The 72,089-nt window shown below is 42.4% G+C and overlaps 1 protein-coding gene across 9 annotated transcripts; it reads right to left on the bottom strand.

The window, feature by feature from the left end:
- Positions 1 to 15,622: 15,622 nt before the first annotated feature.
- On the bottom strand, positions 15,623 to 65,105 carry ITPRID1 (ITPR interacting domain containing 1). 9 transcript variants are annotated; one of them, XM_054193178.1, is made up of 13 exons: positions 64,884 to 65,105; positions 62,638 to 62,816; positions 51,667 to 51,718; positions 50,789 to 50,875; positions 49,994 to 50,196; positions 43,768 to 44,360; positions 41,629 to 41,683; positions 26,062 to 26,147; positions 24,188 to 25,675; positions 20,485 to 20,612; positions 19,565 to 19,676; positions 18,526 to 18,879; positions 15,623 to 17,595 (listed from the first exon to the last, which is right to left on the bottom strand). In XM_054193178.1, exons 2-13 carry the CDS (start codon positions 62,762 to 62,764, stop codon positions 17,539 to 17,541), a joined length of 3,342 nt encoding a protein of 1,113 aa, XP_054049153.1. In that variant the 5' UTR covers positions 62,765 to 62,816; positions 64,884 to 65,105; the 3' UTR covers positions 15,623 to 17,538. The 9 variants fall into 9 exon arrangements, with proteins under 9 accessions (XP_054049153.1, XP_054049150.1, XP_054049152.1 ...); XM_054193175.1 differs by having other exon boundaries at positions 62,638 to 62,772; XM_054193177.1 differs by having other exon boundaries at positions 19,586 to 19,676; positions 62,638 to 62,772.
- Positions 65,106 to 72,089: the final 6,984 nt, after the last annotated feature.

Below are 72,089 nucleotides of genomic sequence, written 5' to 3'. Positions count from 1 at the left end.
AACGCAGCTTTGACAGATGGGAAAGGAGGAGACGATCTAATAGAAACCAGACAGACACGCAAACACATATATGCACACACACAAGTACATATATGCATATATAACTATTACCTACCCATGCGTTTACTATTTTTATATTTGTTTCTGTAATTCAAGGGTCAGTTTTTCAAACATCGAAAGGGCAGTGAGAATTTAGCCTGCCTGTGATACTTTTTTCCTGTTACAACTTTCCTTTCCCATGTTGAAAAGTTGGCTTACTGAAGCCCTTCAGCACAGCACGGGAGAGTGATTTCTTGAAAGATGTGTGGTGCCCTCGATGCTGTGCTTGCTGGTCAATGGGAGGTCTACAGCTGGTTTTGCAATGCAAGCACAGCTGGCTTTTCAACACTGTGGTAACTAGGAAAGATTTTGCTCTTAGTTGAACTCACTTTGAATCTGTTCAAACTGAAGACCGAAATCAGATCTCGCTCACGGCAGTGCCAGTCCAGTACAAACCAGGTAAAACAATGGATTTATAAAAGGGGAAGCCAGAAAAAGCTCTGTTCCTTACAGATTACCGGTACCATGCTCATTCTGGTATAAGTGAGCCTGCCGTTTGGGCCAGATCATACGTGATAAATGAAACAAGACTGGTGTGATGGGTTTGGAGGGTTGGTTTTGAGGAAGTCCTGGTAGAACAAGACTATTATTACGCTTCAACTCATAATACGTGAGGGGATTGTTTGTTTGCATAGAAGTCTTCCATTACATAAAAATCCCACTTTTGGGATGGGAGGGGAATTACTCCTAGTAGTTCCCTCAGCTTGGCTGAGCATTGAGGCTAGCAAACCTCAGACTCCATGGGGCATTTAAAATGCCCGTGCTTTTTGCTTTTCTGCTCTCCTCTCTGGCATCATTAAAATAGTTCTATTGTGATGGATTTCTATGCTGGTCCTCTTTAAAAACCACTGTCTTATCAATAAACATTACAGTCTAGAAAAAACGCCAGATAGGCAAAGGAGGCTGCCTACAAGGCACGGGTGTGGAGCAGAGCTAATGCTGCCTGCAGAAGGCAAGGATGAGTCTGCTGAGAAGGAGGTGAGACTATGCTTCACGGAAGAGAAATAGGACACTGGAGACCGTCAGGTGAGTCATATCACAGTACATTCCCATGCAAAACCCTCTCCTAAAAGAGGTGAGGGTGGGCACAATTGTCCACTGCAGGAGGCCTGTTGTCCTACAGATGACATAGCTGTCACTCTGCGTATTCCTTATCTACTGCAGAAGACCATGAAAGGCATTAAAAACTAGTATACAATCAAAGGTATATATGGAGATATTTCACTGTGATTCACTGGGGTTTTGTATTCAACTGCTTACATTATGGTTTGTTCAGATTTTCAACCTTTCAACTTTCAACCCTTGGCACTATTTTCAGACGAAAGAAGTGCTGATAAGGTGGAAGTGAAGGGTGATTTCATTTTAACAGGTCTTAGGCATCTGAAAACTCTTAATGATTTCTCTATGCAGTAACGTGTGGTTACATCCAAGATAATACTCCCTCCAGATGAGCAAATGCAGGGTTCATACCATCCTGCTGTACTTAAGCCCAGCTGCAGCCTGTGCTGCTCATTTCTGCGTGAAAGTGTACTGCACGGAACAGAAAGTTTGGTCCAGGTTTACACTAACTCCTAAGCTGCTGCATGCTTGTGCATGCACAAAGCAAGTTTATATGTGGAGAATTAAGGAATTGTGTCTTGTAAGGGCCAATTTATTGATTTAGTCACTTTATAAGTGTTGTCATAAGATACTTTGCAGCCAGAGCAGTTGATCGATAGATCAATGTGCAGTGTTGTTTTTTTATTAACCAGATTGCTTGATGTAAAGTCTTTGGTGGTTTCCCTTTAAGTTGTGGAGGTTAAAAGTGCAATAGATTGAAGACCTACACTCAATATGTCCAACTTTTTAGACAAACGAATATAAACATTTACATTTTCCCTTGTATATAATAGAATATGCATATAAGGAGTGTAAGTCCTTATTTATCATGGACACAAACATATAGATAGCTCCCATTTTTTAAACAGAAGGCTTACTTGAGGAAAATCATTGCCACGTCCTGGAAGACAGCACGTTTGTCCCGGGTCCAAGAGGGAAACCATCTGTGTTTGTTGTACTGCTGAGTGAAGCCTTCAAGGCTGGAGCAGTCTCTAAGGCCCAGAGGAGTCTGGGATTTGTATCTACCATGACAGATGGCTCTCACGCAAACATCTTTCCTGCTGCCCCTGCAAAGGTTAGGGGGATTACAAAGGAGACCTAAAAGGCTGGAAGATAATAACCCCATTTAGAGCAGCAAAGGCAATGTCTATGTCAAGAGTCAGTATCAAGCCAAGGCTCCTTGTGCAAAGCCGAGGGAAAAAAGTATCACACTAAGTTGACATGAAAATTATTGTAGATTAACCTTTGCCTTTATATTTAGATTCCTAATTTAACATTTTCCGATATATCTAGTCTATAACTGAGTCTTCCTGCTGCCTTCAGGAGGAGTAAGCCAGGAGAAAAAAAAAAAAGGAAAAAAGAATATGTGGCTTTAAATAAAGGAGAAAATTTTTCAAGTTTGGTGCTCCTACAGACTCCACTCCACAGTTTTCATTGATCCTTATGTCAGGGGGCTTTGCAGGGGTTACTTTTAGGGAAAGACAGATGTAAAAATCCAGCAAATGGCAGATGGTAGTGGAAAACTATATTCCAGGGAGACTTCGGACAAAGCAGTAGCAAGTGACCTTTGGCCCACGTAACTAGTGCTTCTCTTTAAATGCATTGCTCTCGTGCAGCATGGAGCAAGGTGGGAGCTGGGGTGGGGTGAGAGAACTTTCTCTCTGAGAGAAGTTTCTCTCCTTCCCTTTCCAGGGACATTAGATCCATCATGTTGCCCCTTTTTCTGGGGCACCCACTGCTGTTCCTACCCTGTCCTCTAATGTCTTGCTCTATTTAATCAGGTGCAGAATCAGTGTCTTCTCCGTGCATTGGCACTCAGGGTCTTTCTGCTAAAACACTACCGACTTGACGAGATTACAGCATTTCTTCTAACTATGCATCCAAGCATTATATTTTCAAATATCACAGCCCTTCTGCACTTATACCTTAAAATATTACACAGCTTCTAAAACACCGCTGTGTTTGTTCTCCTTCCTAACGCCCTCCACACTGGCTGCTTTGTTTTACTAGAACCTGGGAAGAAAACAACTTCTCTGACGGGAAATTACAGGCACCGGGTGTGAGAAACGCCAGTGCCTACAACACGTGCTTATCTCTCAGGCTACAGACTCATTAGCAAGCGTGGGCTGTCCCTGGGCCTGTCTGTGCCTCACAGCAGGATGGCGGAGAGATGCAGACATCTGAGACGATGTCTGTGAACTTTCCTGACAAAGGATATTTCAGCATGTGTTATCCAGTAAACACTTTATTAGACGAGGAATAAACCCGGCTTGATTGAAACCAGACCACAGGCCTTTCAACCCAGGGCACGAAACAAAGAAGCAAGGAGCGGAGGGGAGCGATCTGCATGGGGGGGTTTTCAAAGAAATTCAGGGAAGGTGAATCCTGCCTCCTCACAACTTCCCTGGGAATTCCAGTTTGCTGCAAGCACCTTGAAAAAAAACCCTGCTCACCTTTTATTCTTTGCGTTATAGCAGCACCACAAGCTTTTTGCTAGTCACAGCCCTACCCTGCAATGAGAGCGCGTTGCTGTGCTCTAGCATTTCTCAGCACCTCCCCTCTGCAGAAGGAGATAAGAACATATCTTTCCATACCCTGAGGTTTAGGTTTTTTCTTTGACTCAAAAAAGAAAAAAAAAAAAAAAAAAATCTATTTTTCAGTAGAGTCCTGAAAAATTCAGTAGATAAGAATCTGTAATAGATTAATTGATGCTGACTAGAGAAGGCAGAGGATGAGAGTTCAAGAAAGCAGTCTTCTACATGCCAGATCTTTGCCACATCATTCTGGGTGTCATCATTGACTACTGTCTCATATAAGTCCTTACCTGGTCAACTGGTTGGCCCAGTCAGAGCCCTGATGGCCATCATGTGATGATGGCAGGCTGAGGACGGCAATTTTCTTATCGGGATATGCTCTTGAAGACAGCAGCTGGTTTTGTGGTTTGTTTTTTTCCAATGCCTACAGAATATATGTTATGAATATTGTAATTTGTGATTCTGTTTTGGTGAGGTTTTTTTTGAGAAAACATTTTTACTTGCACAATTAAGGAGCTATAGTGAAGATGCTGAAGAGACCCGTATTGTGTTGATCAATAAAGCAAAGCAAAACACCTCCTAGTTCACTTACTTGAACACCTCTGTGCTCAACAGCTTGCTCAAAATATTTCTACAAAGCATTTCAGTGCTGTGCTGCTGAGAGAAGGTGTCAGAGCGAGAGCACTCCAGCCTCCTGCAGCGTACAAGGATGTTTTGCAGCCGTCTGACAGCTGCCTGGTTTGCGTCCCTGCCTACTGAAGGGCGTAGCTGTGCTAAGGGCTGAGGGGAAACAAGGAGATGTTGGATCCAGTGGTGGATCCTGAGAAATCCCAGATTGCCCAGAGGGTAGCAGCCGTGCTGCTAGTGGCAGCAATCATACAGGGCTTTCACCATTGTCTTCATCCCATATCCTTCAACTTTCAGATTGCCAATCCAGCCCATAGAGCAAAATGAAAGGAAGGAGGAAGAAAAAGTGCTAGCAGTCCTTGTTTGGTTCCTATTGCTAGTGAGAGCAGGATGGTGTCCTCTGCCTGGGACAATCTCTTCTGTTACAGGTGACGGTACAAAGGGGACAGCACAAAATGGAAAGAAGAACCAAAAACCTCCTTCCCACCCCATGCTGGATGGAATTTGTAGAAGCTCTGCTTCCACTGAAACCAAGTCTAGGATTCCCCTTAATTTCACTGCTTGTATTTCAAACTTGCAATTCTAAAACCAAAAAGGTGTGTTAGTTGTTAGCATTTTATCCATTCTTCCTATGACATCAGTAGATTTGATCCCAGCTGAAGGTTTGGGAGCAAGCTGCTGAACGCTGAGCCCAGCATGGGTACGTTACGTTTCATTCATTAGAGACGTATAAGCTTTGCTTCATGTGGGATTTGTAGAAATACTTGCACAGATTTCTTATCTGCAGAAGCTTGCTCCTAGCAAGTTGTTAAGCTCATTAATAGGGCAGAAGGAAGATTGTGCTTCTATAATTTCCAGTTCAATTATTACAGAGTGCACAAAATCCTAATTCTACTGCAGTCCAAGGCAAAACTCCCACTGGTTTAATGGGGCCAAGATGGCACAAAGTTAATTTCCCAACACAACATAAAATCTGGAAACTCTCCCAGAAGAGTGACTTCAATGGAGCCTGGACCTCAGGAGATGAAACTCCATTGTCTCAGAAAGGCAAATTTTGTACCTTACTAGGAAGATGTTTCTAATGAATAGAATAAGGAGCCGTTAGAAGATGGAGCATTGCCACAATACACAAAAAATGTGTTTGATTAATCAGCTAATACAATACAATTTCCATTACGCACATAGAGTTTTAACATCACCAGAATGAACTTTTCTTCTTCTGAGGGCAATCACGCACATATTCACTTTCATCATGACTATTTAGGCCCACAGGGCATTGGGAATTTTTTTTTTTTTAAAGCAATACCATACTGAAGAGAGACCACTTGGGTTATGTGAAGAGAACAATGTCAGGGTAATGTCATAGAGAGGAACATTTGTGAAGCTGATATTCAGTGGTCAGTATCTATTTCAGTTACATTAATAAGACTGATTCAATTCAAGCAGTGTCCAACCACCAAGTGCCTCTTTGCCCGTAGTTTAATTAAATGCCCATTCTTTGGTAGGTTTCCTACTTATCAGTGATGAAACATCAGAACAATAATTGCTAATATCAAGAAATTTTGCAGAGGCAGGTGAGAGCTGCCTCTCTTTTATGGTGGTCCAGTGAGACCACAGAGGACTTATTTTTGTTCAGCCGGGCCAGGAAATTATTAACATAAAACATGACAGAAAAGGCGGACAGATTTTCCAGCAAGTAGGTTTTGAAAACAAAGTTGATCTGAACCCTCTTTTCATTACATAAACTCTCATCCACCAAAGATATGACGCATGCTTAAACCAAACCTCCACAAAGATTTTGTGGGAGAGTAATAGCAGTGTGCTCGCTTTCTACAGACGCTGTCACGAATGCTCCTATAGATGTGCTGGCAGTGGAAGGAGGACCAGAGACCCTGTGAAAGCAGTAGTGTGGGTCCCTGATGAAGGTGCTCTGGTGGTAATAAATCCAGCCTTCCACTTAAACCTCTGGATGCAGTTACAACCCAAAATAAAAACTGCAGATGCATACCTGTAAAGCCAGGAGCGAGAAGAGGAGCCTCCTTTCTTCCCTGCTCTCTCTGCTGCCCCTCCAAGTCTCCCTCCTCAGGACTGGCATTTTTATGGCCTCCCTGTCAGAACAGCAAGGAAAGGACATGATGGTGGTAGGAAGATGTGGTGAGGAACGGGTGGACACAGTCCAGTCCATTTCTAATTATTTATGTCAAGTCTAACAGCTCAATCCATCCAGACAGCTTGCATCCACCCAGACCCCGCGACACGCGATGCTCCTGTTCCTAAAATACACCTGGGCTTGTTTCAGGATCAGCTGGAGATGGTGTGCGTGGGATGGAGATCGAACCTGTTTCACTCCGCTTCCCTGGGACCCATACAGACAAAAAGAGAAGACAGCACCTCTCTCCTCTCCACACACACATTTATTTTATTTTTTTAATTATTACTTTTAATTATCCACAGACCTCAGAGCCAGGCTTTGGGATTGCAGACTCCAAGCAGCAGAATCTGTTCCCCCTCCTCAGCCAGCACAGGCATTGATACATTGGGTGCAGGGAAAACCCTTCCTTAACCAGCATGGGGAGATCTGGGAAACTAACCCCGTAAGGCAAGTTGTGCGCTGTGGATCCTCTGTGCATCCAACGTTAGCCTTTTGTTGCCTCTTGTGGGCCAGCACACGGGTAGCTGCTAGGAGCTTTGTACATGGCTGTGCACAGGATTGTACAACACAGACTGGAAAGGAACTTCTTGCTCTAACTTAGCTGTGTTGCCTTCTCCTAGCAGTAGTAGTAAAAAAGCCATCAAACAGATTTTAGTTGCAAAAGTCAAGGGCCTGTCTTTGCTTCTCCAGGGAGCACATCTATTGACTAAGAAGGTCAAGGTAAATGGAGACTTTCTAAACGCAGAAATGATTACTGAGGCCTTTGGAAAATTTTGCAAATCCATTTCTCCCCTTTCTGAGTCTTTTTTATTCATACACACACAAATGTTGTAATAGTCTTGCACGGTAACTCAGCACTGGAAAGGTACTGGCCATCCCTTATTTCTATATAAAAGGACTTAATTTTAGCCAGAAGGGCAATGGAAGATTATTTTTGCTAATTAGTTCTGAAAATGATTTACTTTAGACAATCTCTTTTGGGAATCAACGGGCAGTGTGAAAGTGGTGCTACATCATGCTTCTTGGGCCTCTACAGGATTCAGAAGGGCCCAGATAAGAAAATCCAGCTGGCTGCATCCATGTCATGTCTGGCCTGGTTATGGGCACCTCTTATTTATACCTCAGCAAGGTATAAATAACAATGTCATGATTGAAAACATCAGGGCTTCCTCTGTCTCATAAAACTGGGAAGAGGGAATAGTTTTGTGGAGCTATTGATTTCCAGCTGCTTAATTAGTGTTTACAATACCTCTCCTTGAAAATAGCCATATGCATTTCATTCCCTACTTGCTTGTTTAATTTAATTTAATCAATTGTTACACACCTGTTTTCACTTACATTACTGTTTTCACAAGCATTATCTGCAGCATAACAAATATGAAGCAACATTAAAAGTAATTAATCTTTATCCTTGAAACATTTCTCTTGGAGTGGTATAATTAAGAACCCAAGCTGTGAGAATAATCAGATACCAAGTTTATGCCTTAAAACACCAATAGACACATAACCTTTTGAACAGAACAGGCAGATTTGAACATAGATGCACAGAAAGGAGAAGTAAGAAAAGTTCTTGAACATTTCATAAAAGACTGGAGAAAACCCCTTTCCTTTCGCTGAAAGGTGGTGCTCTATTACCAAATGGCGGGAAGAGACAGCTCCAGAGAATATCAAGCAAGTATTTCCTAAGCCATACCAAAGAGAGGTGGATAGGTTCCTCTTCATTTTACCATGGCCCTTATGCCCAAGCACAGATTTATACTGTATGCCAGTTACTTTTCTAATAAGATATAGAGTGACGCATCCTGCTAAGTTCCTAGACCCGCTGCTTACAGGGCAAATCTTGAACGAGGCTCAAAATCATAAGGCAATTAAAAAAATACCACATGCACACATCCCTGTTTTGTTTTGGTTACCCCCCCCCCCAGTTAATGCTTTCTGACCTCTTGCTGGTGCCAACCAGGCCGTCCAGAAGTCAAGCAGAGCCAAGGCACTGGCCCCAACCACCATCTGCCTTCTGCTGCGCTGGGCTGTAGATGCAGCTCTCCCACAAACCCCCCGAGAGGGGATGGTGAGCTCATCCCAGGGCATCCTTAAAAACCAGCTTATGGACTCTCCTTTCCCCTCTGGAAAGCATAACCCCTAACAAACATTAAGAAGCAACGTTAGCCAGAGTTTCACATACTTGCTGTTGGCTGATAAACTAAATTGGCAGCATGGGGTTACTGCCTGAGAAGCCCTGTGCCTCTGCATAGCCTCTGAGTCTCTCCAGCTGTCTTAGACTTTTTGGCGTTGCTACCTGTCTCCCTCTGAAACCCTTATCCTCTTTCCTTGCATGATCTAAAGAGAGCAATTAATGTATTCCTCCAAAGGGCTTCAGTGGCTGGGACAGCAATTTCACCCTGTTGGATGGTCCCTTTCCCCTGTGTACCCAGAGAGCAACGATTTAATGCAAAAGGAGAAAGTCCTAGAGATCCCAAATTAAGGTGAGGATTTTAAAATATTATTATTTTATTTTTCTTCCAAATTTGCCATCCTTATTTCTTCTTTCCAGTGTCTGGAAATCCCCAGCGAGTCTGACATAAGTCCCTAACTTGTCTGGTTTCTGCAGAACAGAACGTTGCCAGATGACGGCTCACGCTTCACTGACGATGTTCTGTCATCTATCGGTGCTAACTATGGATCAGTGTCTGTCTCTACAGCCTTTTTAATAGGTACTTTATTATTTTGACACATTTCCTTCCCTCTTGTTAATCTAGGGATTAGCAGTGACACATCTAAATTCATGCTTAACTGTGTTAACATTATCCCTCTTGTATTGAATTTGCTGCGATCTCACACTGCTAGCTGCCTAGCAGAAGGCCAACACATCCTCTTGCTTAAATATTGCCATTGAGACTCTCTGAGGTTCTCTTTGTGGGCTCTAAAGCTTTACCTGACAGGTTGGCTACAATACAGAGCACAAAAAAAAGACTGAATCTGAAAGGATATGATATAAAAATCAATGGAGCTCCCATGGCAGAAGTAACGAATAAGAGTAAAGGAAGAGTAAAACTGTAAACTAAAGGGAAAACAGTAACAAGAAGAGTGTCTGCACAGTCATACAGCACATGGGGGAAATAATTTATCCATCTGCCAGTCCTAACCAGGATCTGCAAACTTATTCTGACCAGATGTTCTGCTGATGTCCATCCCTGGCCTTTCTTCGCCATGGATAGGTGTCTACTGTTCAGGAGCTGCATCAGGTGGGCAATAAAGTTTGTGACCTTCCCTGCCTTCCTTGTGGATTCCCAGGAAAGACAGAACACTCTCTCCCAATAGCCATTCTGGCACATAAGCACAGCCAATAGCATAGGGACCCCGGCTTCCCACTATTCCTCTTTGCAGCCACCTGTGCATCTGACTCCCCATTCCTCTTGCCGCTTTTCTCCTCAGTCCTCTGTTTCTCAGTGTATTTCTCTCTTCCTCCTGTTTTCATTCTAGTCCCATTCCTTTGTCAACCCCATGCCTCCTTCTTTCATGGATTTTTTTTTTTTACTTGGATAAGGAGAAGAAGAGACTGTATGTTGCCCCTAACACTTCCGGTGATGATAGAGAAATATTTATAATCGAGTAAAGACTTGGATTTGGCAAGGGTTGAACTTTTCTCTCAGAAAAGAGAAGAGAGTGTGAGGCATAGCATTTGTTTACAGGCTATGATGATTCTGCTCAAAATTCATAAGAACTCTTGTTTCTCTTCTAGGATATTTCTGGTGGAAGAGGGCAATTGCTTTGGACTCAGGTCTTTCCAGTGAGATTGGAGAATGGCAGTAGAAACGAGTACCTATAATAAAGCTGACTTTGTAAACTGGACCAAAGGAGAAAATTCCCTGGAATTTCTAACAACTTCAGAAAGAAATACATAAAGTAGAAAAACTAGGAACTTTTTTTAGCATGCAGCTAGATTTGGGTGGGAAAAAAATTAAGGGGATGGAGGAACATGGAGAGAAAAGACTAAAGGGGTTGGGGCTTTTTGGTTTGGAGATGCTAGCCTCCTCAGGGCTACAGAATCAGAAAAGTCGTGGAGAAGGTGAATGCAGACCACTTTTGCATCAAATCCTGCAGTTCTAGAGCTGGAGACCATTCATCAAACGTAGGTGATCAGCTTAAAACTGATAAAACATGACATTTCGCTTAGCAAGTAGTGAATTTCTGAACTTTGTTTCCATAGTGGAAGTTCATGGTAGAAGGGTACAAAAAGGACATGTTAATGAGAGACACGTTAACGGAGAAGGTACCTCTGGGTGGCATGTTGGATCAGATGATCTCAAGAGGTCCTTCGCAACTTGTCTTACTGTGACTCTGTAATATTAACAGATGTTAACGATGATAGGAAGAAACATATACTCTAATGTTGTTTTTCCAACTGTGATGGCTGCTGGGGTCATACAAGGAGAGCAGCCTACAAAAAAGTAGCCGAGTTCTTCCTGTCATAGATATAGCTCCGTCACAGGTGGTCTGGCCCTGTAGGCCATTTCTTATGTTCTTACGTTCAGCACCACTGGGTGCTATATCAAGGACTTGGAATAGCCTTCAACTGACTATTTTTCTGTGCTTTGTCTTTATTTGACTGCGGCCCTTAACACCTGTACTTGTCTGTCATCCTGAAGTGCTCATAAATGTCCTTGGGAATAACAACAAGTGAACTCATTGTAAATTCATTTCCCTATGTTTCTGCGTGAGGGCTAAATCAGCTTAATTATTTCATTGAAGGAACTCTATGCATTCGACCAATACCTTTGGGCTACCTTTAAATAGATAAATTACATGTGCTAACATCTGCTTCATCCCGTCTTTGTCTAGTTTCAGGTCTCATGTTTTGTTATACCTGCCTGACTGTTGCTCTTTCTCTGTTTCTCTCTATGGCTTCCCTTTGTTTTTAGATTCCCCTGTCCCATCCACAGCTACATTTCCCTCGTGCTGCTCACAGGAGCCTTCATTCATCTCTTGCCTGGGTGGCAGCCAGCCCAGCTGCTGTGTGCTTTGGCAGCAATTGCTTCCCAGTGCCCGTCTCCGAGGATGGGCTCAGCAGACAACAGCTGGATGCAACCTGCTGACACCACGAGGCTATTGCATCAGCTCCCAGAATGAGATTTCTTTGGCACCAGCTGCTCCAGATTTCCCTGGACATCTCACTCCTGCTCCCCTCCACCCCCGGCCACACACATACACACAGTCTTACTCCTCCATGGGTTAGCTCAGCAGGAAACCCAAGCCTGAGAAAGGCACCTCTTGCATTTGCATGGCCTGGTTTGGGATGACTCGAGTGCCCTTGCTTCCACTTGTCTATTTGTTAAATGGGACAAGGATGTGAGGAGTCCAGGCTATCCTGCTTCCAGTGTGCTCTGCTCTAATTACAGCAACCCGAGATCTGGAACAGCTCTCCTGATGTAACAAGAGTAACACTTTCTCATTATTGCTATTCCTTGTAGATCAGAAATTAAGGGCAGTGGAGCCCTTATGCAGGACATTACAGAAGTGTTACTGATACAACAGACCCTAGTTTTCAAGTAATTAGGGATTTTTTGGTGGTTTTTTGTTTGTTTTTGTTGTTCTTTGTTTGGGGGGGGGGGTTGGTTTTGTTTGTTGTGGTTTTTTTTACCCTGACTCAACTATTTCCTACCCATAAATTCTCTTTCCGTCAGAAGCTTAGAAAAACCTCCAGAAAATCCAGGCAACCTTTAAAAAGCTAATTCACCAGCAAGATAATACTTAACTACAGACTTCCCCCACCCCCACCCCTTGTTTCACAGTGGGGCTACAATAGCTTGAATAGCTTGACTTGAGTTGTCTATTGGAAAGGAAGCTCTATGTGTTGTGACAGGTGGATCTTACTGTATCTTCACAAATTGGGAACTGACATAAAGCAAGTTCCTAAAAATTCATACAGTGAAATTGAAACGGGATGGAGTACAAGGAAGGATGGGGATGGACTCTTTATCAGGGAGTGTAATGACAGGACACGGGGTAACGGCCTCAAACTGGAAGAGGGTAGATTTAGATTGGATATCAGGAAGAAATTCTTCACTGTGAGGGTGGTTAGACACTGGAACAGGTTTCCCAGGGAAGTTGCGGATGCCCCATCCCTGGCAGTGTTCAAGGCCAGGCTGGATGCGGCTTTGAGCCGCCTGGTCTAGTAGGAGGTGTCCCTGCCCATGGCAGAGGGGTTGGAACTAGATGATCTTTAAGGTCCCTTCCAACACAAACCATTCTCTGTGTGTGTGTGTGAGACACAGGAACGTCAAGATGAGCATCGCAGTTTTCTTCACTACCCCTCTAGAGTACAGGACCCTCATTCTGTTCCTTTTTAGGACCCTCGACAGGTGCTTGCTTTACCTGAAGTCCCTCTAAGAAGTACTTACTGCAGCCCTTCCTGGAGGCAGCTGGCTAAGCAGAGAGTACAGAAGAGCAGAAACTTTCTACCTATCTGTGTATTTGCAGAAGCCTTTTGCAGGTGACAGTAACATGCAAGGAACATACGTATCAACACCCTCAGGTGAGGCCCCAGGGAACCCTCACACTCCCTTAGGATACGAGTTGAGGGAAAAAAAAAAACAAACAAACTCCTTACCTTCTGACTTTCAGTCTTTTGTGCTTCTTGCCTCCTTACTACTTCTGTGACTATCATTAACTATAAGTGCTAATGTCCTAACAAGCTGCTTTTGTATTTTAATGGGGGAGAGGGGGAGGAAATCAGGTGTTCTGCATTATTTGTCATGGTAATAAATGTTTCCCATATTAAGGTTGAATAGCCTCAATGGGACACACCTGTGTCCCTCTTACTAGCTGTGATCTGTGCTAATTGAGTGAGTGATGTGCCCATTGCAAGACAATGGAAAAGAAGGAAATTAAGATGGATGAATTCAAATGCACCTCTCCAGTGAGGTGACAGCAGTGTTGTTTCACGTTCTTTTAATTCCTGGAAGTCTCAGATGTTCTAATTCTGAATTCTTCCATTTGATAGGAAAATTGCCTTTTTGTTCATACTTCAGCCTCTTTTACCCATATCCATTTCTACAGGGAAGATCAAAACCTTGTTTCTGGAGCAGAGGGAGTTAAAACAGTCAACAGCCTTACAAAGTGACACTGCAGCTGTTTCTTAAGTAGCAATGGATCTTAATGAAAGGCTGCTCATAAAATTATTATTGCAGCAGCAAGTAGAGGTCCCAACTGATATTAGGCCCCTATTGTGCTAGGCACCGTATGAACGCATTAGGAGAGAATAACTTCTCTGCGAGGAATTTAAAACCTCATTAGATAAGACAGAAAGAAGCTGTGCCAAGAATAAGGGTCCCCACGGGGTAAGGAGAAAGGCCCTGGTCATAGGGAAAACACATGGTAGAACCCAGAATACGACCCCAGGTTCTTGCTACCCGGGCTCACTGGCATCCCTAGGGGAGAATGTAATTTGTATCTAGCAGCTCAGGACCAGTTTATTCCTATTGCTTGAGGCCAAAATTTGAGGCTGTCTTTTTTTTTTTTCCGAACACAAATTCCAGTCCTGCGCAGGGAAAGCCATGGCCTGACCTGGGGCACCTCATCGCCATGCGCTGGGATGCAATACGGAGGCAGCGCGCCCAGATTGGGTACAGCTGGGCTGTGCATCCAGCAGGAGGTCAGCACCACGCCAAAAGCAGCCGTACCCATGTTATTTGGCTGTCACACGCCCCTCTCCTGAGCCCTGCCTTCTTCTAAGCCGGTGTCAAATCTTCTTTGGACTTTGAGGTTGGAAGGGGCTGAACTCCCAAGATACTCCTTTTCTTGGAGTCTGTTGGCAGCATTGACAATTAGGCAACTGATGCATTAACATGCCAGAGAGGCTCTGATGTTTATTCATGTGCTGCTCTCGAGGGTTTATTGAATTGATGCCTGGTAAAGCAACTAATGGGAGCCCTTGGCAGGGTACCTTAGATGGATTTCCTTATTATCTCTCTAGATTTTATACTCTCTAGCAAAATCAATATTCAAGCTGGTGCACAATGCAGCCTCTTTTAGCTTCAGGGTTTAAAGATTTATGGGGCATCGGGGAAAACCAATGAAGACAAAAGACAATGACAAAAGAAGTAAAATCCAAGGGACACAAATTGCTACCGAACTAGGGTGGGCAAAAGCAATCATTAAGTTTTGAATTTTCTATCTTTGTTAGGAAACCATTTTTTTATTGATCTCTCTCTGCCCGCCCCCCTCCTTTCCTCCCTCCTGCTTCGGTGAGGCTGCGTGTTGCCCTTGCCCACCAGAAACTGTGATGGAGGCAACGGACATGCTGAGCTTGTAACAGGGAGTTACAAGGATTTCAGGTGGCAGTTTTGGGTTTCTGCAGGCAAGAGATGCTGAAAGAGGGAGAAGAACCAACGCTGTAACATACGTACACCCGATGCATCTTACCCTTTTCCATAGCATATCTGATCTATATTGCATGGACCTTTGTGGGGCTTCAACAGTCCTGTGAAACAGAGCCCATGGTTCCACCTATTGGTTCCACCTATAGCAGTGGTTCCACCAGCAGCAGCACCTATAGGTTCCACCTATATTTTCCACCTATATTTTTTTTTTTGGTCAGAAGTTCTGCAGTGTCACAGGGTCAGTTTTCTTCAGATTTCAAAGTTGCAAACACTGCCTAACACTAATGCATTTCACAAGTAACGTAGCCCCCCCTCCAAGATACGACCCCCTGCCTTGTAAGCCTGCAAGTTAATTTGAATGGTTCCAGCTAGCTAGATTACGATACTCAGATATGCTATTATTTCATTAATTCTGTGGAGTTATCATTAAGATTCCCACCATATTTGCTTATGACTGCCCTAAAGGGAAATAAATGATAGAGTTTAAAAGGTTGCTAACACTGTGAGGTTAAGTGGGTGTGCAGCTGGCTCCCACACTGACCAGTGTTACTCCCAGACTTTCCTGATCACAAAATTACTGTGTATTTTCTTTTCTCCCCCCTCTTCAACCAGGGGGGGGAGCATTATGAGGCTTAGTGCAGCCGTCCTTGTAACGTGCTTGGCGGAGTTATGAAGTGCAATATCACTTGTGCTCTAGGGTAAGTCAGAAGATTTTTCCCATTCCCATTGCTTAGTACGTTTTTTATTGCTACAAGGTTACAATTTAACTGTTAAAACAACATTGAAGGCTTGAGAGGTTCTTCGTCTTTAGCAATAAATGCAAACGAGTTCATGGTAACAATATTTGTGGGTGTCTAAGTGTTGCATATGGGGGAACCCTATCCCATCCACGGCTTGCATTAAATGATTTTATGATTAAATGGAAATGAGGAACTGGACTGCACACACCCATCTAGACACCATTCAAACAGGAAAGTTTTGTCAGCAGGAGCCAGATTCAGTCCTGGTCAAGAATACAAATAGTAGAATTCAAATGGCACCAGAGGTCCTGCATGATCTTCCTAATCAAGACTAGCTGCCACCTGCCAACAGATCTACTGTCTTCTGTACATGTGGACAGGCAGACAGTGGCTGCAGTGACACTTGCAAAAACCTTCTTGTTTCATGGGAGGAATCATAGCCCTGGTGTGGCCAAGGTAAGGAAGCTTCTTAGCTGTCCTCTTTTCCAGGAGGACATCATTGTATATCCTTCACCATGCTCTTTATTTGCTTTCCTCCACAAACTGAGGTACAACATCTGCAAGTGCAGTTCATAAGCCAGTGGAGGGAGAAAACACTAAGCCAAATTTATTGCATCCTTCACCAAAACTTAGGTGAAGGATGCTTTGGTCCTGTTTGCATGCTGCCTGAAGATACTGTCACAATCACAAATCTTGACGTAGAAACTCTTAAGCGCTTGATAGCGTGGAAGCGGTGTACAAATCCCATGCGGGGTCTCAAGAAAGGGGCAAATTTAAACCAGTAAAATTCATGGCCCAGCAGGCTGTGGAGGATCTTGTCAGTTCCTATGTTATGTACCTCTCTCCCCGATTCATTTTATTACCCTGAACATCTGTGGAAACGTGGAGGTGCAGGGAGCCTCGAGGCTGCTCAGCATGTTTGACTCCATTTTCTCCTTAAACGTGTGCAAATGCTACTTCTATTTGCACCTTCCCAGAGCTGTGATTTGCAACACCAAAGCCTAAATGACACCTAAGATCCCTCCAGAGCATTAAACAAACAAGCCAGTAGGACATCTCACAGTCTGGGAAGTGCTAAATTGAAAGCAGTAGTACAAACTGCGCTGCTTTGAAAATGAACCGGTTGAATTTCTTTGCTGTGATCCAAACCTGAGAGGTCTTTCCTCATGGCTTTTTCTGCATGAATCCAGGCTCTGCGCGTGCCCCAGAAAAGTGAACCAGGATTCCGATTCAAGGTTTAAAATGTAGAAAATCCTATGTTTCTAGTCTCATTTTGGTTTTAATTGGATTTATATGAAGCAAATATGAACAGGAAGAGGACAGCCAGGAGAATATCCACAGTAATAGTTTGACAGAGCGGGCGTTTAACATTTTATGCACTATCAGTGAGCTTCTGATTTGATAGTGACAGTAGATAGAAGCCTCACAAAATTACCCAGAGGCAAGTTAGTAGAAAGTTAAAAGCTAGAATATGTTTTGGACTATACAAGATATTTTGGGCTTGAGGACTAATATCGGTTGAAGGACTGTGTTAAAATAACTAGTTATAAAGAGAATACCTGCTAATGGTATCTCGTGGGCTGTCTGCAAGTTCTTAAGTTCCTTCTCAAAAATAAGCTCTCTCCTCTTCCTTTTAAATGACCTTGCAAAGAACAGCCCTAACCTGTGTGCTCCCCAATAGGAGCTTAGTAAGTTTTGCAGTCACAGAATAGCAAAATACATTGCACCTCTCTTCGAAACATCCTTTAAAAACGTCTGGTTTTCTGGCCAGTCATGCCATTGCAAATAAAACTGCTGTGATCAGAACTTTCTATAATGCAATGTTTTGTTCATTTGTTTCTGCGATACACCATGCATTTCAGGAAAAAGGCCACAATGATTAAAACCCAAATCCATCAGTCTGTCCTCCATCAGTCTTTTCCTTCTGGTGAATCATTACCTAAAGAATTTCGGAAAGATTTCTTCAACTGGAAAAAAAAAGGAAAAAAAATGTTATTTTCTTTGTATGTTAAGGGAATGACCAAGACTAGTCTTAAAAGGAAATGGGTGCAAAAGATGACAAGACACGATCTCAAATGTTTAAATTCCTTGTTCCTCAGTGTCTGTGGTTCTCATTCTTTGAACTGTGTGCTAAGGAACCTGACTCTGCTTGATAAATACCCGTGGTAATGTCAACATAAATCAAGAAAGTAGTATAAGATTACAATAAAAAGCATTCCCTCCCATGGTGTTTACATGAAGTTTACACAGAATTTAACCCTAACTGTTCATTTAAGAGAAAGATCAATCCTTTAAAAACTGGGACATGTGCATAGGTGGAAGAGACCATTAAATGATAAGGCAGCTATCTAAGAGATTTTCTAGGCATATTTTATATTAAAAAATGCAGGCAAACAATTTTTTTATGGTTACATTGTGAGATCAGATCAGTCAGAAATGCTGACTTCGAATTTCTTCAGAAAAACAACAAACCTTCCAGTTCACTGCCTTTACTGCCCTTGTAAAACTGGATAATTGTCTCTGCAAATTGAAGCCATAAATTACTAATTTCACATGGTGGGAGAGGGTTGAATATACTAATTAGTCAAACAGTTGCATTCAAAGTTCGAGCAAGCCAGGCAAATACCATCCTTATACTTGTATGTTCTTCTCTCTGGAGCATCTAGATCATTGCCGCGACTTACTGAGAAATAGCAAGGCGGGTCTGCCTGTGTTATCTATGCATACTGAAAGCGCCCTGAAACACAGGCTCCATCCCTCCGGATGAATGCACAGCTTATCTGGAAAGGGTCCTGATCTAGGCTGCGGCAACGAGACACAGGATAGTAAAACCACATTGCAGGTCAGCGATCCCTTCCATGTAAAACCTTGAGGGCGAGACTGAAACGTCTCCTTACGTTGTGTAAAAATGCCTTAAAGTCCATTTTTGCTTGGGGAGGTCCTTTTATTTCCTTTTTACTGGTGCAGAGCTCCTGTGGGTCAGACCCAGCTGAATTCGGCTGAGGTGTTGTCCTGGTAGGAAACTGCCTTGGGGGTGCCCCTGGCCACGGGGCAGAGAGTGAGCCTGCTGCTGTCATATTTTTGCTTGGAGCTCTTGGGAGCACCACTTTTGAGGACCCACTTTGAGGATGCGCAGTGTCAGCAGCATCTGGAAACGCTTGTTTATTCTGGGCTTTTCTTTCTCCCTTCCAATCAGAGAGTCCGAGCTCGGAAAACAGATGGGATTGTTCTACTAGTAATTGGTCCAGCTGCTGCAGAGAAAATAGAAGGAAAAGCATATTGCAGTAATAAAAATATAATAAAAGGAATCAAGCAGGATACACAAGCGTATATGAAGCATGCCTGCTTCTTCTGCTTGGTCCGAAGAAGACGTACAATATCTGGCAAAGGAGACATTGCCGTAAAAAGGAAGAGAAAGGCCTAAAGGACATTTTATTCCAACAGATAGATCTAATTGCTTAATGGAAAATCTCAAATGGACTTCAATCTGTGACCATTGCAGTCTTGACCTTCTAACCCAAGTTTATCAGGGAAGAATCAAAGACAAGTAACTGATCCCCTGACCGTGTTTTCTTCACCTTTCCTTATGAAATGGAGAACTGGTCCAGAAAAGAACCAGACCATTAACCATACATCAGTAATTCTGTAGGCTGACTGCCTGTCACTTTATTCTGGAAATCACAGGACCTTTATAGAGCAGAGGAGAGCAAAGTCACTTCTATAAGTATTGGCAATTTTCCTGGGTGGTTGAGCTCAACAGCATAGTCGAAGAGAGAGTCAAAGATGTAAACTGTAATCTGTTATCAGAAATCCTCCTATTCTTGGCCCTGAAAGGTTTATTCAGACGTACCTCAGAGCTAACGCTTTCAACACTGAATAGCTGGACAGACTTTAACTCTCCCCACATGACCCAGAGCAATGGCTTGTGCAACGTACCATAAGGATGCCCTCCCTGACCTGGCAAGCTTGATCATTCAGCCGAAGTTCCAGCTCTGCAACCTCCTGACGAACAGCTCGCCGTAAGAGTTGCAGGTGTCTGCCTTCCTCCCTGTGGGGACAGCAGTGAAAGCACACTTGAGTGACCTGTGAACACCCTCCTCTTCCTCAGCCCCAGTATAACGTCTCTGCTGTGGTCTTCTTTTTACCCATGATCACAGGATACCTTACAAAATAATAAATAACAGCCCTTGTCTGCTTGACTCTCATTTCTTTGATTATCCCAGTTGCAAGATAAAACACGCTGTAGTTGCAGAGCCAGCTTGAGTCCGGGCAATTTTATCACTTCTGATTTATCGCCAGCACAAAGACTGCATAAATGCCCTACTTGCAGGCAGCTCAAGACTGGAAGCCTGTAGTAACTTTTTGTGAACCCGAGGCTTCTCGGGGATCCCTGTGAACTTGGGCTGAGTCCATGACGAGCTAGTTCAATTTTTCCTGTATCATCACCCTATTGATCATGAGCACTAAGTACATGGCCTAAAGGGACTGGTTTGCCAGAGATCGCTCCCACCTCCTTCCCTGAACCCAGCATCAACTTGGGACACCGAGCTCCAGCTGACTGAGATCTGTTCCTGTGTTCCTACTGCTTAAAACATGGTAGTTGCACGCTAAAAATCTAGCCTGCATCTGTGGAGCAATCCTCGCCTTCAAAATGCTCATGTTTAAGAGCCTTGGACAATGTGGGGAGAGGCTGGGATTTCCTCTGAGCAAAAATCACATCACAATACGTTTCTCCTCCACTTGCAGGATGCCCACAGCTGCACCTCACTGACCAGAAATGCTGTGGTAACACAAGTGACCAGACACGTTGGTGATGCTAGCTTTGGGTTTAGCTAGGTGTGTTGGGCTGACATTACCTTCCTTCATCTGGCATCATGCTGGAAAACAGCGCCTGCTGTTCGGTCAGGTGCTGTTCAATCTCATCCAGCTTCTGCTGAAAGTGCTGGCAGGACCTCTTCATCACTTCTATTTCATGAAGGGTACACTACACAGAAAAGCAAGAAGACACCCCACTTGACTACTTTTCTTTGAGCACTTCCATGTCGAGTGCATTTGAAGCTGACAGCCCAAACGGCATGAGTCCTCCTCTTACCCGCACAACAAGGACCCTGTGAGCAGCTGCTCCAGATGGCACTTCAAGTGAGTTTTCTCTGGGTGCATCCATCACATCCCAGCCACCAACTTTTCTCCTAAAGCATGCAGGATTAAGTCCTGGCACTATTTGAGCCAGTGAGAATTTCATTTTTGCCATTGAAGGGGAAAAGGACTTTGATCAAAGATCTGATGCAATATGCCAAATTCTGATGTTACTGCACTGTTGTCAGACGTTATATTTGAGCAGGATGAGTTGCTATGGGTTAATGAATTTAATGGTTAATGGAATTACTGTCCACTGGAAATTAGAAACTGTTTTGAAAAGGAGAAAGAGGGAGAAAAGAAGAAAGGAGAGAGGGAAGATATGTAAGAACTATGAGAAGGAAAAGTGTCTTTCATGATGGTTTCTGCCAAGTGTTACACTGATAATTTCTCATCTATTACCATTTAGAAATGTCGAATCAGATTTATCTAACTAAATGCAGACATTTACCACAATGCGGTACATGCAAGTACCGCAACAGAGCAATTGTTCTGATCCAAAAGTAGACATCCGTAATACATCAGAGGAAATATGCCATAACTGTGACCATTACTCTTCACTGAGAGAAGGTATCTAGTATTGCTTGTCATCTACATCAACCCTGATGTAGCCATCTACACCAGGAATGTCTCAAGGTAGGGGAGATGAATGAGCAGGAATGGTACATCAAATATTATAAGATTTGCAAGTTACGACTTTGTAGCGCATGACTAGTACCACGGCAGCCCACTAGTGACATTGAAATGTTTAAGTTTCTAGCCACATTGAAGAATTTTCACACTGTGTTCAGGGCAGTAATGCAAACAGAATCATCCAAATTACTTTGGAGATAATACCGTCTGCCTCCTGAAAGCAGGCTCCTCTATTACGCTGAAACTGCTCCAAGCACAAGAAAGTGTTTGGCATGTTCCCATCTTGGCAGATTTTGGTCTCTTGTAAGCCATGGGAAGACAGTGTAGAAACCTGCACTCCACTGCTGACCACTGTAACTGACAGAGAACAAGAGGCACGTTTGCAAAGCATAGAAATGCCCAACCTCTTCAGACTCCTGCAATAATGTCCTTTGATGATCTCTTCGTGTTTGTGTGCTTGAAAGCATCCCTCAGTCCCAGCAAGGCCTGAAACATGAAGAAGCCCTCCCTGCTGGAGGATCAGCCTCAGCCAGAGGGCAAAAGATGCTCTCCATGCATTTGAGAAACCTCGTTCTCAAACTCCATTTCAATGCAGCTGCTATGTGAGGAACACTCCTGATGTGTGACCCAGGGAGAAACCATCCCATAGCAGTGGGAAAAAAATCTAGCCCCAAGAGCCGTGGGATTGCACCAGAAAGGGTTAATTAGAAACTAATAGTGGTTTGATATGGCCAGTCCCGTGATTGCATTAGAGGTGAGATCTTCTAAGTGTCTGCTCCATGTGGAGCACAGCTGGTGCTCTCAGTGCTGTGGGTCAGGGCAGCAATTGCACCCCACTGAGGCAGTCAGAGCAGAGCCATATGAGCACCTTCAGATTAAGCGTTGGCCGATTGCTCATTTGCCCCCCACCACAAACTTTAACTTTGATCCTCAGACAGTTTGCTTGTTCTTTGATGAGAGTGTGTGGGGTGCAAGTGAGCAGCGTCCACATAATAATCATGGTTTCTTCTACCCACTGCCAAATCTGAGCAGAGTGAGGACTTCTAGCCATCAAAAAAGTAGACCCAAATGAGCTTGAAGAGCTCCTATCATTCAGGTCACTAGGGAGAAGTCAGTGGGCCACAGACAAATTTCTATTTGGTTCTTCAAGGCTAACAAAAATCTAGAAAGCACCATGCAAAAGATTCAAGAGGCACAATGTGGGTAGGTTTGGTAAATCATTCCAGCGCTTATAGATGAGGTCTGGGCAGCTCCCCTGGCACTGACTCTCTGAGCATATCGCAGAGCACAAGTCCACATAGATTTATTCAGAGTTCACACTCAGCAGGGATGGAGGAGGGACTAACTGTCCCAGGACTAGTCTCATGCAAGACCTTGTTTAAGATAAGGTGCACGTAAACAGGGTAAATTTACAGTCTAACAGTTGCTTTGTGGCGGCTGCATTCCCCATGCAGGCCCTCGGTAAATGGGACGTATACTGAGCGAGCTTCTCTCAGTAACAAACTACCTCACCTTTAATGCAAAGCATAAAGTAGGCATGTGTGTAATCTCTGCAGAGCGACTAATGTCCAGTAAATTAATTCACTTATTGCACAGTGACTTGGGTGTGGAGCCATATCCCTAAGAACAGATCTTGGGTAACAGTACAGTGCAAAGTCAGTTCCTCCCACGTTCCCTGTCCATCGACTAGAGAAGACGAATCACCATTAGCTCCCGTTCGAAGAGTGCTAAAACAGCAAGTCAATCAATGAGAAAAGGCTTCTCAGTCCACCATAAGGTACTGACTCACTGCCATCTTGTGGCAACAGCAAGATAGCTGACAAAAGGCACATATATTGTTTAATATAATGTTCAAGACATCATAGATTTATATATTCTCATTTTCAATGATATGGCAGCATAAGATTCACCGGTTTCACTTTCTGGAACTTTTATCTAATTATTTTCCTCCCCAGTTTGTGGAGCAGTTCAAGTTTCATTTCCTTATGAAGAGCAAAGAGAAGAGGAAAAACGGAGCAGGAGGTATGCTGCTCCTTCCACATTTTTCTCAGGATGCAAAAGCCCCTCCTAAGTCCCTTCCTTGCTTTCTTCCCCAACACACTCTGAGTCTTTCACAGCTTTTGGGAACTCCCAGCAATTCTGAACAAAGCAATAAAAAAATCTGGTGACTTTTTGCTATCAGTATTTTTATTGCAAATATTCATCTTAGTGGGACTTTAGATTCAATGCAAGCTTCTTATTCTGCCATGGTAAAATGGCTTGAGGCTCTGGGAAGTCGCAATTCCCTTTGATTTAGAGCAGTTTGGCTTATGGTATCTAACTAGCTATTCACAGTTAGTCTTTAATAAACACTAAGTAATATAGCCTAAATGAGTTCTTGGTGAAAGAGGATTACGCTAAATCACGTAACCTTGCATTTTCTGCAGTCCAATAAGTTACTCAGTTGCTGTAACTCAGCTGGGTCACAGGGACTCACTGAAACTCATGCTCATATCTCAGCTCTTCATTTGACCTGTAAACTTTATCACCCAGTTCGCAGTAACCATTTTAAGACTGAACTGATGTACGTAAGTCACTAAAAGAAGCAGCCCTACACAACTGAAGGTACAGATAGGTTTGCCATTTTTGTCCAGAAGGGAATACTTCTTTCCTCAACCATTTTCTCAGTTACATTCCCAAGACATACCCCACTAAAGAAGCAAGCATGGCGGGAGAGGAAAGGAAAAGGCAGCTTGTACGTTTAGCTCGTAAATGCGTCAGCTGCCCATGTATATGAAGAAACCTACTCACCGGAGCAAGATTACGCATCGCAGTGTCCTGTAGGAGCATCAGCGTTTTCAAGAGCTGCAGCTCGGTGGCGGCACGGTTTGAGCAGCAGCTCACAGGGCGATGGGGAGAGACAGCCGTGGGGAAGGTCCATGGGCAGCAGCCGTGGCAGCAGCAGCAGCAGTGACAGCAGTGACTGCCCTGCACGCCCCCGGCACCAGAGGCTTCACCCCAGTAGCATGACCTGTATTTGCCACAAAGCATGGTGTCAACAGAGGCTGATTTCTTCAGGTGAGCATGGGGTGGATGAAGCGGTGGTGGCCACCTGGGTTTCCTGGCACAGATGTCAGTTTGGCTGGAGGCTTCAGTGGTCTGCTTTACGCCGTCCTTCAAAGCCCCTGGGTCTGACTGTATGAGAGGATCACCCTCAGAGAAGTCCACAGGATCTTTCCTAGCAAGGATCTCACTGAAAGGAGCACTTTGCCCTGTGCACTTCACCCCTGAAGTAAACTCCAGCCCTGAAGGCATCTGAACAGTAACAGATTTCAGAGGAACAGAAGCCATTTCACCATTTTGGATAGTGTCTCCCTGTTCTGATTTGTTAGAACCTAACACCTCCCCTACGCTACCAGTCTCTTGATCTTCAGATGAACTTAATCCAGGCTCTTCCACTCGGCAGGAGGGATGTCTCCGAGATTCTTGTATAGAATAGCTTGAAGCAGCACTGCTCCCACTTTGTGCTGCTGAGTCCTGCTGTGGAGTTTCGTGGAGCTCTGTTTTGGGGGAGCATCTTGTATTTTTTGAATCGTCCTCTGTTCTGCAGAGCGTCTGGACGTTTGTCACCTCATTCGCTGCAAGGAGGGTACCACCTTTGTTGACCACTTCCATGCCCCACCATGGTCCTTTAACACGTCCTGTACAACCTCCAGGGGCACTTTCATGACATGCAGCTCCAATGTCCTTTTCAGTCAGGCACTTCTCACTGTCATCTTCGCCTCCGATTTTACTGTCACTGATGACTGCAGGGTTTATATCAATCAGTTCAGTGAAGGTTACATTCACCTTTTTGTGTCCAGTCCTAAAATACAAATGATCAAATTTTGAGTAGCTAGGAACTCCTTCATTCTGAGTGTCACTCTGAAAACAAGGACTATGCTCCTTTATGCACTCCTCTTTTCCTGGTTGCTTTCTTCCAGTTTTACGCTCCTCCCTGTCTATGTCACAAAGCATTTCTTGTACAAAACTCCGTGGTCCAGCATTACAGGCCTCATACTCTCCATTTTCTGCAGTCAGTAGCAGATGAGTCTCTTCTGCCTGGTCACTGCCTGCTTTTGTTGATCCAGGTGCTGTCAAAATGCTCTCACAAGCTGTTATGAAGACCTTAGCAACACAATCATCTGGCTTTTGTTGAAAATCTTGATTTAACATCAGAAACCCTGTCCTGTGTGACAGAGCTGTTTCTTGATTGTGGATATCAGAAATAAAATTAATCTTTCCTGACAAAGATGCATTCTGAAGGGGAAAAAAAAAAGAGGAAAAATAATAAAGGAAGGAGGAATTGAAATATTATATTTCTTCTATCACACTGGTTTGCCCACCACTGTTTTGCCCTGGGCAGAGGCATCTTAAAATACATCTTTAAACACCCAGTGACCCAAAGAATCAAAGATTCTTGTAATATTTCTTCTCTAATGCCTTGCACAAATCTTGCATTAGAGTGGTGGAAGAGTTGCACAAAGTTCTGAGAAAGCTTCTTGCCTTCTGAGGTTTTCTAGGAGAAGGAATTTGTTTTCATGAAGTTTTCACCAGTCCTTAATCATTATTTTTTTTTTAATGTTACTTGTGCCAGGGTTACAGAGTTTTCATAGACCTACCAACAACTATTGGTCATTTCTTACTTGCAAAACTACAGGTTCTGGCAGCTCCTCCATGAACCCACTGCTGTCTGACTGGCAGCTGCTTGTTCTTGTCACCATCACCTCTACTGGGGAAAACAAAAGGTAAGAAAAAAATGAGAAAGAAAGGCAGAAAGCAGTACCAGGTCAAAATGAATATAGAGCTAAGGAGGGGCACTTTAAATGTACATTTTTAGAAAGATTCTTGATCCAGGTCAAAAATCTGCAATACTGCTACAACAGAGAAAATAACAAAATGTGCTCAGGATAGCTACTGCCGATGTTATTAAGCATTGACTTATTCACCAGTGTAATCATCACCCGCAGATTTTAGATTTTGATATATTCACACAACACACACAATGTAAATAACCTGTAAAGCAGCCAACCACTTGTTTTCCTTTGCTAAAAATATTGACTTTTGACTGTTAGGACTGGCTCAGACCAAGTCTCATTCATACCTACGCAGTTTCAATGGCTTCAACCAGGTGACTCCTGCAGGGAAAGGGAGCTGCCCTAGCCTCTCCCTAGACCAGTTTGTCTCTACTTTGAGGCACCGTGTATTATCTTTGGGTTTTTTTGGTCTGGGGACAGGAAATCACAGTAACAGGCAGAGATGATTTAAGGTTGCATGGCAAGACATAAAGGCAAGAGGAAGATATTCTTGATTTACTCCAGAGGAGGTTTTTAGTCTAGCAGCCACATCACCTGGCTAAATCAATTCTTACCCCAAGTTTAGCAATTAAATTATACACCATTAGCTATCTGACTTAATGACTAAAAGCCAATCCTCTTTAAAAGTACAAATGATTGAGAGTAAACCTTCAGTTATCCTGTACATCCCAATATCTCTCAGCCCTTGGATAATTTGCACTTTCAGATAACCTTCATCCTCAAATAATGCCCTCGATTCTCAGATATCTGGCACCAAAACAGAGGCGGAGTTGGGGGAGCAGGCAGAGGGAGTCTGCTGAGACAAGAAAGGATTGGAGACAGACAATCTGGATATACTTCCTCTCTTGTTCCTGACATACGTAACAGCTTCTGAATCCCAAGACCTTTCATCTTCTGGTTATATCCATGAAAATGTGACAATCCACCTGGTGGTTCTGAGACCTGAGTTACTAACTCTTATTTGTGTGAATTGCAAAAAAAAAAAAAAAAAAGTCTACAAACTATGTTTTCACTCATTAACAGACTATGGGCTTTATTAAATGTATCTTGGGCATCAATTAATGAAAATCACAAATCTATTTGTAGGCAGCAACTGTGAAATCAAAACCAGATATCATTTTATGGTTTTTAAATGAATTACTGAATTGTCAGTCCTGGTATCATCATCAGCACATAAGTCACTTTCCTATTTCAGATGAAAAATATGTGGTTCCCATCTCGCACATTACAAAATCTGCAGTGATGTTGCTGAAAATTGCCGGTTTTGTGGGTGGTCTCAAAACTCATCCTTGCAGTTTCCCACAAACGACATTATGGTTCAGCTTCTCCCCCAGGGAGACTGCTCTACAGATTCTCTAAACTTTTTTTAAAGCTGCTTCAATTACCCTTTGCATCTTTGCCAGCTGTTGCTTCCAGTGTGTCAGTCTGGCCTGTAGTTTTCCATACATAAAAACGAAGAAAGAAAGGCTTAGGAAAATTTTGAAATGACGAAATGTTTCAGCTGCTGCAGTTCCAACCAGTTTGAGACTCAAATTATTTGAGCCTCAAATACTCAACTGTATCCTCCAATCATAACAACTGACCTTCAAGCTCTAAAGTTTGCGGCGTTAGAAGGCTACATTATCAGCAGATTACCTAGTGTTTTAAGGTGCCTGTTTTTCTCCTGAGACATGCAGGATACCAAAGGAGCTGGCATGCTACTAGAAACTGCATGTAGGGAAAAACCCCATAGCCTTTAATGGAAGAGGAAGTGCTGTGAGAATTCATCTTCTGATCTGATGAAAACCAGGTGGCTGTAGCCAGGTTTGACCCATTTATTATGATAAATGCAATGCATCTGTTCTAACAACGCAGTCAATTGTGTTTGTGTGTTGCAACCGCGCAGCCTTCCCACCCACGTTTATATCCATGCGCTAGCTAGGGAACTACCCAAAACATGTGATGGTGGACTCCGGGCTGATCTTTAGACACAAGGTGAGACATTAAAGACTGGATAAAATGTCTGCAGACCAAGTTAATATCACTACAGTTAGCCTACAGAAAGACCTCCACGTGTCTCCCTGGACGGACGTGTGATGTGTGCTCTGCTGTCATGGCTCTCATGGATTAAACATAAAGGTATGTACATAAATCAAGGCTCAAACCACTCTGAGAGACTGTCTGTGTATGTATTTACAAATGGTAATATAATAGGACCTAATGATCATTCTGACCATAAATCCAATTTCTGCAATTTTTATGTTAGCAAAATAGAAACTTGTAAAAGAGAAGCAAAGCATAGTTCGCCTGTTCTTGTTACTGTGATTTCTTGTCCTCAGACCAAGTAATCACCTTCATCCAAGATAGGCAGCTAATTTGCACCTACCTATATATTAGTTGTGTAATGAACTCATACTCCTAGAGTAAAGGCTTAAATTCCCCGTATAGTCAGTGCAAAGCGATGTCTCGGAGGGTCTGAGCTGCAGTTCTTTTCCAACTACGTTCAGATGCCTAATTTAATCATTACATCCCAAACTGATTTGCAAGTTCCTACCCAGTATGCCAGGCCCTGTTGAAGGTAGGCAGGTGAAGATAAGGGGTTTTTAAAAGATGAGATGTTTCTCTGACTCTGCAACACTTTATTCAAAGCCAGGCAAAATGCCCTCGATTTCAGCAGAAGTCTGACACTAAAAAAAAGACTTAGTAAAAATGAATATGGGCCTCCAATTTAAGGTGGGGTAAAAAGCTATGAAGAGATTGCCAAAGTGCCTCCACAAGGACTTCAAGCTGAAAAACATGGACCCAGGGGAGACGCGGAGCAGGGCTGGGTTGGAAGGCAGGTCGCACTGCAGGCTGGGGCTGTACCGAAGCTACATTAAACACGATAGCCTTTTCAATTTGAGGCAGCTCACTTTCAACCTATGCAAATATAGTTTGATTTAATGTCTGTATACCAGGGCAAAGTAATGTTTGCATAATGGCTAGCAGCATTTGCATACCGCGGAAACTGTTTTGAGTGAGTGGGCCAATCTATCACTTCATTTCCTCTTAGTGTCCCAAATAGTAATTAAGTGAGACTGCAAATCTCACTGCCGTGCCTGATGCTGTCCTGAGGAGGAATAGAGTTTCCCTCTTCATGAAATTTGCAGCAATGTTAATCGCTTGCCAATGGTAACAGTCCAGTTTTTCTTGGCAGGCTCTAATACCCAGCGAGGATACCCGTAGCCCGAGTTCCTACTAGGAGATTGACTCTTTGCAGGGGTCCAAAGCAGGTCTTTGCTAGGTCTCCTTCCTAGGACAAATTCCTCTATCTACCAGGTTTCTGAAAATGTCCAGGCTGGATGCTGCTGGTGTTTTATCTCAGAATGGACTAGCATCTAAAGCCCTTTCAGCAGTGGCCAAGGTCATCTTAGGGAGACCACTTCTTCACAGAAACAGTTCCTTATGTTTAAATGAACTAAGTCTTTAAGCAACTCGAAAATTGTCTTTTGGAGGGGTACGAGTTGGCCAGAATTTACATAGTTTATTTTGACATTTTTAACATGCTCTCACCTTTCTCTTTCAAATGTGTTTTGTTTTTTTCTTTTCTGAAAGCAACCTCGTTTTTTAATTTGAAGAAGAAAGATGAAAAAAAATGGGTTAAACCACCAGAACATTAAGCAAAGCTTGTTTTCCTTTCTGGTCTACCCAAACCGCATTTTTCCCCCATCATTTGGTTCAGCCACTGAACCAAAATATCCATTATTCATATAGTTCTACTCAGTTCTCCTAGTGTGCGGAGACACCCAAACCTGTAGAGATTCGGCAAATACATGCAGAGCATCACACCAAGGAAAGATAAAGTATGCTTGGAGAAGAAGTAGAGACTCAGACCAGTATTCAACTATGAACTAAAAATTACAACTCTGGGCCCTGTGTGGAGAATACATCTGGCTATGCTGGAAAAAGGAAACCTGAGAATCGCCCCTGAAGACCTTGGTGAGGAAAACCTTGGCTCTTCGCCTTTCTGTGCTAATTGAACTGGGAGAGTTTATCTCCTGCATCCCATTTCTGTTCTGCCTGAATTTTAAATAAAAATAGGTTAGAGGAACTCACTAATCAGGTTTCTGCTTAATCTTGTATTGTATAAGAAAGTACATGCCTTCCAAATCCCAAAGGTCCCACAGCTTTCCAGTCCTTTACTTGATCAATCCAATTTCATTAAGAGACTCTTTCTCTCCCCTTATTTGCATGCAGATACAGTGGCTTCCATTTTCACCAACCATCAGTGCAGGAACTTTCTGAAACTGTTGGGCTCCTAGGCTCACCATTAATGAAAGAATATTCCCTAATTAGTTAAAAAAATAAGTGCTGGAGTACAGTTCTGTGTTCCTCTGAAGACTCTGCAGCAGGTTTTCTGTGGACTTGGCTGCAAATAACGCAATCTCTTTCTAGTTTCCAGCCTGGAGAATACTTGCAAACTGCAAAAGATGCCATGAGAGCTACTGCACCGCTTGTAAATAATACCAGAATTTTTTGCATGACTTTTGAATTACATTAAGATTGATGAATGTACGTCAATAGTTGTTTTTCTACATCATTTGGTTACATGGGGAAGCATAGGCACAAAAACTTCAAATGCAAGAGCATTTGTGCAAACTTGAACTTGAAATTCACAAATTAAAAGCTGGACTGTTCATCCTGTCATAGGAAAAAGTAGAATGGCCAATTGCAACCTAGCAATGCTGTTAAAATTTTAGATATTTTTGTAGCTATTTAAATGTTGCTGTACGTTGATGTGGCTAAATATTTCTAAAACTATCTGCTACGTACATGGGACTAAATAATGCACAGAAGCCACAATTTAGTCAGATATTTTGTGAAAGATAAAGAAGCCTGGAGCACTTAGAATAAGACTTTTCCACTTCCCTCTATAAGCAAAGGCATTTTGCAGTCTCTCTCGCACAAAACTCTCAAGGCATTAACTTTATCACAGCTTAAATACTCAGGCAAAATTCAGCAGGGAAACTAGATTCAGGCTTAAATCTATGCATAATATTTCCACGCTCAGAGCTAAGCGGACATACAAATATCTCACTGATGGGGCCTTAAGAAACACATCCATTCAACAGTAGTTGAATTCAATAGTGGTCGAATGCAGTAAGAGATGGGCTGAACAAAGATCACACCATGTCCACAGAAGTGCCAGAATTGAATAGATGTTTTATTACATTTTGGATGATTTTTTTTTCCTTCTCAAACACAGGCATCAAATACTAAAAGTAGTTGCTCCACCAAAGCTGCTCAGCGCTAACAACTCTAGCAGCAGTGACTGGAAGATGTGAAGACTCTGATTCTCCAACACAAGGCAAAAAAATCAAGCATTTCTATCTTACATGGCAAAAAAGGACTTTCAAAAATACATTTTCAAACAGTACTTTCGAAATAGAAATGTCTTCATTTCGGGTAATTAACTGGATCCTTCCCATTTAGACGTTTCACTCTATCTCCTCCTGCTCTGCAAATGGGTAAATTGGTATGTTATCCTTAACAAGACCGCCCTGCCTACGGCATCACGCAAAATGATGTTGCAGGACGAGCTGGCTACGCACTAGAGGAATACATCAGCTGCATAGCACAGTTATGGATGGTCCGGTCCTATGATGGGAAAGCTGCTGCAGCTAACTCCCCTACTCAGAGGACAGGCACCACCAATTCTTAAGTATCTACACTTCATGATACGGCCAGTAAGAGCTAATGAAACTCCACTGAAAATATGTATTCTGCATAAGCCATAAAGAATCCCTTTTTTTTTTTTTTTTTTAGTGCTGTTATCCATAACGCTGGGTTTTCTGAAGCTCACTCAACCTTGGTGCACCACTTAGAAGTTATTTTGTACAACTTTCAGCGTTTTGGGAAAAGAAACATTCTTATTCATATCAGTTCCCATATATGTGGAAAAACTTGATCCTACGTGAACGTTCCATAAAACCTGTTCATTGGCAGCATACCACACTGTTTTTCCTTAGTCGAAGAAGTAGCTCCCCCATAGACAACTGCGACGATTACTGCCTGGACTATGAAAGTAAACATTTCATTTACTTCTGTAACACCGATTCACTTTCCACATTGCGGAAGTGGCGATGAACAAGAAAACTGAGGTGAGCAAGAACTAGTTGGTATTTATTTTCTATCCAAACGCAATACACAGTTCTACAACTTGCCCGTAAGAGAGAGCAGTCCAGAATTTATCGTCACTGGAGCAGGGCTGCAGCACTGGCCCCTTTCTGTACCGCTACGTCTGTTTTGAGCTGCATTTCAGGAGAACAATCACCAGATGGCAGCAGCACATAAACCACAAATTGTCCAGCACAAACCGGAGTTTTTATCCACGTCCTTCTGCAAATTTTATTTTTCAATGACATTATAGCAGAAACTAGATGAACCCTCTTATTAGAATAGTCATATTATTTGAAAGCAAATAATACACCCAAAAATGCACCAGGTGCAGCAAAAGCTCCTATTCTTATTCAAAACCAAGTAGCTATGAAATTTGCCTATCCCCTGCTCCCTTTGAATTGAAGAGGAATTTCATGTCAATCATCTTACGCAGTGTGACCGGGTGAAAATACATTTAAAAAATGCTCTACACAAAAATTTAATTCTATGATTAATTGTCCCCCACCATGCTGGTAGGTGCCGTATGAATGGAACAAAAGAACAGTCTATGCCCACAAAAGCTTGCAAGGTGAACAAAACCTGGCTCCTCTGAGGCACCTCCTTCTGCTTGTCAAAAGTCAGTTCCCCCAGCTCTTACCCAGCCTGCCACGTTCTTCTCCCCATCGCTTTGGGTACCACTGGCATACAGAGGAATTCAGGTATACTTTTCTTCTTTGTGGGAGTGAACAAGGGGTAAAAAGCCCTGCAGTCCAATGACTACAATGACCTCATCTGGGATGTGAGCGCACCCTGAAGAGGTGAGACAGGGCCGGGGGGGCGAAAGGTGGCGGGCACATATGTCGTGCGACAGCTACCAATATTTTGCTTCATCTCCACGTTTAACCTGCAGTTCTTTGCATGGCTATCTATGGGGTCTGTCTGTCAGAGCCATCGTTAGCAGGAGACACGTGCATAGCTCCAGGGGCACTGGGAGGGCACACGCCATGCTCCACGTCCTCCTGTGCAACCTCCTGCTCCTCACCCAAGGCCCGGCTCCCCACAGAGCCCTGGGTGCCCACATCCCCCTGGGAGGACGTTGGCCTAGATGCTCTCCAGATATCAGCCATAAGCACTTGAAGGAACCAGGTCACGGAGCATTAAAGCCACAAACTAGCAGAAATAGCTAGGCAGCAAATCTACGTCTACTGTCAGAGCGTTCAGCTTCAGTCCTCCTCCAAAACACCCGAGGAAAAAAAGCAGTTTTGCACCAAGTTCCAGCCAAGTTTTTGGCTTGAGATTCAGCGTATAGTATGGTTATGTCTAGCATGCTCGTGGCACAGCACAGTCAGCAGGCAGAGCACAGCAGCCTGGAGCGCTGCCCAGGTTGCAAAACCTGGCTGAAAAGCAGGGTGAGAGGGTGCGCTGTCAGTTCCCGATGCGGTGGCTAGACAGCCACGGGTACCTGCACTACGCGTTATCATGCTTTAAAGCGGGTGCACATATTTACTGATTTAAAACTAGCTTCAGTACATCTGCTGCGCACTACAGTCAGCGCCGCAACAGCAGGTATAAATATACTCCTTTGTGAGATGCCTGGGGCTGGTGGGTGGGTGGGTTGGCGCTCTCACTCTCTCGCATTACAGGTTGTCCTGAGCTCATGTGTAGAAGGAAGCTTTGGAGAAGAAATGAATTAGCTGATAATATTCCGTTAAGATACTCATTAAAAAAAAAGAAACCTTTTTTTTTTTTTTTTTAACGTTCGTTTCCCCTCCTCCCTTACCAAATCAGAGATGAATGTGGGCAAGCGAAGAAGCATGTTCTCCACCCTATGCATCACTGAAAAGGATGTAATTTCCTGCAGTAGTGAACCACCCTGTCCCTCTCTATAGAGGGTCAGAACTGACATCTGTAGGCACTGGTGGCAGAGGTTCACCATCCAGAAATCTCCACCTTTGCCCCTTTCAAGAATATCCCCAGTACAATTTGGTCCACGACTCTGGAAATCCCCTTTAATAGGTTGGCTAAAGCTACAGAAAATATTTAAAGTAGCTGGGGACAGAGGTCATGTCAGGTTTGGTAACACAGAGCAACATCGTGACTCTCCTGTGCTGTTGTCTGAGAGCAGCAGACGCGCCCCTGCAAATTGCCACGCTTGGGAGCAAGGCGTCTGCCTTCCCATCAGAGCTTTCCGTCGTCTCCTGCCTGTCCTACACAAGAGCACACTGCCCTAGAAATGATAAAAGTATAAGTGAGTAATCTAAGAGCTGAAATTGACAGGAAAAGAGAGAACACTGTAGGCAGTTCTCTGTGATAAATGATGTTTCTGCAGTCTGGGAGGTTAGGAGTAGTGATGAATCTAGTCAAAACCTGAAACTGCAGTCACTTTGACAATGGTCTTTTATCTTCCCTCAGCTGATGAAACAGCTTCAAACTTTGCCAGGTCCTCCTCCTACTTTTCCTTGAGAGTCAGTATCACTTCCATCTTATTTCAATGGAGCTTCAGCCAACTGTCATTAATTCAGATTCGTGCTGCTGCCAAATGTCGGGAGAGACGGGTGATGGTTGTGTCTGCTTCTGATGAAAATGAGAGGTAGAGCTGAATGTCATCAGCCTACACTGTAGATCACGTTACATCACAGCTTCTCCCAGTAGCAGCTGCACGGAGATAATGAATAAAAAATAAGCGATCGCAGGGAGCCTCGTAGGGCTCTCTGCAACTGAGAGCCCCCCACAAAAGGGAGGATGGCTTCCAGCAACCTTTACAGGGACCTTTGAGAGAAATAAGTGAAAAGCCCCTATCTTTTTGCTAGGTCCTGCAACTTCTCTCTGCCTGGTCAGCAGTGCCCAAAACAATTGGGAGGCCAGGACAGGTATCTGGCTTTTGGGTGCTACTTTGTAGACATCACCAGCTAATGATAATAAGCTCTATTTCCATGGTAATAGCCATTAAACTGTGTTCAGGGGGTCTAAGAGTGCCAGGCTTAGTAAGCCTGTCTCTCTTTGCTAGTGATATTTTCATGAGGAGAAATCTTAAGTATCAGTGACTAGTTGACAAGTACATAGAAGACCTATGGAATAGGAATCATGTTTCTTATCCATAAAGAAAAAAGAGTTCTCCAGAGCATAAAAACACTCCCAGGATAACACCAAAGGACCCCTTCTCACAGGTGTCACTGGCAGTGAGGAGAATCAGCCCTCTTACAGCAGCCATGGCAAAGCAATGTGGTGCTATCAGAAACAGTATTTACGTTCTCAAAAAGCTGCCTTGAAGCCAGAGCTGGACATGGGGTTGTGATTTTGAATTTTGCATCAAGGTTCAAAGGGTCAGGCTGTCAACTGGAACAATTAGTACAGCAACATGGAGGTCCGTGACAGCACAGGCAAGGCTCTGATCCTCCTACGCTCTGTTGAGGGCATGGGAAGAAAAGGCAGAGGAGGAAATATAAGAAAAATCCTTTCAAGATCTCAGCACAATTTTAGCACAACTAGCTTTCATTTCGGAAGTTTTCCTGTTTAAAAGGCTATCTCGGTTAATCTAAACTGATGTCTCTTAAGTATTTGCTTGTCAAAGTATTTGCTTGTCTTCCTGGACACCTAAGGTATTTTATGATTTTTTTCCCCCTAAGATTTAAACAACAACAGGTTTTATAACTTCCACTGGGCCATCTGCCTTAAGTATGTGGTGTGTACATATCCTTTCCCACTAGGATGAATCAGCCCGCTGCAGTAGGACCTAAAATATGACACATACGTGCAACGAAATGTTATAAATGTGCAATGACTTTTAGGAATGTACTCACTGAAAATCATACAACCTCCCAAAGCTCCTAGGATGGTTTCTTAGACCTGAGGATTGCAGGCGGGCTGTCCTGACACCACTGGGGGGTGGCCATTTCAAAAGTCTGCCAGACTTCCTTTCCTTGCTGCCCATCTAGTTTCTGTTCTGGTCAATGTGGCATCACCACCTCCTGGGTCTCCCTCTTTCTATCCATTGCTGAACTTGGACAGCAATATGTGTGAGATACATCAAGGAGGACTGTGGCAAAACGCAACAGCCAGGGTATTCTCAAGAGCTGCAGAAATAAATTGCCTTCCTAGGAGGACTTCTCTGTGGGAGGCAGACAGGTCAGGATGCTTCTGGACAGGGAGAAGACGCAAGAAGGTTTGAAGACTCATGATTTCACAACTCCACTCTTCGCTTTGCTCTTTTCTCTCAGTCTCTGCTTCCTGGCAGTTTCTGCATCTTGCTGGGACCATAGGACTTTCCCTCCAGACTTCTTCAGGTCACAAAATGCATTAAAATGACGCAGTTTCCTCTTATTCTCACTTACAGGTCCCTTATGTAAGAAACTGGAAAGAATAAGGCCGCCTTTACGTGGCTCACGTGCTGAAGATGGGAAAAATATGGGCTGCAGCATCACGGAAAAAATGGGGGCAACCCAAAGCAGCTAAAGAAGGCAGATGTCTCCTTTGTGCCAGGTCGCCTGCAGAAAACTGTTGCAAAGAGAGATCTATCTATTATGGATCTATTATTCATCATGTTTTATGAAGAGACAACTCATATTTGGAGACTGTATGTGACCATCAACCAATGCCAAATTTTCACATAAATGTCTGGCAGTATCAGCACAAGAGTTGGTATAGGACATTTTTAAGTTCAGCTCCTGATTTTGATTGCAGGTTTAGTAAATCTTCCCTTTGGCTGTCTCTTTGCCTTTCCCTTTCCTTTAATCTGTACTTAAAAGTAAAATTCATTGTGTTATACGTGAAGAAAAACAGTGTGATGTAGGCACTACAGCAAATAAGTAATGCTGAATAGCTGTTCTCTTCTTTATACTGAAAATAGCGAAAGGTACCTGGAAAATCCTGTCCTTTTTGAAGCATACTTGTTTTCTTCTTGCACTTTTGAAGACATCGCTCCTTCAGTTGGAGGCAGACGTTACAATGGATAACGGATAATAAACAGGATTCACGTTCTTGGCACTCAGTCAATTAAAAGAAATACCAATTGCATTCTGCGAATATTCCCATGGTGCCAAACCACCAGAGGAGTTGGTGAGTAGGAGGATTGAAGGTGTGATAATTGAAAGAATTGCTACTTGATAAGTCACAGGAGCTAATGTGTTAGCTCAGCGTGCAGGGAAGCTAGGACGTTCCCAGCTGCCGCAAAAACTGGGTGTATGCGATCCCTGGCACCACTCGTTGGGACAAGATGAATCACAAGCGCTTCGGTAGCGAGCTACCATGTCACAGGGAGCCAGATGGAGGTGGTTACTTCCCTGATTGATTGCCTCTTGGGCTACCAAGGGCTTTTCCAGCAGGCTAATGCCTTTCTGTTGGCACTCGAGCGCCCAGGAGCAGCATGTCCGCTTGGGTCAGCACCGTGCAGGAATTCCTGCCTTTCGGGTGCGCGGCCGCCCCGCAGAGGGAGAGAGAAGTAAATAAGGAGCAAGGGGGAGCGGGTGACTACAATGTGCACCGAGACAGCACCGACTTCCGATGCCTCCCTAATAGACGTTGCTGCTAATGAATTTTCAGGCACGTGCTGAGTTAACGGGGGTGAGCAACATTGAAACATCCTTTAGTTAAACCCAGTGCTTTACAAAGGCTAATTGAAAAAGGAAGGAGCAGCGGGGGTGGGGGGAGAACAAGGCAGAAGAGGGGGCGGAGGGGGAGAACAGCTCTATTTTTCAAATGCTGAATATGAAATCCCTGCAACAGATGAGTTTACATGCAAGCCTGCACCTCATCAGGGCAAAGATACAGTGAGTGGAGTCAAGTAATTTTCCTCTGCACACAGCATCCCCAGCCCCTTACCCTGCCCAGCCAGCTTTCTCAACTGTGAGCTTTAGAATATAAACAGCCAATAAGTAAGGACAATAACTGTAGTTCCTGCTGAGAGCTAACTCTGCCTGTCATGCATTTGCTGGGTCCTAATACAGGACAGTGAATAAAGCTTCATTACAGAACAATGGAGTTAGCTGCCAGAGCCTACAGATTTGAATAAACAACAAATAAGCAACATCTGCTCCAGCATATGTGTATGGTAAAAAAAAAGTCACAAAATAAAAGAATTTGTAAATGCCAAAAGCAACACTAAACTGCCAGTGCTACTGTAGAGTGAATTTTTAATTGCACATGCATACAGGCAGGCTGTGGGTATTAGTCTCACATATGTCTGGTTGCTGCCAACCTGGGAGTATAGATGAATTTAATTAAATAAGGATTATCCCTTCTCCCCAGTACAATTACTTATTTATAACAATGATAAAATTGCCTAATAAAATAGATTGTAATATTTTTTAAAACAGAGCTAGAAAACACTCTGCTTTCCCTGTAAGTCATTCAGGGATGTTTGGGGGGTTTGAGCGTCTTTTAAAATTAAGTCTCAGCATTCTGCCAAGAGAGAGGGAAAAAAAGCCTTATCATAAAGCCTACTGCAGTTAAACAGCCAGAATCTACATTATGGAGAAATATAAAGAAGACACACAGCAGCCAGGGAATTGGCTTTCATGGGGAGTGTAGAAAATTAAGCAATTGGACTAAAATTGAGGCCAGGCTACAGAGCCAAGGGACAATACCACTGGGACAAGTACTTCCATAAGTCACCCGTCTCTAATATGCTCCATCTAGGCAAAGCAGTCTGTTCCTATCTGTCTCTATTTCTTCTCATAGTGGGCACCTCGCACTTTCCCTCTCAGGTGAGCTCCCCTTTCAGCAGGGCCGCGTCAGGCTCTCACATCTTCATCATCACTCATACCCTTTCCAACAGAGCCCACAACCAAATGAGAGTGGGCCCTTACGGTATCAGGCACTGCGTGAACCTTGAAAAATAGGCAGCCTATGCCCCAGGGAATTTGAAGGTCAAATCTAAATTCGGCCGTGCTCTCCTGGGAGCTGAGATTTTCCTTGTCTTGGCTCCTGATGGAGCTCCCACTTGCTCCTACTTTGAAGACCCCTGCTTATGGGTCTGAGCCACATTCTGCTGAATTTGGTAGCAACCTTCTTAACAGCTCGGTATTATTCACTACTAACAATATTGCATTCATAACCAGTAAATTTTAGACTGTTTCCATGATGCACGGCAAGTTGAAGTCACAAGAAAACTCCCATGGGTACGGGGTGGTACGCCATTTAAGAGCAGTGGGAAACAGAGAAAGAATATGATAAAATCCTGTAAAAAAAAAAGCCGGAAATCTCCACTTTAAATTTAGGCCAAGCATCAATGACACTAAAACAACAGAGAAAGAAAGAGGGAGGGAGAGAGATATTCCAGGGTTTAAACAAAACTCTAAAACAGTATTATGGTGCTGCAAAGGCATAAATCTTATATAAGTGCAGTTTACTTGAATGATTTTCATTGACCACTTAACTAGATGACAGTCTTGCCATAATCAAAACCAAATAATTTTTGCATTTTTTTTTGTCATTAAATTACTACTAAATACATTCTTATTCCTATGTCTTAAAAGATTATTCAGGGCATACAGTTATGTTTTTCCTTTTACATTGTGGTTGATATATCTATACAATCTGCTAAATTCTTTAGCTAATGCCCTTCACCATTAAATAGCACAGTCACAGAGATGGACAAAGACAGGAAAAAAGCATTTGTGGGGATGTTATTACGTTTTGAATTTTCTCCCCACTGGTCTATGTCCACATTCTCTTTTTTTAATTTCTCACTGAATGTTTGTCCAAATGGTGTTTTTCACTGCACCAGTCCTGGGGAATTGCTATTCTTTGTATACATACTGCTATGAGCAAGACTACTGGTATGGGGGCTCGTCTTTGTTCACAAAGATCAAGACATCCATCAGAAAACAATATCAAAATAACCTCATGTAACTCAGAGGACAAATCATACAGTCTCAATAGCAAGAAGGACCTGACATTAAGCCCCAAAAGTCACTAGAGTCACGTGTTGACACACTAGACGCATACAACCCTGCCAGAAGATGTGGCAAGAGCAGTTGAATGCCACAGGTATGCAATCTATTACACAGTTAAAAAAACCCAAAGCCCTAGCAAAACAGCAAAGGTATGCTTACAGATCATTTGCAAACAAAAATAAACCCTCAAGAACTCAGGAATTCATGCTATACTCCATTGCCTTTACTTATTGCTACCATTTACCAAGAAAACTCCAGACACTTTGATGAAAACACTGGCCTCACTGAAGTCAGTGCTACTTTCATCACTGCCTTCAACAGGCTCATGATTTCGCTCCTGCAAATCCAGCCGTCACACCAGGCAATGGCATCTGTGAATGACCAGCACCAGAATATTCAGTAGTCACTCACATTTGGGTTTAGATACCTGCATATGAACTTGGGTTGCTTAATTATTCGTGCTGTCTCCCCAAAAGTGATATAATGTAGTCCTCAAAAGGTGAGGGCTCACCAAACTTTCACCTTTGTCCCTTGCTATCTGTGCTTCTTGCTACTTATTAGTTCTTTCACATTAAATTTCTGTCGCATTCAAAAAAAAACCCAACACCTGCCAGTCCTGCTCTAAGCACTGGTTGGAAAGGGTCACTGGAGAGCAAGGCGAAGCGCTCCCTGCTCTGAAGGCTGAACAGCCGTTTCTCCAACACCAGCACCCCTGCCAGCAAACGCTTCTCAGGATCCAAATTCAGATTGCCCCAAATGACAGCGTAACATCTGGTCTAACAGCTTTGCTTTTAATCCTTTCATAGACTCCTCAAATAACTTATTTTCTTACAGATGATTCAATGCTATCTCAGCTCATGTGATGACAGCCGATGTGACAGAGGAGATTCAGATGATGGAGTGGAGGCCATGCTGCCACCAGAATGTCCTGGTTGCATGGTCCTGGTTGAGTTGCATACAGAGTGGCTGCAAAGCCACTGTCACCAGTTTCCTAGTTGACTGATCTCCTAGGGATCTGAGAGTTGGCGGATAAGCCGTTGTCGGAGTCTGGCAAATAATCCATCGAGCAGGAGGGAAGCTTTGGTATTGCTTGGAAGAATAAAGAGGTCTACTTAAAGCATCAGACAGGGACCCCACATACTCGAAGCTGTGCATGCGAGGTGCCCTTTTCATGTGCACTCATTGTGTCTCCCTGACAATCTGAGTATATTTTACAGCCCTATGATTTGTCAGGTCATATCATCTAGACTGCCATGTCTAGAATAATGGATCTAAATGCCAGAGGTGATGGAAGCAGAGAGGGAAAACATATTGTTAGGATAAGATTTAGAAACAGCTACATGGGAACGGTGTTTTAAAAACTGGCAAATTGTTTCTTAACACTCACCTAAAGCGGTGTCAGGACCATTTCCACATGGTGTTTCATCCTCAAAACTCTGAACCTGAAAAGAAAAGGAAGCGAAGAGGAACATTTATTATTGATGGTAATGATTATGACTGCATGCCTTATTATGGGGAAGGGAGGTAGGAACAAAAACCAAAAGAATTCTGGATGTTGCAAAGTGAAAGCATGAAATCTTTCAGATGGTTCCTTTTGTGTTGTCTCTTTTAAAAATAATTGTTCTTGTCACAAGCTAGCCTCTAGTCTCAGAACCTTTCCAAACCTTGCTTGAAGTAAGCAATACATAAAGGGTCCCAACACGTAACTACACTAATAATCTTGTTTGAACAGCCTCGGAGAAATGTCCCTAGGAAAAAAAAAATTACTTAGGAGAAGAAACTCAGGGAAATGTAACCATATGGAGGCAAATTCTTGACAAAGAGTGTATGTAAGGTCAGAATCTTTTTCTCTAGGAATGAAGACCTGTTTGACTTTTTCATAGTATCAAGGGGAACATCAGGTCATGATGCTGCATAAACTCCTGGGGATCTATTAGATACAAGTAACACATGAACGTGCACGTTAGGTGTGTCCTCCAGTCTGTATCTCAAGAGATCTCTAAGCCCCCCATTGTCAAAGGCTAGAAGAATACGAGAGAAGGATCGCTCTATATGAGGCTGTTATTCTGTTCCCCACACATCTGTGCTGGCCATTACCAGACTAACGATTTAGGTGGCCTGATGGTTTCAGCCAGTACACAGTTCTTACAGCCTTAATTTAATCATGTGGTAGAGAATACTTAGAAGTTAAACAGTATATAGCCTGTCTAATTTGAACATACAGCATTCACCAAATTGTCTTAGACATCGAACTGGGGAGTTTACAATCATCTGCATTTACTGCTCTGTCAATATCCCCATTTTTGTGCAAGCCTCTAGTCACAGAGCTGCAAGTCCAGCATGTTAAGTGCTTTACAAAGACATATGGGCTGCTTTGGGATTATAAATTTGCTACGCCCGAGATCTCTGAAAGACACCCTCTCCCCCACTGAGGCTGGTAATCGGGCCCATGCTCTGATTTTTGAATCCGCTCTGCCTATATGAAGGCTGCACCAAACCTTTCACAGAAAAATACACCTTTGGAAGGACTTCAAAAGGTAAATACACTTTCCTTGAGAAGAATGCCACCATCTTAACCTGACCTTTTCCAATGCTTTAGAAATTGGAAAACTTTTTAAAGCCTCCCACCTTTTCCAGCCATTCGCTGCTCCCTCCTTTCCTTCCCTTCCTGCCCTTCCTCCTTCCCTCCCATGCTCCATATATTTCCAGGGGGCTGCCAGCCATCCCATTTCTCCTCCTTTCTTTGATTCTTACAGTGGAGTCTGTATGATTGGAGAGTATCCTACCATAGTCCCTTTTCTGCAGTAGTATGGCCAGAAAAACTGCTGCTCACACAACAATTCTAGATGTTAGAAAGGGACTGGCAAGTGTCCTGGTCTCTGCTACTTCATGTTGAACCCCCACTGACAACCCCTTGTTGCTAAAACATACATATAACTGAGTATCATGGACTTTGCAGACTGGATATGAGAACAAGCTGCTGTTCGGAGTTATTCTGGTTTTAGGATGCTTAGCTTACAGAACGATAAAATATTTCAAATGCTGCTATAAAACCAAGGCTAATTTTGTGATGCAACTTTCTGAAAGCACACACCAGAAAATGAGCTTAGGGCGAAAAAAAAAAAAAGATAGAAAAAAAACTCCAACCCTGGTTAATGACTGGATCTGTAAAAATATACTTTACCATATGTATTAGTGTTCCTGCAACTTCCTTCTATAAAAAAACCAAAACCTAGCGCTGCATAAAACATATTGGCATCTTCCACTATCATACTGGTTGAATGAATCCTACCTCAGTAACTTCAGTGCCAACTTCTTTGACAGTATCCTAACACAAAGACAATTTAAAATAATCAAAACCCCAACGAGTAGCGTAAATCCCACTGGTTTTCCCCATAATGCTGCTGCATGGTGTGTGTTCAAGTAATTTACGTGAGCTTCCATCCTGAAAAAAGAGAATCCAAACTTATACCATAAATATGGGTGGAGATACATTACTAGCACAATACACAAAAATCCACCTCACCTCTTCCATTTCGAATGAGTCTGGCAGCTTGCGGTTTAGGTCAGCCACTTTTTTGAGAGTGTGGGTCACAAGTGAAGGTGGCTCCTTTCTTCGCCTGTCTTTGGCAGGCACCTCACACGCAGGAGAAAAGTGGGGCTGTTTTGCAACTAGGTGTGATGAAGCCCAGGCTTTCCCCAGTGGAGTGGGTGGACACTGGGATGTGGGATATGCCAAGGCACCTTTGCCTCTGGGGGTTTGCTCCTGCGTCAGACAGCCCAACGTAACACATGCAGAAAAGCCCGCCTGGACTGTCGCCCTCTCAGCAATATCTACACAAGAACAGAGTTGCCCTTTCCTGCTGGGCAAGTTGGCTTCCCCAGGTGCCAGCAAGCCCTGTTTCAGCAGCACTGTCTGCTGAGAAGCCCTTTTCAGGAGCTGACCGATTCTTCTCCGCTTTGCCCGTGTGACTCCAGGTCCGCTCTTTGCAGCATCCAAGAGGTCAGTCTCATACCCCCCTGCATCCTGTGCTTTGGTCTGTTGGGTGTTGACGTCCGTCAGCAAAGATGAGAGAGCACTGGTTACGTGGTCAAGTACTTCCAGCTGTCGAAAACGTTCTTAAGTTGGGCAGAATGGAAGGCAACATGGTTATTAAAAAATATAATTTGAAATAATAAGGTACAATGATTATTCAAACTTTTCATTGCCAAGAAACATACTACAAAAGTGGCTAAATTTTTCCATTTGCCTCCAGAAGATCCATTCAGGCTACATTACAGACGTCATTGCATAGTTCTTTATATTAGACAAACACTTACGCAATGTTGAATTCGTTGGGTCAAGTGCAGCTGAATAATGCTCTGTGTGAATAAAGGTTACAGAATCCAGCCTGAAATTCTCTGGTTGGCTGGGACAGACTTGGATGCCATTTTTGAGGACTTATTAAAATTCATGGGAATAAAGTTATTAAAAAGGATCTCAAATGTTTGCAGCTGGCAACTGTCCAGGATAACTGCAAAATGCATATAGCCATTAACTGATAAAAATTGATCACGGAAGCTATGTTCTCATTTTCATAGCAGCACAAAGCAAAACACTTATCCCCCAGAAACTCATAACTGATGTTGTATAAAGGTTCACAGATTTTTTTTTTCATTGCACCAACCTCCTGTAATTTCTGGGTCATTTTTTCCATGGCATAACATCTGAAGAGAAGCAAATAATGTTTTCTCTAGGGGATCCTGGAGTTTTCCATCACTACAACACTATGAAGTTATTTATACAAAGAAACACGTTTGCTTGCATGTTGTGTCTGTACCTATCCTGAGGCAATGAATATGTCACCAGGACTCCTCCTTCCTTGAGAGATTCATTGAGGACAGTAGATGGCAAAATGCTAGCTTTCTTGGCTGCCATTTCTCCTAGAGAGCAGCCAAATTTACTGCATGCAGTCTGCACGCGGCTTCACTGACAATTAGACAAGGGGATATTTAACATGGATCTGAGTTGGTCCTTTGCATCGAGGATCAATCCTGTGACATACAATTCCTGATAGTTACTATATCTCAAGAATACTCCTTATCTTCTTTGCCCCAGACATTGCCATTTTAACACTGGAGGAAAATGTTGCATTTGTTGACGCGTTTTACGATATGGTCAAAGGTTTCACCTGATGCTTAAAGGAGCTGTCTCATCTGTCAGTACACACATTACGCAGTGTTGCATAGTTTCCGTTCGCATAGGTTTGGGATGTCAGAGTAAACAATTTTTGGTTTTGCACATCCACTGTGCTACCACACCCTCTCCATGTAAAGCACATTTTATCCTCAGTATTTCATCTGGCTCCCACTACGTCAGGCCATAAAAATGCCAAGTGCTAATGTCCTTTGACTGACAGTAGCACAACAGCCCAATGCGTCTTTTCATTTGAACCAGAACCAAACTTGCAGCAATTTGAAATAATCTTTACACACTGCTTAGCTTTTGTGAATTATTTCAAAGAGCCTGGGATACCTGAAGAACAAAGCAAACAACAAGAGAAATGATAAATGAACAACATAAAAACCCCTCTGACTCATGTGCAATGTAATAAATACACAGGTTACGAAGAAATTGTCAGGGACAGCCTTGCTTCATGGACTATTTCTCTCCAGGCAAGCAGTCCCTTCAGTTTCTTAGGGTGTTCCCCAAGGATCACGCCTCAAATAGGCAAGAGGCTGATAATATTTCTGTAGTCCCTGCAGCCTGCTGCAAAATAGTCTAAATCTGTAGCACAAATGAGTTATTAAAGGGCATAAACAGGGATTCATTTTCACTAGAAACTTCAGCCGAAACAGCAAATGGCTATGCTGTAAACAAGATCAATGAATCTTCAATAGAATCTGTATCTTTTACAGGTCTTCTAATGACTTTATGATCAACCGTTTTATAATGTAGGAGGGGTAGCTCACAGTTTTGTTCCTCCTTCCTTGAATCTGATATTACATAGGCTGACATAGTTATCTTCATGAAAGATTTGGAAAGGCTTCAGCAGGCCCACAGTGGAATGAAGGAACACAGAACATTTCCGCAGCCAGCAAGAAACTTACACTCAACAACTTCTTTTCACAGCAAATGGCAGAATTTGGAAAAAAATCAAAAATTTAAGTGTGAAAAATCAAGACATCTGAAATGGCTCAGTCTTTCTCTGGAAAAGTAAAAATGAAATATATATATATCTCTCCAATGACGTGCGCACCTCGCTCCCAGCTGACCTGTGGTGGTCACAGTACAGCCACGTATCGTGGGAAATGGTGTCTAACTAATGCACTCGTCTCACAGAGGAGAGCGAGACTTGAGCTACAGCTCCAGTGAGGGGCTTGCAGCAGCCGAGAAAGACAGAAATGAGAGTGAAAAATCTCCAGAAACAAAACCCCAACCCCGAAGAAGATTTAGATATAGCAGTATGGATAGGTGGTACTGGAACGTGGGTTTTTTTATTATTAAGCATCAGATCGAAACATTTCAACATTTCTGTACTAAAGTGTTCAGAAACTTGACATTTTCAAAGAATTTGGGGAACAACATATTCAGAAATATCATTACTTTTCACATAATGTAATTTCTGATGGTCAAGTGATTGTATTTCTTCAGTTCGGAAGTCAAATTTCACTTGAGGTCAGTAAAATTTTCACCACCTGCAAACGATGGGGATAACTTTTTCTTCTGGATCTGGCTGAGAAACTGAAAGGGCGACCAACATTTTTGCAAATACACCTTATTTTTGTGAACTGAACCTTTTGAAAACTCTCTCTGCCAATGTGGGGAAACAGGACCCAGTGAGGGGACAACTAATAAATAACTCCATAACAATCCACACGTATTTTAAAAGGTCTAATCAGCAGTGAAGGAGGCCTAGAAAACTATGTTCATCACAAGCAGGGAAGAGCCATACTGAAACAGAAAAGAACTGCACTAGGAAATGAATGAAATATAAAAGTGAAGAGGGATCACTCTGCTATGGAAATCCTTGGTCTCTCTCACCTCCCTCTCCGTTTTTCCCTCCAGGTTTCTTGTCTTCCATACTGTACGTACAACCTTTTGCCTTATCTCTCACTTTCTCAGAGTAACACACGTCGACACACACGTCGACTAAACCAATTCACTTTCTCTGCTGATTCAGAGAATAGGAGAAAGTAAACTGAAAATGAGATAATCTCTCAGGCATTCACTAACTCAGATTAAACAATTTTTTCCTTTTCCATGGTTAGAGACAGATGAGAGGGATTCAGACTGTATTTGCATCGAAACGGTTCAGTGATAATAAACCAACCAGGGTGACAATAACTGAATTCATCCAGCAGGTCTCTAGGAACAGCGGTTCAATACAGTCTTGAAATCTCCAGAGGTGGCACGTGCTCTGCCTCATTTTGGCACTTTTGTTTCAATGCCCTGGTGAAGCAGTCCTCTGACAGTAAGGAGTCTGGAGCTCCCTAAATTGTTCACGGAGAGGTAAATGCTGTGGAACACCTCCAGACCTGAACCTTCTACTTAATTTGCAGAGAAGGGTCTTTTTCTGAGTCATCTTCTGGAGTCCTTCAAAAGCACCTGTTCTCCTCATTGCCGTTACAGGGAACGTAGGCTTCTGCTTTAGAAGAGCTGGCTCACCAGATGCCTGAAAATTTAGGTGCTGTAATAGTACTGAAAGCAGAGATTAGGTCCTGTTCTAGAGATGCAATCCATTTTAAAATCTAATAAACGTGAATTTGTCACTCTTCCTTCTTGCTGTACCTCACTGCAAAAAATCATTAGACAAGACTGGAAAAAAACAGTTTGCAAACAAATGCTATTTGATGATATTCCTCAGGCATTTCCACACTAAACCCAATGCATCCCTTTTTAGCTGTAAGTCTTCTCCTGGAACACCAGCTGTAGGAAGGTACTTGTGCAAGATTACCTACATGGTCACTGAGACAGACTCTGGCTTCTTCTGAGAGGTGTTTTAACTGGTGGCTGGATGACCATCCGCAGGAGTTGCCTGACTCCCTCCACTTGCTATGGAGATAGAAAGACTCTACAGTGATTACGGCCCTTGAGATGGTGCTTCAGCTAAATGCCTGTGATTTGGTGCAGTGAACCAGGCTGAGGTTAATCACCGCTTATACCGAAATATGTAGTCAGTGAAAAGAGAAGAGGTAAGTATCTCTGGTGGATGAATCCCACCTCTCTCCATTAAACGTTCCCAGCCCTGGCACTTACTTAGGAGGCCTAAGCAGATGGTGTGAAAACCCCCTCCCAAACTGTCAAAAGCAAGATAATGTGCTTTGATGGACATCACACCCACCAAAACAGAAATCCAGATCTTATCTTACTTCACAGCAACTCCCCCGTACAGATAAGCCATTAACACGTACTAAGAGTGCTCCCATTGAGGATGACTGCAGGAGGAGTCATTAAATTCACACCTTGGCTTACCACTGCCTGCCTTCACTGTGCAAACTCCTTCCCTCAGAGGCTCTTTCTCTTCTCTCATTCCCTCCTAGCTCTCTACCTTCTTCCCTGAGGTTTCCATCCACCATCCTCTCATACTGATTATCTCTGATTCCTCTCTCCCTCTCTCTCAGAAGAGTTACAGAGAGAGAAAGGAAGTGAGAGCTGAGAAACCTGTTTGATGTGTCAGTTTGCTGTAAATATTGAAATGTGTGCATGGGGCTTGCTATAAAAAAAAAAAAAGGGGGGGGAGAGAGAGAAAAACACATTTTTCACAATGCTCTGACATTTCTGTTTCAATTCTCGTTCCATCCATACTGCTTCCTTGGTGTAATTCTAAACGGGGGAATGCACGGGCTATGTGAGAGATCCTGCTTTGCTGAGCATCTTAAGTAAACAGAAGATTTCAAGATCCATCTGTCTATCCTGTGCAGCAAACGTGAGGAGAAATGATGTCAAAATTGGACTTTTCAGATGGGTGATACACCAGCAAATTAACAATGCTGTTTTAATGCAGATATATCTTTAGGGTGAGTACCTTGTATTCATTTCTCAAGTGCAAAAGACACAAAATGAGAACTAAAACCATCTAAATGAATAAAAATCAAGACTGTGTGCCTTAAATGGTGTGATTTTATTGCACTTAAAATACAATCCTCATCTACATTTTAGGGCGTATTTGAACCATAAAACTGCTGGGTTTTAGTTAGGGATTTTTGGGTCTGATGCACAAGATCTGGCAGCTCTAATCACGGCAAGTTAAAACCTTGTCATCTGCTTGCCACGTCTCCCTGTGAGAGGGGTCCTGCTTTCACCAAGGGGAAAAGGGAATGCAAGCCCACGTCTGGCCTGGCTGAATTCAAAATCCTGTGTATCAGCTTACACCACCAATGGTGGTGGGTACATGTTGCCGGTGAAGTCACCGGGGCAATAGACCCATGTTCATTTATGCAGCCTCTGTGACACCAACGACAATCTGATGGTGGGGTAGGTCTTAGAGTGAGGGGACGGGCAGTTATGTTTTAAAATGCCATAAGTTGGTAGCTCCTGCACTCAAATCAGAGTCCAGAGCTGAGGAGAGGTAAACTGTATTTCAGTCACATTAGGAATCATCATTGCCACAAAAGCATATATGAGGATTTTTGATGTCTCCTGAATACACGTCCCTTTTTCATGCATTTTTGTTTCATAAGCCTCTTCTTTCCTATCCTCACAGTCCCCCCTGCTATTTATTTTACCTCCTGGCTAAAATTCCTCCTTTTGTCAAAATGTCTCCCCTTACCATATAAGTTTGGTCTCTCAATGTCCATCCGCTGCTTTTGAGCTTCCAAAAACACTCGGATGTTGATCCCTTTTGCTACAGAAGCACCACTGAGGAATCGAGGAGGGATTTTAGTGCAGACATCAGGTTCTTCTGTGCCAAACCCCAAATCAAGAAGAATCTCCACGGGATCCTTTTCCCAGAGTGCCAGCCATTCAGTGATGCTGTGGCGAAAACATCAGGATTATTTACACCACTGTCTTAGTACCACTTTTCTCTTGCAGTAGCTATCATATGGTCTTGTTTTTGTTAAATAATTCTCTTCCCTTTTTCTCCCCTCTTGTGGAGACTACTGCTTAAGTGCAAGTAGTCATTTTTGCTCACATTGCTAAGAGATTAACACACGTTCCTATCCCCAAAGGAATTTGGTGGCACGGGATCTAGATAGCTTAGCAAAAGGAACATTAATAAAAGGTGTAGGTTCACAGCTCTGTGGGCTCACTTCTCTCTAGGCACAATGCAGACAAGGCATGCTGCATCTGCCGTAAGACCTCGCAGACTTTTACCTTCCAGTGGATTCAAAAGTTTCAAGCCACTGCAGTTCCAGGTAGGTTTCTTTCTTTACTGGTACAAACGCATTTGATATCAGGCACCTGTTATTAAGATGGTCATTTTGATCTTGTTAAAATAAGCGAGGAGATGCCTTTTACAAACTAAGGCCTTGAACTGCTTATTGAAAGTTTTACTCACATTTTTTGATCTCTAAATGGGCTATTTCCTTGTATTCCTAGCTTGAAATACACGGCAATAACTAACCTCTGGGGTGCACTGGTGAGCGAGTGGGAAGAACTGAGACTGCTGCATCTTGACATAACCGGACTTTCTGAACGCTCTTGCAGGGACCTGATTGGAAAAAAGCAACAATGAAATGTGTTTACTCATGTGCTCCTCTGGGATGTCATTATGATTTTTTTCCTAGAGTAAACATTTGCATTTTGTCTTGGTTTATAGCGATACATAATAGCAATGCCTTAGAAGAAGAGTCGTCGTAAGAGTGTGGCAATACGCTTATTCTCAAGAACAGTATGTTACAGTAGGTGTGAGAACGTAGGTGTGAGGTACCAGTAAATGCTAATTATAAAGGTGGCAGAATGGCTCACTTTTGACAGATGGTGAATCTTTGGGGAACCTTTAGGGAGCACGGTTTCTCTAGCCACCTACTTCAGAAGATATAATTGCTCTTAACAAAGTTTTGGAGAGACAAGGCACAATGAGTTGCAGCAGCAGGAGTGGCACCTGAGAATAATTCTGCGCTTTGCTTCTTGTTGTGTTTGTATCCGCTAATCTACAGAGAAATAACTGCTTTTCAGAGCCTGCTCACTGCAAAAGGAACATCCTGCGGCATGGTAGCCTTTCTCAATAGGTAAGGCGACATGCTTTCATTACAGTCAAGCTTAACTTTACCTACTCATACCTATCAAGATGAGTAGCAAATGTTTATATACAGTAGAAGCATTGCCTTGATCATTTTCTTTTATCATTGCAGGTTATCCATCAGCTCACATCTTTAACAGGCCTTTAGGGACAGGAAGATTTTTGAACTAACACAAAACCCTAAAATTCCTCCTTTTGTCATAAAGAAAAGGAAGGAAAATAGAATTTATACTAGATCTCTATGGTATCTTGACACCTACCTCCTGTCGCTTTGCACAGTCTTTTGTACCATTTCTGGTACTGGCACGGAAACTGCAAACAAGAAGAAATAAAAATAATTTGTTTTCTTACCTTTTTTTTTCCTCCCCTCAAAACAGAAATGTGTCAAACTAGAAAAAAGACCAAAAGACTGATGGCATTGTATAAGGAAACATTTTAGCCCGAGTGGCAAATTTGCAGAACAATACCATTGTGGGAAGCTCAACTCATAGTATATGTTAGTCATCAATAAATGCAATACATGTCAAAAAGAAGGGGAAAAAAGGTGCCTATATATTTCATAAACCGGTAGCTGTACACTCTAAGCCCCTGATATTTAAAAGTAAGCACTATGAATCGGGCTTCACTGTCTGCTGCAGAGCCATTGGAGATAAACATACAGCAAATATTATGAAAATAACTTTCAATCCCTGCCTTTAGAGTAAAAAAATACAACTAAAATATATTAATTTAAATTCTTATGCCAGCACATGCTGGCACAACTTTTTTTGGCATAACAGTTTTTCAGGTGTAATTAACTGGGATGTTGTAAGTATTTTACTATTGATTTCTCTGGGCTTTGCATCATGCTCTAAATGTGTTTGAGAGGAGTGAGACAGTTGTGGGACAACTGCAAGAGTTACTGGAAGAGAAAAATATTTGTCCAAGAACTGCTAACATTGTTTGCTGGACTCCAAGTGTGCTACACCTACGAGCTGTAAGATGCACTTCTCATCATTTCACGGTGATGAAATGGGAGTAAGTCAGATGCAAATACGCAGTGCCTGTAGTTGTCACTTGCCCTCCTAACACTGAAATAACACATTTGTTGATCCTCTGAAAGCTGGGGTAGCGTTTGCCTCAGAGCACAGTAGACATCCTTCTGCATTCCACAAGATGAATATTTTTTTTGTCTAGCTTTTAGTTTTCTTTTCTATTTAACAAAAATTGCGTCAATAAAGAAGGAGAAAACATCCTTTCATGTTCTCTACTGGATTATTCTTCCGCTCCTAAATTCTAACACAAGCTTCTTCTGGCTTACTCCGTACAAGGATATCCATCCAAATTGAGAACATAAAGGTTACTGACATCCTGTAATTTGCTGTGATAACATAAACCAGACTTTCTAGCAGCAAACTGAGCATAATTTGAATAAGAATCAGCAACTTATTGTGTACCATTTCCTACTCACATGCCAACAGAAGCTGTAGATTCACTATAAAAATGCTTGAGAATGTAAAAAATAAGATCTGAAAGTGAGAGTTAATACAATTTTTCCCTAGCAGCACGTAGGCACTCCTCTCTGCAACAAAACATTATACCACAAACTGGCTGCTGCTGTGATTTCCTCAATACTTAATATTGTCAGGACTGAATGAACACAAGTGCTGCCAAATTAAAAACCTAGCACCGAGAAACACTGACCAGGGTGTTACATAAATAATTTAATGATGAGAAACCCAGTGTTTCTAGGAGATGTAGGAAGTAGTAAGTCACCAAAAAATCCAGGGCTGAGACTCATGATCAAATGGGCAGAACTTGATAGGTTATTGCAAGTTGAGTGAGAGGCAGTGGCTGGTGTGGCTGTACTCTCAAAGCAGATAAACCCTGGGTATGATGCCTTAACTATCTTTTGCTGTAGGTTAAAATAAGTTGAATTATCCCATATTGCTGTGGGTCAAGAACATGTCAACATACCATTACCAAGGCTGAGCCATCCCAGTGACAGTAAACAAAATTTGCACTTAGTGCAAGACGGGCCATTTCACTCATGGTTAGAGTCTCCACTTCTTTCTCCAATGAGAAGACTGTCATGAGAAGTTCCTCGTTACAGACCTTGACATTTTGAACTATTAGAGATTGCTTCCTCCGTATTTAAGAGGTCACAGATATAGTAATGGGGAGGGCACAGAATTTACATTTCCTGATCTGTGTATTTTGTTCCTGACACAAGAAACACTGAATCTCATTACCAAACTGGAAGATACTTTGGGGGAAATAATGCCCTTTAGAAATCTGTCAGAAAACCTCATGAAAACAAACAAACAAACAAAAATTACTTTGTAAACCAACTGTGGTGCTAATTGGTGCTCTGTTTACTGCACATCTAAGTATATCTTTGCTTATGAATAATATATTTTGCTAAGCAAAATATGGCCACTGATACTTGAGGGAAGATAAGGCATTTTAGCCTGAGTAATCTCTGATTAACAGGAGACAAGATTAAATCACATGTTGTTGAACTGCATCTTTTACTTGTGAGCCCAATAAGCAAAAAGTGTAGATATAGAAGCACTGGTAAATAATATTTTGGGCTTCCAAAAGCACTAGAAATGTGGACGTTTTCAGGAATATGTGAGGAGCTGTGACGTGATTTGGGCTTCTGTCTCCTTTCATAAAAAAAAAAAAAGTCTCTGAATTCACTACATTCAGCAGATCAGGAAAGTAGGCGAGAACAGAAAGAAGTTCTACATTCAGGTCAGGCAGAATTTTAGTCATCTGAAACTCTTGTACCCTAACTCCCAGATCACTGTGCAAATCTCTCCTGGAAACCTCCACTTCTTCAATAGAAGAAAATAAAACTACAACAGAAAAGGTGAACCTAAGACTTTTCTATTGAAGAACCCATGAGAATCTTCTCGTTACAACTCCAAACAGAGGAAAAAATACATGTATATCCATGAATATAATCTTTTTCCCAATAGCTCCCCCACAGAGGTCTGTGATGCTTGATGTTTTGTAGCGAAGCAGCCCCTATTAGAAATGGCAAATGATGTTCTGTCTTACCTGCCTGCTCTTGGCCTTGTGGTTTAACCCCTCTTATAGATAGGCTGTAAGACACCAAAAAAAAAACCCCAAACAAAAAAAAAACCCATGAAAAAAAGACAAAGAAATTAAATCCCCCCGAAGAACGGCTGCTCTTTCCTGAGAAGAGACGAGGTCTGGGAGGCAGCCCGGTGGGCAGGCACAGCACAAAGCACTCAGGGCCCTGATGAGCTGAGTGGGGATGGCTGGTAGAAAAACAGAGCCATAGGCTGTCTGCGAACATCACCTACTTTCTCCTTCAACATACATCGGCCTCTGTTAAGTGTTGAGACTCAAATCTTGTGTTTGTGCTTCAGGCAAAGACCGTGAAATTTTAGCATTCTGCATGAGTAAAGTCTGTCACTTCTGAACTTAAATTTTACTAAGGATCTAATTAAATCAGCTTATCAGGGGCAGGAGTGAGAGAAATGGAAGCAAAAGCCTTTTCAATGCGTCACATAAGACGCAGCTGTATGATAGCTCTCAGCTGATCTGTGTCTACATGGTGACATGGTAATTATTAATGACACCAGTGATAATAGCCAGCCCTGCAATGCAAAAGTTTGGCTGACTTAAGCTTACCCTGCCGCTGGAAAATGCTGCTATGACTGTTACATAAGATTACTGCTATTTTTTGCTCCTCACCATACCTCCAAACATCATTCCTAAGGCTGTGACTTTTTTTTGTTTGTTTGTTTCTCTGGCACAACCCTGCCTCTAACCATATCCACTTCAGCTGCATTTGCTTAAGCAGTGAATGCATGAAGTCATAGTGAAGAGTTCGTGAGAAATACCAGTCTTTCAGGCTTTGTTTTTATCCCGAAGAAGGACAAAAAGTTGAAAAAATCAGAATTTGTGTAAACAAAATACATTCAAGTTTAAGTAAGCTCAACGTTAAACTATATTTCCCTACAGTAGCACACTGCCTCACAGAGTTGTAGGTATGTGTAACTGCAGTTTGCACCATAAATCACACCATGTGGTAGGCTACATCTCCCTTGGGACACCCAGCATTGTGAAATTCCCATGATGTAGCAGACAGCTTGATCAGAAGGATATCCAGACACATGATGGGAAACACTATCCTTCAAAGAATACCATGGAACTGAATTGAGCACTGAGATACGTTTCTCATGAGGTGCTGGGTCATGAGCAAGACGTGTCAGTTCAGACTGAAGAGTTGTGAAAGAGTATTTTGATGCAGTTCAATAAAATAAAAAGCTCATTCTTAGATTGAAATCAGCCAAAGCAAAATACTTTGTTCCGAATTTTCAAGGGTCACAATTTTCCTACAGGAAACTTTAGTGTTGCAGACATTCCTATTGGGGAAATCAGGCAACGAATAATTGAGTAATAATGTGATCCAAACTTACAAAACACAATAATTCAACCAGTGATGAATATTTTCTTCTATAGAGTCTTCTAAAAATAAAAAGTTGAGCACTTAAGTAAAGTATTGCCAGATCAGTTTATAGCAATTAACCACCTCATTGTACTTCATTTTTGGTGAATTCTGGAATGCATAAGAAGGGTCTAGTAATTTCCATTAGTAATCTGAGGGCTTTTTTCAACCAAATTTGGAAAGCAAGATAAAATCCTGAATTATTCATTTGTCTCTATTCCAATTGTCCATATTCTGGAAGTATCTACTGGTCCTAATGAAAATGGAAAACTAGCTTTTATGATTCTGCATGAATGCATCCTGATGCACAGTTCCTGCATAGCTTGGAATGGGAGAGGCAGTCCGCTTTTGTACACAGGAAGAATTATTGCATCCTTTTTACCAACCAGGGTAAACACAGCACAAGCGATCAACCTTGTTTGCCCAAGGCCATGCAGGACACCTGCAGCAGAACCAGGTACAGATCCCAGCTCTCCTGCCTTTACATTCAGTTTTTCAACCTGAAGGTAAGCAAAGATGGCTCAGAAGTAATCAGCTTGTTGCTGAAAAATACGACGGGCAGGCTTCTTTTCCTTCAGGTTCAACTGAAGCCACTGAGACCATCAGTTTAAGGAGCCACCTTGCTCTCGTGACAGAGGATAGAGGGAAGTTCTGATCTGCAAGATGGCTCAGTTGGACATAAGATAAAGCGGGAGGCATTCTCATTGAATAATCACGATTCAATGGTTAGTACACAAAAACACCACTGACATTGCCCTCAGTCACCACGGGATGCTGAGAATCTGCAGAATCCTTTTTTCCAGTCTTACCAAGCAGTGGTGGTCTATCACTTCTGATAGCGGAGAGTCTTCATCTAGGTACATCCGTGGTGCTCTGCTGCACAACAGAATCCCTCCCTTGTCCACCTCACATCTACGGCCAATCCATTGGCCTGGATCTGATGCCATGTCACAAAGCAAGTCTGAAAACTGAAGAAAAAGATCTCCTGCCCTTACTTATTGTAAAGCGTCTGCAGCAGTTTTAGAGCTCATCAGCCACTAGACATCTTCTTTGCCCATCATATAGGTTTTTTTTACAAAGCCAACCACCAATGATCAGTGTGGGAAAAAAATTGCTTTCCTGTCCCTTTAGAGAATGTTCTTGGGACAAATAAACCAGGATACTCAACGTTCTTTGAAATCACTTAGATTTTTAGTTGTAGTTAGTCATTTGTCTTTGGGTTGGTACACTCACTGATTTCTATTTTTACTTTTTAGGAGACCTTGAGACTAATAAAAAGCCATGAGTAAAAGCCTGAAGGAACAGGCTGGCAATCTCCTTTGTGCAGACAATGGGATATATAGCATGAACCATGTTTCTGAATCCTTTGGCAGAGGGAGTCCAGAGTCTCATCTACTTTCTGTGGCCTCTCAAAGTCCTTTCAGTCGGAGCACTGCAGTTACTCACGAATGGTAAGAAAATACCTGTCACTGCATTCAGACAAAGAAAAAAACCTTCAAGGAAATGGAGCCTCCCATCTGTCAGGGAAGTTGCCAGAAGTGCCTGAGCAACAGAAGGACATCAAAGAAAGGGCAGTAGTGGTTTTCGGGAGTAAAGGCGCAGAGTGAGGCGGAAGGACCATTTTTTCATTTTAGGATGACTCACAGCCGAGGAGACGCAGTGACACACCTTCTCAGCGTTAGAAGTCAAAGTTTAGAACTAGTTTAATTGAAATTAGCTCATTTCCCAGATGAGTAATGCATCAGCCTGATTCTCCATTGCCTGATGACTTGCACAGCCATTTACAGCAGGGCACAATGGGGGTAAGATGCTACAATGGGACTGAACTGTAAATGACACAACATGAAGGGCAATAAAGAGTTTGGCCCCAGATGTGGGAAGTACAGAGGTAACTTCCATTACATTTAATTAGTACTATCACCATTAATTTCCTGTGCATAGACAGCAGAAGACATCCTTTTGATTTCAAATTAATTAACACATAATGATTAATCTGATAGGGTACATCTTTTCAGACAAGAGTGTCCTCTTGATCACAGTTTGGGTGCCAGCACCACTCATCATCTGTGTGTTTTAATTTCTAACTGCTCTCCAGAAGCAAATTTAGCTCTGCAAATCTGTCGATGGAATGAATGACTGGCTGGTTTCCATGTTCTGTGTGTTTTGTTCATTTGATAACACACTGAGAACATCTTGGAAATATCTTTTTTTTTTTCTTCTCCCCCTCCCCTCCAAGGAGGTTTCAAGGTAGGAATTGAGGGCTCTGCATCAGCGAGAAATTTACAGAAGCTTTCTACTACTGAATGCAAGAAGTGAAAAGTTTCTAAAAATTGAAAAACACATAAACAGTTTATGGCAGGTTCCCAGACAGATTTGTCTCACTTCGGTTGCCAGCATTTAACAGACCCATTCTCCTTGCCACCAACTAGAGTAAAGTGTGTTTGTTTCACTGAAATAGGATCTTGAACTTCATCAGCTTCACACCGTATTCCTCACGCTGTATGATACCTACTGGATAGCGCTGTTAATATTACTCTTCGCTTTCCATTTGTCAAGTGATTACTCAATCACACTTGGTTAATATTTATCCACTTTCTTTCGACGTTTATGAATGCAAACATCTCCATATCCAGGTGCACCAATACTTGAGTAGACAGCGCATGGTTAGCTTTAATATTGAGAAATATGCAACTAAACTTGTAGTTATACAGGTATGAATTAGGAGGCAGCAGCAGCAAATCTCAGATACTTTGACTTAAGGCAGCCGTTAAATTCCCAAGACATTCCATTTCCATACAGAAAAGTATTTGAGCATATTTATGGTGACCAGGCTGTTTCAGTGTGACAGCAGAACACTAAGTATGCTTTTGCAATAAAGAACAGAGAAAAAAAAATAAAATGCTTTTCTCAGATCCTATGAGAAGTTTTTCCAATATCAACTCTATGAACTCATATATATATAGTTTCTGAATCAATTACTGCATTTAATTAACCATAAAAAAAAGAAGAATATTGGAGAAAACCAAAGAAGAAGTTCCTTCATACTATTACTGCGGAGTCATTTATGTGGTACAGTTGTGTTTGGCATTCTGACTTAGCTACACTTTTATGGCAACTCCATTAAGGAGAAAGCTCATGGTATATATCTACCCATCTCTGCTCCAGTAAACAAGAAGAGAGATGAAGCTAGGACAGTGCCTTCAAGCAGGAACAATCATAATTTCTGGTCCGTAGTATTCGCTCTTTTCAGTTGCCATTTACTGAGACAAACCACTGCTTGAAGATCGAGGACTCTTGTTTTCTGTTTGTCTTACTAGAAGAAAAAGGAGATGACAAAAATCTTTTCAGTCTTCAAATTTAGTCCCTGACTTTGGGCAGCTAACTGAAGCTGAGGTCCCCTTTTCCTGCCCATCAACCTGAGACTCGTTAAGCACACTGAAATCCTAGCTACTGTAGGAAGATACTCATTTATTTTGTCTCTTCAGCATGCCTGCCATTTGCATTGAAAGAAATGAAGGACGCTCAGTTTGATATTCAAAGCACCCCTGGAACACCCATGTGAAAACTCACAAGTGAAGTGACTCCAGGGAATGAAGCTTTTCTGGAAGAGCACCAGGTTGTGAAACCTTGTAATAATACTTCAAGCCTTCTCATATGTTAATATAAATTTGGGTAGGTTTCTATCTGTGTGAAGCCTTTGGTAAAATCCCTGCTTGAAGGCCACGATATCAACTTGTACTGCTCTTTTCAAAGTAGAAGTCCTAGGGCTGGTTGAGACAATCAGTGTTGCTCACTGTGAATAATGGAATTGGAAGCTGATGGTGCGTCATGCTGCATTTTAATTCACAATGTGAGCTCACTCTTAATTGAGAAGAAACATAAGAGATAACACTAAATAACAATGGCTAAAGATGTTTCCATTTTAAACAGCATAAGACTGTGCTGAAAAGGGAGAGAAAGAGCTGTATTTTAAGCCTCCCAGATACATAAGGGGAAGCACATAAATTCAGTGCATACGTTGTCACAAGCAAGGAAACAAAACAACAGTGAAAATAGTAACAGCAGCGATAATTTTGCGTTACGCTCAGTTTGAGTCTGGTCCTTTTGCTAAAAAACATACCCTGGCTGGACTACAGAGACAGTCTATGAAGCTATGAAAAGATCAAAGCTTTTTGAATCTGGAATTAAGCTCTTTTAACTGGAATTAAAACCAGAAATTAAAAAAAAAAAAATATTATTTCCTACAACATATACAACAGATCAGAAGGGGGGGGGGGGGGGGGGAAAGTTTTCTAAAATTTTTAACCACTACAATGAAAAAAACTGATAAGCTCCAACCTGTATGGCTTGATCCAGCTGTTTATATAATGGAATAGTTGCAGGCTGGTGCATCTGCGCCTCTGCTCTGCCACAGACTCAAAGTCTGAATAACCGGAGGACAAGAACTGGTGTTCTTGGCTTGGCTTTCCACCCCCATTATTTATTTCTTTTTCAAAGATAACAGGAAGGGCAAGGAAAGGCTCTTTGCCAAGAAGTGGTGTTTAAGTTGACAGTTTGGACTGATCGTTTTTTGCTAAGCCTCTGCGTAAAGGGAAAGCAGAAATCAGGACTAGTCTAGTTTTTAACAATGGGAACTCTAGAAAAAGACAGGATGGGAAAGAGAGGGTGGAGGAGTGAGGGCAGTGATAACTGAAACAGGGAAAAAAAAAAAAAAGAAAAAAAAATCCAGAAGTTGCTTTGGTTGCCTCCATTTCCAAGAAATATGTTGCTGTCCCTTTAACTCCGTATCCCTCTTTGGCATATGTACCAGGGAAGGATTACACTTTACTAAGGAAGTAATGCAAACTTGTCTTCATTTGGTTACCATGGATATGGCACTATGTGAGACAAAGCCTCCCATTTGCATTGCAAACAACCAGGAGCAGTGAAGGACACCCAACTTGATATTCTGGCCACAGATTGTCCCAGGTTCTTCCTCGTGACTGATCACAAGTAAAACAACCACCAGTTTTGGGTCTGCACTTGGTACCAAGAGAACAAGGGTAAGGGATGTTGCATTTCAGATGAAGAAGGAAGAGGCAGAATCACACACATCTGCAGCACAAATGCCATTTCTTCTGCTACCTGGTGTGAAATAGCTAACGGATAGGTATGGCGATCATTTAGCTTTCCAGCTTTTCCCCCCTGGGGTACTAGAGCTGAATCAATATGTTGGTAATCTGGAATAAGTGATTTCCACAAACACTGGAATGGAATAGGAAGCGGCCAAGCTTTATGATTGCTGGGCTTTTATGCAACAGTTTTTATCTAGCTGAGTGTCCTCTTCATTCTGCAGAAGTACTATATAAAGTACCTTAATTTTATACAAAATCCAGTTAAATGAGCAAGATGAACAGTCCCCTAAGCAGACCTAGTGGGAACCAGCACAGTACAGTTAGTAGCAAAGAGGGAAATTGTCTTGTTTCCCTAAAACAAATTGCAGATGATTGTTTGTCTATTAGATTGCTAGATTGTCAGTAATTCTTTTTTATTGCTTTAAGCTCTGCCAGATATATAGTCACACATCATTTTTATTTCAACTGACATGGAACACAAATGGTATGACCCTGCTTCTATGGACAGAAATGGCCAAATTGCCACCGGTTTGAGTGAAAAAAGAACCGGATCCCAAGTAGTTAGCCCACATCCATGAATTGAGGGTTTTCTTTCCAAGGGATCTTAGGCACAGATTAACCAGAACAGTAGATCAGACATTTGGCAAAAACATTGTTTCCTCCCTTAGCACTGGACTAGGCCAGTCCCTGATGGGGCCAGGGCAACTACATCATTCCAGGATACTCTTCTTTGCTCCCCACTTCAGGAGAGTGGCCCGCAGCTGGTCACAGGACACCAGCACCACCTAAGCAGCTTTCCTTTGATAAGAAAGGTGCATCCAGATCTCCCTCTGTCCTTACACCAGCGTTCTCTGTGGGTATGGAGGAATAATTAGGACCACCAACCCTTCCGTTGCTCACCAAAGGGTCCAAAAAATTATAGTTTTGCACCAGTATAATCCCACTCACATCAGTGGATTTGTTTCCTGCTTGTCTGCGAGCGAGAGAAGCATCAGTCCCAGATGTGTTTGCCTCTTCCCTTTCTTCTAAAGCAAGCAGCTGACACCATGCCTAGCCCCCGAACGCATTTTCTGACACTGTGCCCATGGGGAGCTCAAGCCCACTGCCGTCATGCCCCTGAGCAAACATCATGAGCAAAGAACCGGGAGCTTTGCAGGAGGGTTAAGTTCCCTCTTTGCTCTGCTGTCCCACCTTAGCACCTTCCTTGAACTCTCGTTCAGACCCCATAGTGGCACGGTAATATGCTCCCTTGACACCAGTTTTAGAGGCGCACAGCAGCATCACCAGACCAAGACCTTCACAAACCCTGAGGATTATTTCAGACATTTCCAGCAGCCCTAATGCAAGTTAATTACCGACTTATTTGCTAGGGGACAGAATCTGCTAGGTGCTTCAGGAAATGTTCTGCTGAGGAGAGCGACAGGGAAAGGGGCAAGTGTTAAACACAGAAATACCACCCCAGCCCTGTGGTGCCTGTGTAAGCACCACCAGACTTATATGCATACATTTCAGTCTTTTCCTACCCTTTCGGAGCACCCAGCAATGAAATATAGCCCTGCGTCTACTCTTTCCTCCTCCCTCCCCGCACCAGCCCACAAAGCAGGTCAAGAAGGGAGAGGGAGGAGGGTGAGACTTGAAATGGGAGCAAATACCTGGACCAGGAGCTCTCTCTGCGTGCCTCCGACAGCTCTCCAAGGCTTCCCGGTCCTCAGCCTCCCCTTGCAGTGGTGCAGAACGGGGACGTGTTGCCCATGGGCTGCTCTTAGTGCTCTTCCACATGCACCCCACTGCAGCAACAGGAAAGCATGGAAAACGCCGGTGCCCGCCTGTCCTATCAGGCCAAAGCAGATGCAAACCCTGACCATTACATAGGTCTCCTTGAAAGCAGAACTTAGCATTTCATTTACTTTTAGTCCCAGCCTCCTGCCCTGTAGGATCCTTCCCTTCCTCTGCAACAAAATTGATTACAAACAGTTTTCTTGGCATTTCTTTAAGAAATTAGTGCACCAGCCAGTAAAGATGCAGTGAGGCAGGCGGGATGGTAAGTCTCGTGAATGACAAAATGACTCAGAGTGCATAATCTATGAAAAGCACTGTCCTCGCTAATGTCTGAAAATAAATTTGGGCTCATTCCTCCAATCAATAGGTCTGTTCCCTCTGCATGTTCAGTCCTCTGTTTATTTTAGTAAAAAACTTTTTGTTGCTTTAATTCTATTAATTCTGCACAACGACAAGAGGGATGGGAAAAGCAGCATTCCCTTCCTCCTCACATCAGCACGACCGCAAATTCTATATGGTAACACTGAAACTATAAATGGTAGATATCCTGCTATTTCCACTGGTTTCAAGGGAGTTACAGACAGATATCCCAGAAGAGGTAAATGGCCTGCTATTTTTATTTTCAGCATTGTCAGAGCCAGGAATAACTCACCCTGACTCTTACGGACAAGGATAAATTTGCAGAACTGGAATTTAGAACATTTTTTTTTTTGCTCTTGATAAAACTAGGATCTTTAAGTCATAAAGGATATAGCAATAGTTAAGCGTATTGCCCCTTGTCATTCTTACAGGGCTCTTTTCAAAGCATAGCATCAGTGCAAACTATTTTTATATCCGTTGCTATTTATAACAATACAGTTCAAGTGGAATCTGGTTCTCACCAACCTTTATATCCCTACCCCACCCTCACATATGAGCTCAGACTTCTTATTTGATGACAACAGTTCAAAAAACCAGTGCTGATTATGGGATGGGAAAGCATTTCACTAGCATCTCATGTAATGTCCTAACGTGAAGCAGCAGACACTGATTCTGCTGGCTTGTAGCTAGTCATACCCGATTTTGCCATAATTTTGGAACAGATTTGGTTAGCTTTAGGTTTAGTTCACAAGCAGCCTGGCTGACTTCAGTCAGAAGCTAACATGTTTGGTATGTGTCAGCATAGAAGGAAAGAAATTAGATAAGGCTGACCTGATCTTAAAGGTCTTTTCCGACCTAAATGATTCTATGATTTTATGATTCCTATCTCAGATCAGAGATACTACATGTTCACCAGAATTTCTCTAACAACTGTTTAATGATAATTAATCCCCTCTTCCTCTCTTCAGTGCAAAGTTTCAACTGATTTTCCTTTCATATGGAAGTAGACAGGTTTTGCCCCAGATTACTCCTGATTTAACTGGCAGTCACTTTAGGTCTAGTTCTGAGACCACAAAAGTAAATTGAAAATTACCTGCTGAGAATGTGGTTCAGGCTTCATCCCCACCAAACTCTGCTAGCCACCATGAACATTAATTTCCCCCTCTGTGAACTGGCACAGGAAACCCTGAGGGCAAACATTTTACTTTTCTGTGTTGGTAAGAGTATGCTTTGCATACCAGGGGCGGGCGGGGGGGGGGGGACGGACAACAGTAAGTATGTGTAATCTTTTGTGCTGTAGGCCAGATTTTATGTCCTTTAGTCAAACAGAGATGTCATTTAAACAATTGCTAATCCTATCTCTATGTCTGAGAAAACAAAGAGTATAGTTGATAAGTCAATAACTTAATCTGACTTTATATGGACCAGTAAAACTACATGGCTCAATATCTTAGATAGTGGTATCATTAGACACTGTATATTTAATTACTCAGTGACATAAGCTTCAAGCTTTAGCTGCTGGAAATGGCATTGTCCCATGCACATGGAATAATATAGTATGAGACACAGTCCTGCTATGATAGACACTCCTTCCTTCTCTGCTAAATGCCTTTTCATGCAGTGGAACAGCAGAAAAGGAATTTTGTCCCCCAAAGATACTCCCCTTGGCATCACCCTTCTGCCAGCACTGCTTGTCTGGGGTAGGCTTACAATACAAAGCAGCTTTGATAAAGAATAAGGGAAAGTAAACAAGGCTTACCTTGGCCAGCATGGGTACCACAGAGCATGCTCTAATGTTCCTTCAGAAGCCAGAGAATGGATGGGTGAGACTCCAGCAGCTCTCCCATCTCAGCTCAACAGCTCTGAAAACCTCTTGCAGCTTTCCCGTTCCTAAAGGAGAGAGGACAAACATTTGCCTAACCTGGGCTGATATTTTCATAATCGCCACCCGTTCACGCCAAAAAGAAACCTGTTTTTTCAAATGCGCTTTGTCTACTCTGTGTCACGTAAGTGTTTCCAAGAATAGACGTGTTCAGGAAGTTTTGTATTGTTGAGCTTTTTCTTAAAGTGGTGTGGGAAGTTGACGTGGCGCAGATTTTAGGGCCGGCAAGACCTGTTGTGTTGATACCACAAGGGTATGAGAGTCATACATTAGCGCAAAGCACTCTGGGCAGTCCTGTGGGGTGAGGCAGACACAGGCTGGGAAGAGGTCCCAACAACACCCAAAACTGGACTGCCTTAACGTGGTCAGTCCACACCATCTTCTACAGGTGTGAAGGTTCAGATGTCCGCAAGAAGCCAGCCTGCCCAATTGTCAGACAGGTGCTGGGGGGAGACCACAGAGTTCATCAGAGCGATAAAAATTCCTGGTGCCTTCGCGACTCACGGAAATGGCACAAAGCACTCTCAAACATCAATCCCAAGAACAAACAAGACTCTTAAAACAAACAGGGGAGCTAACAAAAACAAACTCAGCACTTGAAAACTAATGAAAATAATGCCACAGCCAAAGCCTACAAAGCTGCTCTCATCAGACTTGAAAAAAAATAAATAAACAGCCTGACAAACAACAAATCCAACCTTGCAAATCTACTCTCAGCAGCACAATGTTCCCGCACACGCGGCTGCTGCAGAGTGTGCTGTTTCAGTGGGGGGACAAGGACACTTTCTATAGCTCCAGTCCACTGGAGTCCACACGAGTATCACCCAGGGCAAATTTCGTATCCTCAGCTTGGCTCTGCCTCTGACTTCCACTAAGTATTTTGGGCAAGTAATTTGATTTCTCTGTCTCTACACTGCACCCCTTGTAAAATAAGGATTCTAGCAACCCGGCACAAGTATATTAAGGTACGCACACCACTTTACACATTAATATTATATACCCCCTATGGCCATCTAAAGTCAGTCCTCACTGTGGATGAAACAATCACATGCTATAAACTCAGAAAGCAACACTCGTGAGGGAAAGGAAGCCCTCAAGCAGCCTTTTGACCAGGAATCCTGACCAGAAAAGTCTGCATAATGTGTCCCTCCATGCCTATTGAAAGCTCAAAGTTCATGCTGGACAGGCTTCATGAAATAACCAGATCATGAAACTGTAGTCAAGTAGGTCAACTAAACCAATACTTGGACTAGAAAAAACAAGATCAGGAAAAAACCTAGGAATCCAGTCTGGATCTCTGTAAGTGTAATTTATCCTTCCACCTTTCTTCCTCCCAATCTTCTCCTACACTTTTTGGCTTCCCACCTCATCAGTGAAGAAGTCCAAACCACAAACCACTTCACATGTGACTTCGGTCCATTTGCTACCCCTCCTCACTCATGCTTGAGGATAGATGTACAGAACTGGACACAATATATGCACAACAGAGCTGCTCTGATCTCCATCAAACTCCTGGTGCACAGCGCTAACTAGTTTGCACTATTGCACTTATTTAGCAGAGATAAACAAGTTTAACAGCACTAGTTGATATTGGTGCAAGATGCAGCGAGATGCCCAGCAGAGCCTGCAGGGATGTCTCTACTCACAAAGTTGTGTTGCATGATTCTATGATGTTCATACAGCAAACTCACCCTCACAAAATTTATTTTCCCCAGTGAAATCCCAGCCTTTTTAAGAGGGAAAAGGTCACATAGCCTGGATTAGCAATTTATCTGCACTTGTCCTCCCTTTATTTCCAGAGCATTCAGTGGACCATTATACTAAATAGATGAAGTGAGAAAAATCAAATTAAAGAGGCCACCAGAATTAAACCAGCTTCTTTTCCACAGCTTTTTAACTGGCAGACGCTGTATCCCAATGTCTTTGCAACAGCCAGTATGATGCAATTTATCATTACCACAAACAAGATTTATTCACCATACAGAAAAATCCTTTCATGATGATTTTCATCAGGACTCAGAAACTGGATTTCAAAGACAACATCCAGTGTGTAACTGCTGGGTCAGATGGTATTCTCAGTTTTCTCTCTAAATTTTCCACATATACAAAATCCTTTGATTTTGTTTAGATTTCTGATTTTCCCACCATTCTTACTTAATATTTCCCTCTTTTTTGCCAAAAACTACCAACTCAATTTTTACAAACTCTTTTGAACCCACTGAATGTTTCTATTTTAGTAATATCAAACCAACTAGTTTTATTGTTATCATTAAATTTGAAAATACGTATATTAACAAACTCCATTTCTATGTAAAAAAACCCTTTTTCTCTGTAAAGAAAAAAAAGTCTTATGATGAAAATGTTACAATGGCACATTTTGAACACGTCCAGAAGAAAAGCTATCCTAAGCAGTTTTGGGTCAAGAGCTGGTCAAGATGAACTATTTCTATAAGATGTTCTATAAAATGTTCCATAAAATGTTCTCGTTTTGGCAGACCAACATTTTTAATGAGTAAAAAAATCAAAAAATGTTCTAAGCAACTTTATCTCTAATTCCTTTCCCTGTTCCTCCCTCAGTCTCAAATTACTTTGAGACCCATGTCCTTTTAAAAGACACGTCTGTCTTTTAGGAACAAGTGTTTTAAGTTCCTGAGAGACGCAGTATGATGAATATGGTTGCCAAGGGGCGATGAGCTGCTCCTCAGGTTTGCAGGCAAACATTGTGCATTTGGTGGGAAACCACAGTGCAGTCATGTCCTTCTCTCCACGTAGCCTTTCACTTTCCATAAAGAAAACCTTGGCTGGGATTTCAGAGTGGATACACTTTGTTGTGGCCCTCGATAGAGGATGAAAGGCACATACTTGTCACCTCAGCTCTGTACGGGCCCCAAGAGGGGACTATCCCAAAGAGCAGGTACTAAAATGTTGCTCATTCGTTACTGGGGGGATTTAGTCTCACCCATTCCAAAAGATGTGGGATTGCACTGACAAAGCTGAGGTTCTATTTTTGGTAGACAGAGTGGATTTGCACAAACACCCCAAGAGCCAAACTTCCCTCCTGACCTCACTGTGACCCACTGAATCCAGAGCAACTGTCCAGAGTTTACACTCAGAAGCAGCAAAGCGCGTGCTTAGAATTAAGGACAGCTTTCGCTGTTTTCTGACTTATGCTTGAAATTAAGGAAGCTGGACTCAGCCCTTCAGCAGTAGATTTTCTGTCAACTTTTCTGCAATAATCTTTTAAATTTTCCTTCCCCATCTCCTTAAAAAAAAATAATAAAAAAAATCAAATAGCTCAGCTTCTTCCTCAGAGATTTACAGCCACAGACGCCTTCTGTACAAATAAAATCTAAAAGTTTGGTTGATGACCTGTGACACTGAAGTGAAACTATTCCTCTCAGAGCTATTTCTAGAATACTAGGCAAAAAAAAAAAAAGATAACATTTTTCAACAGGACAGTCATTAATAAAGAGCTATTTGCATGTGTGCCTGTGTCTGCTTTTCTATGGATGCATATGGAAAGTGTACAAAATTAGAAGTAAGTGCTGAAAGTATATTTTTCCAGCATTCTCTGTGAAGTTAGCCAGAAACATGACAAAGAACAAATTTGGATGGAGAAACAACTAATATGTGCTCTCTTGCAACCCACAGCGCAAAAAGCTCATTCTGGGCTCTTGCCATGTCTTTTCTGTCCCCTTTTTGTCACACGGGAGACTCCAAGTCAGAGTGCTAAAGACAATTTGGGAACACAGCACATAAATGACAGGGCCTGTCCCATCCTATGACTGCACGCTCCCTAGAGACATATGGTTGGAAAGTTTCCGAAGAACTTACTTTCCCCAGTGAAAAATGGGTTTATGTTGAAATTGAGATTCTTATGAGAATGAAGCTTTCGCAAGCTGGGTCATTTTTTTAGTGTCTTTTTTTTTTTTTAATTGTTTTTAAACAAACACATACAGAAAGAAACTCCAGTGTTTTCACAATCCCATCTTCCCACTCTCCTATTGTGTTACCACCGGCAAACACTGCTCACCAACTACAAAAAGTGGGTAAGGCCCCCCCCCTTTTTTCTTTATTATCTTCAGAACTTTGTCAATAACAAAAGTGTGCGTACACTTGTATAGAAAACAGTTAGGTGGTGTCTAGAAAATGGTACTGTGACTTTAAGGGAACATTTTCAAAACTGCCATAATCTAGGAAATCTATATGGCCATAATTTTCTATTTCTCCATGCCTGCATACAGATTAATACACTGTCTACGCAAAGTCTGTTGGTTGTTATCATTCACTAAGTGCCCTTTATGGGAGGAGATAGAAAAGGAGATAGACAATTACGTATTATGTAACTATGATTCAGATCATAAACCTTTTGGATCGTAGAGAAAGTTTAGAAAGACAGACTCTATTAGTAAGTGCAGAATGACAATCTTCTTCCAAATCAAATCCATCTTCCATACAGAAAGGAGTAAAATGATTCTACTCTCACTTACATGATCTAATTTTATCCTTCCTAGGGGGTCTGTTCATTATTTTTACAGAAAGGATGCTGCAGGAATGGCTGCCACAGTCAAAATGCTTTATATAAGAACAAATATTTTGGCGTCACTCTGTCTTTTCTTTAATATTTCAGCATTTGCGACATCCTCCCTAATATTCCTTGGGCCTATATCTTTTTGGTACTGAAGAGAGCTGACAATCTTCTAATATGGAAATATTCCAGTTCCCCTTAGAAGATCACTGCAATAAAATACACTGAGAAAGCAGAGCAACAGCACTTGGACACAAATGTTTATGAAGAGACCTGGATAATATGTGATTAATTGAACAGACGTGCAAATTTCCACCAGCAGAGGTCATTTTCACTCTATAAGGAGCTCCTAAAAAGCTCTGTCTTTTTATCTAAGGGACTATCTTAAAAACAGTCCCAATACCCTGGGTATTCTTCATCAAAGCAAGTAATGTGGGGTGGGATATAGAGAATGTTAAAAAGCTTAAGCAAATGCTCTTAATTTGATCAAACAAATTCAGTCTGTGCTGTGAAATATCAACAAACCCCCTGCCTTCACATTTCTTGTGCATATGGGATTGGCCAGTTTAAGCAACCCTGATGGTCTGAATATTTTTCCTGAGCAATTATATTTGTCTGCCTATGCCTAAAAACTTGCCTATGCGACACTAAAACTTCATAGAAGTTTCGGTAAAAATGAAGCGGGCAAATGGGAGCCATCTGTTTTCTCCCTTCTCTTCCTCGTGTCTACCAGCATCATCTGTGACTCCCTCCCCAGAAGGCCAAATCCCTCCCTCACATACACAGCCCCAGTGGCACGGCTGTCGTTGAGGGGTGTCTCTGACAAATTAGCTGTGTGTACAAGGACGTGCAAATGCGTGCCATTCACACGAAGATCAAACTTTGAACTAATACATACCAACATCTGAGTTTCAGGAAGGGGGGTGCATTTTAGGTTGTTAGCTTTAGCAAAGGTAAGCACTGTTATTCAGAAAAGGAACCTGGAATTAGAAAAAAATAATAATAAAAATTACAAATTAAGAAATACTTGTTAGGCACAGTAATGGCAAGAACGTGAGAAAGCACTAAACTGTTGTACTGTAACAAATTAAAAATAGAAACAACGGGAAACAGGAAATTTGATAAAATGTGCAATTGTCCAAAATGAACATTGTAAGTAACACAATGATTCAGAAAATGAGTAGACGTGTATGAGAGGAGAGTTGATAGTAAATAACCATCATACAATCTTACTGGGAAACACGCCCATGCTGGACATCAGGGAGTTTTGATTTTTGGGGTTGTCTTGGCATCTTATGGGTGGTAAGATGCTTAGGAATCTTCCCTTTACATTGCCTCACTGACATTAAAAACACCTCCACTCACTGGCCAAACACCTCTTTACCGTTTAATTTTTTACTTTGCTGAAACTACAAGTTTCCACCATAAATATCTGGTGCTGCCTGCTGAAGAAACACAGTACAAAAGCAGTACTGTTTAACATTTTCACAGAGCTTATCATCTGTAATGTTCCATGATATTTTCGCCACCCTAACAGGGGCCAGGATCCCACTGCACTAGACACTGTGTAAATGTTATAAGCACGTACTATCTTCTAAGTACGTAGAAATAATTTCTAAATCATTGCATTGCAAAGAACATAATTTTATAGTTCCTTTGGAGTTATAGAACATTTTTCTAGCAAGATATATGAATTTCTTGAACTGACAGATCAACTGTTGCTGTCTTTCACACTCAGCATTTTGGTGAACTTTCTACCCCAAAACTTACTGTGGGACTAGGTGATGCATGTGAAACTGCAGAGATGGTGCTATTTTGTCTGTCTGGTGTTTTGAGACGACCAATATGTGTTGACCTGTTATAAATCAGTCCCAGGACTGAAAGTAAATTCCAAACTGGCCTGTGGACAGGCTGGTGTCTTGCACAGTAACATGCTCAGCAAAGTTGGGCTTGAGTTTGATCCAAAGCTCCTGAAAGACAGTGGGAAAACTTTGAATTAGGCCTAGCAACAAAGATAGGAAGGGACAGGTTTCCTTTATAAGTGCCAGGAGGACTGTTATTAGGGGCAACAGGAAAGAGGGAGGAAAGGATGTGAAATATCCCTTTTAAGTCTGAAAACACTGCTCGGCAATCACTATACAGGAATTAACGCTTGGCAGAGCAATAATATCCCTATTTCTCCTTGGTTTACACCAAGGACCAAAAGGGGAGTTGAAGGAGATTAATTACTTTGCCTGCTAATCAATGCGAAGACATATTTTTCTGCTCCTCCATCTCATAATTTTTATTTCATCTAGTTTGGGTTTTTTTAGGGTTGCCAGATGTCCCAGTTTCACTGGGACAATCCTGGTTTTTGAAGGTACATCCCATCTGCTCTTGAAAATATTTCTGTTCAGTGCTCTCTTGTTGATTGTGTGCTTTTAGAGCAGCCAGCCAGCAAAGGACTGCAGGAGAGAGGCTGATAAATTATTATCAAACTATAAAAAGCTGCCCATATTTCCCCAACGCTAAAAAAATTAATTCGGCAGGGAGACTTTTTTGCAAAATGTAAATGG

This window comes from Rissa tridactyla, chromosome 2 (assembly GCF_028500815.1).
Source record: "Rissa tridactyla isolate bRisTri1 chromosome 2, bRisTri1.patW.cur.20221130, whole genome shotgun sequence".
NCBI lineage: Eukaryota > Metazoa > Chordata > Aves > Charadriiformes > Laridae > Rissa > Rissa tridactyla.
This window is presented reverse-complemented; position numbering and strand designations above follow the sequence as displayed.

What these genes read in the sequence shown, in the direction of transcription:
- ITPRID1 (XM_054193175.1), bottom strand. Translation starts at nt 64,911, where the DNA reads ATGCTCTGTGGTACCCATGCTGGCCAAG. An exon ending in TGGTACCCATGCTGGCCAAG is followed by an intron (nt 62,773 to 64,883) that starts GTAAGCCTTGTT and finishes CTGTTGCTGCAG; the next exon opens with TGGGGTGCATGTGGAAGAGC. An exon ending in CGATGCGTAATCTTGCTCCG is followed by an intron (nt 20,613 to 24,187) that starts GTGAGTAGGTTT and finishes TTTTCTGTGTAG; the next exon opens with TGTACCCTTCATGAAATAGA.